The sequence below is a fragment of the Trachinotus anak genome, unplaced genomic scaffold (assembly GCF_046630095.1).
Source record: "Trachinotus anak isolate AG129_WGS33_773 ecotype Australia unplaced genomic scaffold, CSIRO_AGI_Tana_v1 ptg000021l, whole genome shotgun sequence".
In the NCBI taxonomy this organism is placed as follows: domain Eukaryota; kingdom Metazoa; phylum Chordata; class Actinopteri; order Carangiformes; family Carangidae; genus Trachinotus; species Trachinotus anak.
In genome coordinates this window covers 3,495,146-3,567,234 of record NW_027273872.1, presented here as the reverse complement: position 1 = coordinate 3,567,234, position 72,089 = coordinate 3,495,146, and the positions used below count along the sequence as shown (strand labels likewise).

General features: G+C 42.3%; 1 protein-coding gene across 2 annotated transcripts; it reads right to left on the bottom strand.

Moving 5' to 3' along the window:
• Nucleotides 1-13,992: 13,992 nt before the first annotated feature.
• pcdh19 (protocadherin 19) lies at nt 13,993-68,645 on the bottom strand. 2 transcript variants are annotated; one of them, XM_071457958.1, is made up of 5 exons: nt 64,538-68,645; nt 61,660-62,005; nt 38,674-38,732; nt 36,756-36,928; nt 13,993-16,678 (listed from the first exon to the last, which is right to left on the bottom strand). In XM_071457958.1, exons 1-5 carry the CDS (start codon nt 66,682-66,684, stop codon nt 16,119-16,121), a joined length of 3,285 nt encoding a protein of 1,094 aa, XP_071314059.1. In that variant the 5' UTR covers nt 66,685-68,645; the 3' UTR covers nt 13,993-16,118. The 2 variants fall into 2 exon arrangements, with proteins under 2 accessions (XP_071314059.1, XP_071314060.1); XM_071457959.1 differs by having other exon boundaries at nt 61,660-61,987.
• Nucleotides 68,646-72,089: the final 3,444 nt, after the last annotated feature.

The following is a 72,089-nucleotide window of genomic DNA, read 5'->3' as shown; positions in this document are numbered from 1 at the left end:
CAGCTTCCTCAATGATTTGTAGCTCTGTAAACACTGTCACAATGCAGACCTGATGTCACACTGGTTAATAGGATCTGACCCCTGATGGTTAAATTATTTTGGTACTTTGAAGAGAGAAACCCAACAAACTTCCCTAATTGATACACCCACACCACTGTGAAAGGCTGTGCAGATCCCCAGCATTGCAGAGACCTACTGGGCCCACTGCCATTCTTCTCCCAGCATATTGGTGATTTTTAATGAGCGACCACTGTCTCTCCAACATTGTCTGCAGTACAGCTATACACAGCTGGACCTCAGTGTCTGAAAGACCTTCTATTATGTTTCCTCAGTAAATGAGATGAACTGCAGTAGTAATAGATTTTCTCTCTGTGCCAGATCAGTTCTCAGTTATAAGTTTCCTTATAGTTCATTTTACTAATCACTGACAGCTCTGCATGAATGTTTTGTATGATCAGCCTAAATAAATTACATTTGTGAAAAGAGTATGTTACCAGCTCCTTTATGGCTGATTTAAATGGATTCATCAAGATTAATTTTAGATTCTTTGAATTCTAACACTTCATGAAAACCATGAAGACATTCTGTGTTCAATATGACCACCAATCAGCACCACCAATAAGCACATGCAAGATTCTGGGGAGCTAAACACCGGAGGTCCCGTTGTCCAAGTTGGCACCTGTCTATGAGCCTAAATGTACAGAATAAAATAATTATCTGAACAACAACATATCAATTTTGTTTGCCTTACAAATCACACTGTAATTCTACTCCATTTTTTTTTTCCTTCCGCAGAACTTATGAAGGACTTCAAAGAGCAATGACCAGAGAGAAAAAGTGAGCAGAATGCCATTTGTGAGCTCCATGGTGTGTAGGTAATAACATAACAGCATAATTGCTACAATTTCTTGAAAATGATCTTCAAGTCTTTAAAGGGACAATTGCTCACAAATCCATCACACCTCAGCCAAAATACAGTGTACACACTGTTGTTTGGCTGCTGTGACGGCCAAACAATAGCTTTCATCTGGTGTCTGGGGAACTGAGAGACAGGTGAACGATACTTTTGGTGAAGACAACACTTGTGCACAGTCAAAATTAAACAATAAAGCTAAATCTTAAGACATGTTGCTTAAGATATGTGGTCAGTGAGAAAACTACTTACTAATCACTTTACTTACTTATGGACACTGCACCTGTGTACACTCACACTTTACAACCACTTCAGAAATTTTCTAAAGTCTTATCTGTTGTTTGTTGAGTTTTATCTGATTTAGTCTTTCAGGTCTGAAACGTAAAGTATAACAGTTTTGACCTGGGCCCTTTTTCCTGCTTATCTACCGCCATAATCAGTTTTGACCCAAATCTTATCAGCTCCTCCACGGAAGAGCGACTTGTGTCTTGCTTGCCAGTTCATGCGGCTCCCCAGTACACTCCTGTGAGGGCGAGTTTCTGTCTTACATGTCTATGCTTACTCTTCAGCAGCCATCTGCTACTGTCTGTTTACGCATGTCACTGTGTAAATTAGAACTAAATAAATTGCAAATTGTCACCTCGTGGATAAAATGAAAACATCTCATTAGAGTTAGAATATCAGATTGTGTGAGTCTGATGGACATCACAGAACTTCAGCAAACCTCAGGGTATTACAATGTGCAAGAGCTCGCCTGCAAGCCATTCATCTGAGTGCAATGAGCAGCTGCAGTGCTGTTGATATGCTGTATGGATAAAGCTAAATCAGTTTATGATCATGAGAAAACAATAATAAAACATTTTTGAATGATACATGGTTTATATATTATTAAAAGCTGTGTATGTGCTAATACTTTATTTGATAATAACTACTAGTAATATACTTTACATTATATTACACAGTGCTAAAGGCTGCTGATTAAGGCAGCCTGAGATTATCCCTAAAAGATGCTGTTAATTCACTGTTATCATGGGTAATAGTCTCTGAACGGAGATGCCTCCTGTCAATACATGCACAGAGAAGTGAAGGGGGCATCGCAGCTCTCACTTTGTCAGGCAAGGTAAGGGTGATTTAACGCTAACCCAATATGCTTAATCATGTAAAACACGGACATGGCTGTGATTTGTTGGCTGCCAGTCTTCCCCACATCCAGGGTGAGCCAGTAGATTGATCAGGCCAGTTGATTGTTCCAGCTCCACTTTCACTTTAAAGCCATTAATCCAGGCCTGTCTTTGTGCTTTTGCTTTGTTGTTACTTGACAAAAAAAAAAAAACTCCCAATCTGTTTCATTTGCTGGCAGTTCCAAAACACTATATATTTCTGTCATTTTCACTGAATGCCGGATTTGAAATATTCTCCTTCTGGCAGCATCAAATTGAACCCACACATGCTTGGTCTGTCCCTGTAAACATTTTAATGAGGTGTATACATTATCATTATGAATCCTCTGTTCAGCAAGTATGGTCCTTCTTATATAAAAAAAAAAGGCAGAGAAAAATGCAAAAAACTAATAAAGTTAGCTAAATTCAAGTAATCAAGAACATAATATAAGCAACGCACATTCGACTGAGCTTGAATTGGGCCAACATGCAAACAGAACAAAAGGTATATGGGCTTTTATCTATTAGTCTGCAAGTACAGAACTCTATGTATTTTCCTACATTTTCTATCTCCTCAAATAGAAAAAAAATCCCATTAAACCAAAGAGGTCAAGATGTTGAATAATCCTACATGAATCTAGTTTTTCATTCTGGGTTCAAGTGTGAATATGTATGAGTTATGCACTCAAACTCTATTGTTGTAAAGTAGTGTGAAGAGCCAGGTTCAAGAGCCAGGTACATTATAAACATATTTAGAGTTATAGTATATTCCCGTGGTTGAATTTCTTTTCTCTCCTATATCCATCTACATGTATGCAGAGAATATAAAGTACTACAAAATTCCATTTAACTTAGATGCAGTTTTTAAGAGGGAAAAACACCCACTGTAGCCATGGATGTTTCAGAGGCTGCATGAATGTTTCTATACATGAGGAAAACATTTTCTATACTTATCAGCAAGGTGATCAGCTGCGGTGGTGGACTGAAAGAAATGTACTGGTTGCCGTTACTGATCTCTGATAAAGCTGGTCTGTATACTGATTTCTGACTTTGACTACAAAGAAAGTATTTATGGATGTTTAATCCAGGCTTTGAGAAGGTTAAGCTTTTCTGGTGTGTGAGTCGAACAAATATCAAACAAATGAAATGTCAAAGTTGGTATCCCTGAACAAATGAAATGTCAGGGACAATACCTTGGCCATGGCCCTCCCTCACCTGGCTCATCATCTGCAGGCAGTCATATTTGTAGTCATATATAAGAGGGGAAGCCAAACAGGTTTCTTTTACTGAGCTGACCTATTAGCACCTTATTATTTGAACTGCTGAATGGAAAGTGCCTGGGGTCCCTTCAACCCACTGCAGAAAGTTGAGGTCACAAAGTAAAATTCTCTGATACTTTTCTCCGTCCTCTGGCTCCTGATTCTGCTTTCTCTTGTTACCTCTGCCTGGCACAGAGCCCCGATTCCTCCCAGTGTGGACATTCTCCCATGCACCAACTCTGACTATCAAAACAACAGTCATTAGGCAAATTTGCTTTGGTGCAGGATTACGTTAATTATCGTGGAATTATCACTTCATTAAAGCAGGCAGAGATAAATTATCTCTGATGAAATGAATGTAAAATGAGGAAATAATGATCAGGCCAAAAAAAAAAAAAAAAAAAAATTAAGAGACTACTCGTCAAAACAAATCAAGTCATTGTGTTCCACACACTTGGTCCCAAAGAGGCACTGCAGCACACTGCAACTTGACAGAGGAAGTAGGTTTTCGCAGAGCAGAGTGAGGACCACCCACCCTTTTACTCAATACAGTCCAATTTTCCTCCTGAAGCCTCAACAGAGTCTCTACTCTGCCTTGTAAATTGCAAGTATCATTAATCATACCAAATACCACATTTAATGAATGCCAGCATCAGCCCAGTAATGCTCTTTGTTTCTAAGCAAAGGCTGTAGACTGCAGCAGGACCACAGCAAGGTTTTTATTACTGTAATGATGATTTTTTTTATTTCCACTCAATAGTATTTTGATGGTCACCAGCTCTGCCCTGTTGACCCCACTGCAGCCGTGGTAAAATGATGAGTATTCAGATGATGCTGCGCAAACAGGTTGATATTTTGTATTTGATTGAAATCCGAGAGGCCTTGGCTGTAATTGTTGCTTATTTGTCAGGGCAGAGGTAAAAAGAAATGTGGCAAATTTGCACTTACAGATATTTAAAAGCCTGTGTGCCCAGTGCTGACATTGAATTAATCATTGAGTCACCCTTGTTTTCTGCATTGCAAGAGAGGACTGTGAAACATACAGTTAAAGCTTTAGAACTGCGATTTTAATAGTCTATTTCTTGCTTGATTTGATGAAAGTATTGGCATCTTAGAAGTTGTTTTGTCACACCATTAGCTCCTTCCCTGCTCGTTTTAAGGTGCTCGAGGAGTGAAAGAAAGCCTGAAGATCTTCTTTTCATAGTCTTTGTTTTTTCATCCCAACAATGATGTAATTGACTGCAGCACAAGGACACTGGTCTCTGCTTGATTTATAATCATTAAAATAATCATATTTCTATGGCAACATTACACAGTGGCAGTTGTCCTATCTTTCCATTGCTTAGCAATATCCACTTATGTGCAGTATGTAAGAAATAATGTGTTCCTATTAAGGTTCATCCACCGGTTGGGAGAGAATGCTGTGGGAAAATATTGCCTCAAATTACACTTGACCTTTTATCTCCTGTATACTTTATTCATGTGCTCATTCATTGTAGTTAAAGCAACAGTGTTTTCCCCTTCGTGATGCAGCAGGTTTGATGATCTATTTGTTGCTTATTCTTGAGGCCTAAGACTGTAATCTGTGATGTCATGTTGACTGACAGATAGTTGCGCTACGCACTGAAAAGCTTTTGTCTGAATGGAGTGCAACATTTTGGTGATATGAGGGGCAAGAACAATTCTTGTCTCTTGTTGCCTCAATTACTGTCTCCAAAACCTTTAGTAGTATCTCCCTATCATGCAAAAGGCACCAGATCTGTCTCTGACAAGAGATATAGAACATTTTCTGAGTACACAGTACAATCAGTAACTATGTTAGCTGCCTAATTATTAATAAAAAAAACAACATGGAAGCCAAACAATTGACAGTAATTGTCATACTATTTGTTTAACCTAAGGGTCTGTGACCAATGAATAATCACTGACAGTAAACACTTTTGGTCTATCCTCATTGCTGTTACCAATAACCTTCCTTTTTCCATTGCAATAGCCTAATATATACTCTGCTGATCTAGGGACTTGATGAACTGCACCACTGAAGCTGTAATACAGACAATCCCTTACGGACCTTCTCGTAATGGTGGCACACTGTTCCATAAAAATGCTAGTTTGCTTTGGAAATTGAGGTGCAGGTTCATTAGAAGCTCTCCTGTTGAATTTGAGAATAAGCTCCCATGTGAGTCAGGGAGAGATGCCAGAAGACTCACCGGAGGGAGGGGGGTTCTAATATTCGTAGTTTGTCATTGTACCTCCACGGTAGGTTTTTTTTTACCCTCTCTCCTTCTCCTGCAGTGTTGGTGGTATCACCCAGGCCTTCCTTTGTTCAAATGTTTATGGGGAAAACCTCACACCAGGCTACTTATTCTTCACGAGGTCACATTAGACAAAGACACTTACTCTCCAGGGTTTTCTGTGACTTCTAAAAGCATTACACTGCCAAACTGAGCTGCATTGGATAGATGAGGCAGAAAACAACTTCCAAAGAGGAAAAAAAGACTTAAACACATCAATCTGAATTCAACCAGGAGCAGTGAAGCTAGCACATTTAAATTAAACCATTGGGAACATTAACAATGGCATTTGACAACCAAAATATAATCAGCACTGAATGCAGATGAAGATTTCTTGCAGGCATGATAAATCAAAAGTGTGACCAAGTGTTGGTAAATCTTCAGCTATTGTATGCTGAACTAGAGGATTTCACTGATACAATACTCACAGCTAGGAGACATATACACTGCTGTGCTGACTATCCTGGTGTCGAGTAACAAATTACATAAACCACCCACAAGAAATCTGTGAGGATGTATTTGTGATGATGCAGCTATTCGCCACCACGGCCAGAGCGAACTCTTTCTGTTCTAACGCTTCATTCCAGACACAATTTCATGTTCTCCTTTTGTGTTTTGCTAAATCTGTCTGGAACAATTTCTACAACTTAGGCTCAACAAAAACCATGTCCAATTTCTTCCACCAGCTGCACTAGAAACTACACACACCTGTGGTCAAAGCTCCAGGCAATCCATTCACTTTTGTTCAGAGATTTAAATAATATGGAGAACAATAAGTAGCGTGCACTCCACAAACCGCTCCAATTTCAGCACAAGTAATCTCGTATTCTTCTCTGCAGAATAGTGAAACCCTTTTTGTCACTGGCTCTTGTAAGGACCACAATAGCATCTATTTACAACAGTGTTGTGTAAACATTACGCTTATGTTAATATGGTAACATTTTATTTGCATATAATATTTCAAATAGTTTGAAAATTGTATTAATTTTTTTTATCTATGCATAATTTCAAATATATATATTGATATACCTTTTGTAAACTGACATTAGACAGAGGGAACAAACATTGATTCGTACTTGATCAGGCTTGAATCAATAAACAGTGAGATCAGACTTGGGAGCTGATGCACAACCAATGGACTTAACAATAAACAGGAATAGTTTGCAAAACGTTCACTGACAAAGAAAGTCATGTATTTCTCTTACAAGCCACTTGTGCAATAATAGCAAAAAAAAAAAAAAGAAAAAGAAAAAAAAAGGAGAATGATTAACATTTTCCATTATTGTGTTTAGGTACTCAAAGCACATAGCTAAGGTCAGGGTAAGAATGTAGTCTTTGTTAACAATAAAATAGTCCATAATGATTTGAAGTATGAGAGATGACATATTAACTTTATTAATGTTTAACCAAAACCATGATCTTGCCTAACCTAAATCAAATTGCTTTTTGCTGCCTTTATCTAACCAAGAACACTGCTGAATGAGAACCATCCCGGGGCATTTTCCAGGTGTTGTTGTCGACCCAAAAACTGTGTAACGTGTTAAGATCCCTTCACTACAAATGTCATTATGTGATCTATGAAATGCTGTGGGAAGGTAGTTTTGCATAAATTGCTGTTGGTCACAAATAGCTGATATCACTAACTCAAAGCAGCATTTTGTGTTAACAACAAAAAATATAATTAATAATTTATAATATTATATTATAATTTATAATTATAATATAACCAATATTTCAGAAATTACTCATTTTTTGTTTTCTACCGCTTTTTAGAAAGAAAAAACTTGTGTCACAATGCAGCAGCACAGGGAAATTAACTAGGTGACATGCAGAACAAAACATGTAGTTTTTATATTTCAGCTGTCAGCCTTTTATCTTTCTACAGTTTAAATCATTTTGTTTTCCAGCAGAAAAATGCTGTATATCCTTCTTTGCACATTATATGCCTTTTATACAAATGTCTTTTGTCCTACTTTGAGCCACGCAGTAGATGAGGATAGGTAACCAGGTATGTGCAGAGCTATAGTGCAATGGGAAATGAAACACTGTAATTGTCAATAGTATATCAGCAGTACTGAAGCAATAGTATTGAAGTTCAAAAGCAAAACTATCTTTTGAAACAGGTAAGCAAGGTCGCAGGCACAAAGCAATATCTTTGTTTTGCCATATGTTTTATGACTTTATCACTTAGAGACACATTTTTATTCTCCTTTACGTGGCTGAAGGGTCCTGTGTTGGGAAAGGAAAAAAAAGCTGAGAGATATGGCTGTGGATCGTAAATGTGTTTGTTAATTTACAGTCACTTTTGCAGTAGAGCTGACGGCCACCATAGATGGAATTTATGCTCAGATGGCTACTGTCCCAACCTCCCAATTCCAAGTTGCTTAAACATGACAGAGGTTATTTAAGACGAGGTCCAGAGACATCAAGCCGGCATCAAAGAGCTAGAGTCAACAAAGATGTTTCATTGCCTCAGTTCTTCTGTCAGAGTTGACTGATCAATCCTCAAAAAAAAAAAAAAATCCACTGACCAGCCGACAACTAACAAACGCACACGTTCTACTCTTGGATGAGGGAAAATAATGTCACTGGCCAGTAGATTCTGTTCACAATTCGAAACTCACAGTGGGACGACAAAGTAAAAACAAATTAAACTACCACCCCACTTTGAATATGTTTAATCGGCCCCAGCGTATGCTCAAGAAACCACTGTCAGCCAAGTTGTCTGCTGAAAGCCAGGTTTTTTGCTTGTAGAGGAAAGAAAGAAAAGTGAGCCCATAGGTTTTCTGTTCAAGTGGCTTATTACATCCTGTTATTGTTAAACAGCCTACAGTAGCTGTAGTAATTATGACGTTTTTATTATCGTAACCGTAGACGAAGGTCTGGTAAGCCTGCTGCTTTCAAGAGATGCTCCTGTGGATCATATCAGAGCGCAGGCACAAATGGTTGTTCAGGTTGGAGGACTGTTGGAAAAGGCAGAGGCAAGAAACAGCTCTGAATGGGTGAAATCGCTGGTTTACTAGGCTGAACAGCCAGTCAGACAGCTCTCTTTCACTGAATGCCTCCACTGACAATTCAATTCAACATGTTGAATCGGCCGAGTGACTGCTGATGAGAGCCAACTAGAGCCAACAGAGCCGGACTCACTGCAGAAACTGGTGTGCTCTAAAAGCTCTAAAGTGCTCATCTTCATTCACCATTAGCTCAGCGCTCGCAGAGTATTGAGTTTACAGGCCTGCCAACCAAGAAACGCATTTTCACTGTTGCATTCTTTGTTACCCTCACACAATGGGAGCATTATTTCCCTGCGTGCTCCATATGAAACTGCAGGCAAAGAAACAAGCACTGGAGCGTGTAAGTTGTGCAGCTTGCTTAAAAACATGATGCTACAGAGTCGCAGAAAAAGAAAAAGGTTAAAATCAATACGTCTTCAAATACATAGAAGATGATCAATAAAGCAGGTTAAAATGCCTCACGGTAAGAGCCACGCAGATGCAAAGACAAAGAATATGTTGCAGTGGTGGAAAACACATTCGGCTCAGTTTATAGACGGTGTAAAAATCTTCAAACTACATGTAAATCTATTGTCAAAAAAATCACAAGAAACTGAACAACAGCTGGAAACACTTCAGAAAACAAGTACCTCTTACTCCTGCAAAGGTTTTTTAAAGTCATTGCATATTTTAAAGAACTGCTCTCCTGTCTGCAGGCGTACACCACAGTAACCATGAGAACTGACATTTGAAGTGACATGCTCCTTTGGTTTTAGCTTTTCACAGCACATTTTGGTCTCACTTTGGACTGCAATCCATCTTTCTGAATTACTGTAGCAGAGAAACAATTGATCCAATCTTTTTAGTTCTCTGTATATTCCTGTAAGAGGCTTCATTCCACAGAGGCAGAAAAACAGATTGGAGATGGACTCAAAAATGGATCAAAATGGTTCCTAAAAACTGTGAAACATTTGTATCACATCCAAAACAATTCAGGTGTTTTCTGTCACTCTGTTTCCGCCCCAAAAGGGCAGAGAGGTCAGGGAACGTACCTGTGCCAGAGTAAAATAAATCATTGGCAGGCACAGACTTCAGGTCAAATAATCACCCCTCCGATAATGCATGTCCATGGAGAGGGCTGGCGAGATTCATTGCTGTGCTCCTGCTGACAATAATGGAAGCTTTCAAAGGCCACAGTCTTTAATTTCTAGTCCCTGCTATCAGCGTTTTTATCCTCCAGAGAGGAGGAGGTCAACTGCCCCTGTTCCACAGCCCCAGAGCCAGCATCCTGGGCATTAAGGGCTGAGAGAGGTGGCTGAGGTCATGCTATGATTGCTGCTGGAGATGGCAGGCTGAGGGGTCCTGGGGCTCATCGAACCCTTCTCAGACAAAGAGGCTTTACAGAGCAGCTCCCAGGTCAGTTTTATCAGGGCATCACTAATGGTTATGATATGATCTGTCTAGCATCACTTCCAATTAAAGCTGGCTGGGGGAATGTGGCAGCCGCTGCTCCTCATCTCACTGAGGACTCAGTAGTGTTCAGTGAATGTCGACTATTGTTTGAGCAACTAATTTCAGTGGCGATCAAAGTTCCATTGTGACTACCACAAAGAGAAGAGGCCACTGGCCAGGCCTATTAGATATGTAGTTGTGTGGGGGAGATAGAGAGGGTAATCAGTCTTCTTACTGATAGCAATGACCAGCCCACTTCTCACTGTGACAAAGACCAACCTCTTCAACATAATATAAAGCTATAACAAAAGGTTATTCTTCTTGTTTAGATGGCCTTGCCTTTCAGACAGGAAAAAATACATCCATGAAAATCTTCATAATTTCTACAAACTTTCTCTTGCCTTACATTGTAGTCTTGAGCTAATGTCATATTCTAAGACCTCTCCACTTTCAAATGACTGTGACTGCAGCAAAGCCTTAATGTCATCCACAACGCAGCAAGGACCTCAAATCTCCACCCAGACTGGGACCTGTGCAGATGTGGTGTGAGGACAGATGCAGCTCTGGGCTGACTTGTTTTCTCTCTGGCAGTGATGATAATTATCTTGCTTATAGGTGTGGATCTGTGGAACAAAGCATTATCTGTTTGGTAACTGGTCTAGAGAGGAAATAAAGGAACATGGTTGAGGAAACTGCCCAAAGGCTACAAAGTAATTGCACTTTTATTTGAATATACGTAATAGTTATAAATTTGCAAGTTTGAGTGAGAGTTAGAAAGAACAGCTGTCAAAGTAAAAACTTCTTTTTCATGTTTGACCAAACTTCTCTACTTTGTGGCTCTGAAGTCTTGACCAGTTCACCTGCTTCTCTGTGGAAGAAAATTAGAGTAGAGATGTGAGCCTGAAGTGCCCAAAGTCAGTGTCTCATTTGCATGTCTGAAATAAAATGAATCTGGCAACTTGCAGTGGACCAGGGGGAGAAGACCAGGGAGATACTGTATTTGTGGGTGAAGTCAGTGAAATAAACAACCTCATATGGTGCCATTGGACTTTCCAGCTACATCAGATAACAGATAAAACTAAATTGGCCAATTATTTTGTAACTACAGACAAAAACAAGGGCTCCAAATGCCCTTAAAATTTACCATTTGAGATCACATCAGTGGAGTGAATTGTTTTATGATCCTTTTTGGTAAATTCTAATTTTCAAAGGTTGCAACAGGGTTTGCAAGGTTTGGTACAGAACTTTACTTTATCAGACGCTTGGTTGTCACCTAATCCCATGGTGAACCTCCACCAGAGGTTAGTGAATAGAGAAGTTGGTCATAATGAGGCAGGAGCAGCTGCAAGCCCTTTTGATAGAATGAGGTCACTGGAACGACAAAGATCAGTGCGCCTGATTGGGGGATGGTTGAAGGGGTTTCACTCAAAAGAGTAGGCAATGAACTATTTTGTATTGAAGGAATGCTGCAAGCCCTCCTGCTCTTTTTCAATGCATGTCTGCATCAGAAATAAATCATTTTAATTGTTCTCTGATTCCCCCTCTCACCATTTTGCAAAATGATAATTGAAACATTAATAGGATGTTAATAGGATGTGTGTCCTGGTAACCTTTGATATAAATCTCACTGTAATGGAGAATAGTCTCCGTGACCACCGTGAATCAGGAGTAATTAAATATGCGTGGGCAAGCACCATTTCAGGGATTTACAAACACGGTTTGTGCATTGCAAGTGAGGTTTGACCCAGGGGGATGCTGCTGATTTGGAAGGCGAAGTTTTCCACAAATAAGCTTGAAAGAATAACTGCAACATTCTGCGACTCTCCTATTCCGTCAGTGTTTCAGGTTAATGATAATGAGTCTGGTTTCTTTAAAATGGATTTTAAAATGCTTACTTTGCCCTTCAGGTGGAGGCAGGACTGTACCATCGGTTCAGGCGAGTTTGTTATGGGGACCCAGGGGTCTAAACACTACTGAAAGGGCATGAGTAATTCATATGAGTAGAGCAGGGCTGGAATAGTGGTATTGCCCAAGAGAAGAGAACTTAGCTGGAAGAAACAAGATCCTCCTTATAGACTAATGGATGTGTTAGCAAGTGCGCTTTCAGACCAGCTTTCATGTTGGCTCCACCAGCGGGTAAAGAGGGAACGGCAAATTAATTATAGAAATGAAGCCAACCTCCTTTCCTTATCATAGAGGGCAGCTGTGTGGCAGCTGTGTTTCTTTTTTCTTCTTCTGTGACTACAGCGCAGGAATGTATCCTGTTCTACATCTATTCTCTGCTTCTCTTCATCAATCCATACAAACTTACTCAAGAGAAAGATCTGCCGTGTATGGAGGAGGTGCAAAGTGGTGCCGTGATTGAGTGAGAATCTCGGAGAAATTGTTATAATCTGCCAGAGAGTCAGGCTCTTTCTTACCTTTCAATGTATTTCACAGCTTTCAGACGCTTCCACTCAAAGTTGACTAATAAATCAATATTTCAAATGGAAGCTGGTGTTGAAATGACATCATACTGTTGGCTGTGAAAGCACATTAACCACTAGCCATATGAATCTCAATGACAGGCTACATGGTCCGCATCAGTGTCTGGATTGTAGTATAGTGTAGTAAACATTTGAGATGTTAAATGTCTTAAAAATGGCTTGTGTGACCCACTCTAGCAAATGAAAAGAGCACTGCCATCAGAAATAGACACTAACATACTCTCACCTCACATGTTCGAAGATTCCCTGAGGTCTGCTTTGGAAATAATGGGAAAGCGCAACAGTGAATGCATCGAATATTAATGCAGAGCTGAAGCCTGGCTTGTCTCAAACTGTTAATTTCCATTTTATCATGACAAATAGAATAGACATCACTCCACATGTTGTCATGCTGTTTTCAAGACCAGTTCTCAGGCATGCACATCATATTTCACATTATAAATAGAATATTAGATTGTAAATTATGGCGAGGCATAGTTTCTCCTCCTTTGCTGACTTATAAATTAGTTGATTAACGGTCGTTTCAATCCATTTTTTTTTTTTTTTTAGCACAGCCATGAAATCAGTTTGTGAAACAACTTAATTTCCAGTGGCCACACAGGCAGTTAACCAGCTCACAAGATTGTTGGCTCTCACATAATCCCATTTGTGATTGGTACATTACTCCATGACTGCATATGTTTATAGTTACTTCATGTTGTGATTCAAGGCTACAGGACTATCTGTCATTGTGAGTGTCTAGTGGGAACCAACGCTAACATTAGCAACCAAGGTGAACTAGCTCTATTTTCCCAGTTAGCCAAGCTTGCATTTTCCATTGTCCAAGTAAAATACAAACTCAACAAAATAATGGCTCCTTCCAAATGTTATTGTTGTAAAGGGACAGACTGTTATTGCTTATGGTGCATAACCACTGCATTGTAAGTAAAAAAGGGGAAAAATGACTGGATACTGGATCACACTACTGGTGCTTGTTCACTTGAATGAATATAGCCAAAATAGTTTTCTAGCATCCAGGTTTGTGTCCATGTCGTGCAGCACACTGCACATGTGCACACGCATTACATCGGGATGCATCACACAGATAAATATACCTTTTCTAGACTTAACTGGGGATTTTTTTCATTGCAGTACCATGGGTGGCTACTGGGCTATGTGTGTGCGTATATATATATATATATATATATATATATATATATATATATATCCATGGTGTCTCCTGGGGAGGCCGGCCCTCAGATGTCAGTCAAACGCTGGGAAGCTGTTCCCTGAGAAGCCTGAAGCTTCCACACAGTTTCCACTCGTCCCAAATTGGTTTTATCCTCCTGTGAAAAACTGAAAATCATTATACTAAATAACACAAAAAATGGAGAGAATTCTGATTTCACTTCAACTTTAAAACTGAGCTGAGTAAAGACAAGGAAACAAAGCAGAGAACATTTAATAGTTTAATTATAAGCTGCTGTATACATTCAGTGATTATTCCGATTTTCATGTTGCCAGAAGCCATGGGTGAGACCAGCAAAACATTCAGCTACAAGATCTAGTTTGTTGTATGCAATTTGTCCATTTTCATTCACATTTTTCCACATTGTACATAGTTTACTGCAAAGCAACATAAAACCACATTGCTGATGTGCAACACGGTTCTTCCAAGACCATAGTTCATTCAAACACAATTCCACCCAGTCTGTTGTGTGGTGCTCGTAGGAGGGGAGAGCCCTGTTTATACCACTCTGGTCTCAACCTTATCCTTCAGATCAAGTGAACACAGATGGCAAAGGGTGACAGGAGTGCTGAGCAAAGCTATACTGCACATCCGAGTGCCCTCAGCTGAAGCTGAAAAAGTCTAGTTTAAACTCGATTGGGCCCGATAGGAAAGCGACTCATTAGATATAATAGGTGGAACTTGTTACCAGCTTAAAGAACACTGGGAGCCGTTCTTTCTCCTCCTTAGATACTAAGATTAAGCAACATCCTGCGATCTTTAAGGTTTTGTTTATATCTTTTTTGGTTTCTTTTGCTATCTCACTCTAAGCTCATTGAACTGACACACTAATGTTGGTGCTGAAATCGCTTTTTTTTGTTGTTGTTTTTTTTTTTTTTGTCTTTTTACATTTTCTAGTAGCCCACACAGAAACTTGATGGCACAAGAACTGACCAATAAGAAACTCTTTACAACAAGGTAGACTGCAAGTCAACAGTTGCCAGGGGTCACACAGTAAACAAAAAAATAATCCAAGTTCATTTTGAAAATAAAAAAAACAAATCAGGTTCAATATAAAAGCAAAAGACAAATGAACTAAAGCAAGTTAATTTCAAGTATAACTTACTCATAAAATAACTACACAGCATTAAATATTCTCATTATACATTTTTAAATTATTTATAAAATATATTTTGGCATATATGTTTTTTTTATTTTTGTGTTTGTGTAACAAACGCTACTGTAGCTTCAGTTTAACACCAATGTTTATTTGTTTTTTCTCTTGAAACAAAACATTAAAGGGATTGTCACATAACAACAGGTTATTAAAAATGATAATAGTAAACCCTATACAGAGTTTCACATAGCAAGACATGAGTGACGATCCCTTCTATCCTAGCCCCATAGTCAAAAGTCAAAAAAAGTACAAGACCAGAGCACAAAGTTCTAATTCGTGCTCCACTGGCTACAATCAAGGTTGGGCACAGGAGATTTCAAAAGCAGAAGTCTTTTTTTTTTTCATACAACTCAATTTGAACACAAGGATCTGTCTGTCCCTCCTCCAGTGTTCAGAGCGGCTGGGCAGATAGTGAGAGTTCATTTAGCTCCATCCGTGATAAAATATAAATACTGTAAAGACCTCACAGTCTGATGACACTAGGATGTCCTCAGGGATTCGCAGAGAGCGTTTCTCTTATTAGGCAGGGAGAGGAGCAAATGAGACTGAAAGGCCTCCCTTCCCTTCTCCTGAATGCACTGAAAACTGTTGAAGTAAATTGAGGATATTTTTAGCTGAATCCTGTGTATGTCTGTGGTTGTTTATTACACTGATGGAGCTCACTATACAAAGGAACAAAGAGCGATTTTGGCAGCTAGAACAAACTGCAAAACCAAAGAAGGCAAATATCAGTTTGTGATACAAAAGTAGTTCAAAAGGCATTAACTGTACTTATGAATTGGCACCTCAGGTGTCCAAACATGTAGTGTCCTGCTTTGGCGCAAGGGCTGGAGAGCTCCACTGGCCATGTCCATGCAGTCAACAGTAACCTGCCTGTCCACAAATTGCAGACTGATAACAAGAAAACTGAACAAAAAGCAAACAAGGAAAAAGTACTGCGACTACAACAAAGCCACATCCACTACCTTGGCTTGAGCACACAACTAGCTGCAGCATACTACAGTTCATCATCGCCAGCCCGAGCTGGTTCTTCAATATTGTATACTGCAAATGGGTGTGTCTCTCTACTTCCACAGCCGGACTTTCTTCTGTGTACACACAGCTATTGCGGGGTATATATATGTGAGTTTACACTGTATGTGTGTATGCATGTTGGTGTGTGTCGTAGAGAAGCTCGCTAAAGCACAATGTCCTTCAGGCGCTTGCTGCTGGGGGATTCCTTGTCTCGGCCATCGTGGAGAAGCGTGTTGATCTCCCTGACAGCCGGCTCACTGTCCTTCCCCTCCGGCTGCCGCAGCAGGCTGTGGTTGGCGATTCGCTCCGCGTCGCGGCATTTCAGTGTGTTGTAGGCAGATGACGGCTTGGACATCGGGCTCTTCAGGTGCACAGGGGAAGTGATGGGGCTGGCTGCCTCGCGACCATTGCCAGCTTCACGAACAGCCCCTCCATTGGCCTTGGGGCTACACACCTGAGACTCCTGAGTCCGCTTTCCCTTTATCTCTCCCCGCTCCACGTCCTCAGGCCCATCCTTGCCGAAGGTGGCAAAAGTCCTCTTGGTGGTGCCATCCTCGTAGTGGGGCACATCCACTGTGGTGGCCTCGATAGACAAAGCGATGACATTACGGCTGTGCTCGGGTGACTTGGCACGCGCTGGGATTGGGACGCGAGGCATCCAGCAGCGGTCAGAGTGGCCTAGGATGCGACACTCATCCTGGCAGTGAAAGCCCTCACTGGGATCTGTTGGGGACAAAGAGAAAACATGATTGTTAGCTCTGTCTGTAAAAACAGCTTGACTGAACTTTTATTCTCATTTGCACACAGATCTCATAATGTTCATTCTCCCACATGGCTTTCAGTTGATTTTGATATGCCAAGTCTGTGGTTGAATAAAAAGAAAAACTATGCTGCGTTTTGTTTGAATTAAAACAGCCCACAAGTTAAACAGTAGTGAATGATTTGGTTTGACTTGTATTGCATTCCTGCATCTGCTCAAGACTGCAGTCCTGTTAACACTACTCACTGATAACTAGAGCTGGATGTTTGGGCCACTTCTAATACGCCAATTAAATTATGTATTGTTAAATCAAAAGTCCATTTGCAGCTCCTGTATAATTGTGTTTTCTGTAGCAACACTAGACGAAAGGCAGGTTTAAACAGTGCAATCAGATATCTCAGAGAGGCGCACCAGACGAGTTGCGGTGTTGTTGCCTGGTTCATCTCTCTCTCCCTTTCTGTCTCTGTCATCTGGCGCCGAGTTATAAATATGTAATGATGTTTAACGCTGGAGTAAAAAAAAGGTTTGTCTGAGTCTGTATGACTGCACTCTTTCGTACTTTGTTGTGTTCGAGGGAGAGGACGTTGAACACAATTTCTGCATCGTCAAAAAAAGTGTCAGGGTTTCTTCTGCTGTAATTTTTGTTTTCCTGTTTGGTATTAATTCATATATACACTTTCATTGCTAAAAATCTGCAGCCAATGCTAGAGAGCTTCTAAATCTGTGAATCATTTCATTTGTCTTTCACTGGTCTAAAAGAAAAAATGTTGGCCATGATAATAAAGATTAGTAGAACAACCTTTTAAAATGACTCAGCGCTTGAAAACATAACAATTCATTTCCCAAAATCTCTCTTTGCCACTGTGCTGTTGTGTTTTCCACCAGCTCCGATCTTGAGAGCGAACTTGCCACACAGATATGCAATGACACATTTCTGAGCTCCCTCACTGCTTGTTTCACTTCTAGCAAGAGCCATCCTCCGTTCCTCAGGCCCAAGGTGACAAGAGAGGATTGTGAGAGGGATTGCAATCGACCCAAATGCATACGTTTACATCTGGCAATCGCAGCTTGACAGATCACCTAATTAAAATCACTAATGATCTGTTTTTCTCCCCTCTTTCCTGCACTCGTGAGAGGCACCTCTGCTTAGGCCCTGGGGATCGATATTTAAAGATTGGAGACAGGCTTTTCAGGGCTAGATATGCCAGAGCTGTTTCTCATAAAGTATAATCTGATGAGGCTGACAGATAACATGGTGACTAAATGACTGAATGAATGAGTAAAGGGTATCATGAGCTGTTTGAACCCAAATACGGGAAGTGGAGTTCTGGAGGACTCATCTTGCCTGAAGGCAGAAAACATAAACACCAGCACCAAGACTGCAGATGATGAGTGACCAGTGTCCACATGAATGCTTTATAGTGAGACGGAGGCGACACAGAATTATCCTCTTTTCATCATGCCTGTCTGAATGCACACACAAAGACACACACTGACATACACAGACATGGCATTCTCTCCAGTAAACGCAGCGTCAGACACTCCCTTCCTTACAAGGGACAGCATTGTAATAAGCGTAGTCTACACTTACAACACTCCTGTCATCATGCAGGATTCCTTCAGGGTGAAAATATTAACATTATAAAATATCATTACATACTATTATCCACATTTTCCATACTGCAGCATTTTATAAAATCGCTGTAGTTAAAATCATTTGATGAGGCTGAAAGGCAAGAATGAGCAAACTGAATATATTTTCCACCAGTTGCACTCCTGCATGTATGTAAATTTGCATGAATGCTGATTGGTCCAAGGAACTACACTGGCAGCAATCAAGGAGACAAAAGGCATGAAGCTGGAGGTTTTGTTGAAACAGAAGGGATCCAATCAGACAGTAATAATGTAATCACAACACAAAGTCTTTACCAGGTACTGGGAACATGATGGGGCGTGATGAATTAAAAAAAAACAAAACAAAAAAACATGCCCACACACTAGATTAGATTGTCCACTGCAACGGCATTTTCAAAGCCCTTTCAAATCCCATGTTCTTTTCTAATCCTATGTAACAGCTTTTTCATGAACTGTGGTTTGAACTTCCTGATTCCTTTTCTTTGATAGATTGCTACAATAAAGATGCTTTAGCCAGTCAATACTTTCTCAATACAATACAATCTCTTTGAAAATATTATATTGTAGTACTTACTGGCAGAGAAAAAAATCATGTCATAAACTCATGTATATGTTCAAAAACATGTAGCATGCATTTGAATGCTGAACTTGAACTAAAATACACAAGGTTCTAGACTTCAGCTCTATATTTAGTAACCTGAAATTTCTCCCCAAATCTTGTTTGACATGTTCGACAAAGTAGCTCTTTTTCTCCACTGATTAAAGATTTACAAGCATCTCGGTAATGAATGCAATTTCCTCTAAATACTTAGGCTTTTTTTTCTATAGCCCGAGGCACTTTCTAAAGCATGAAAAGCCTCAAGGCACAAAGAAATATAGACAAGTTGTGTGCTCTCTGCTTAGCAGTGCATGCATATGCAGTGAATGGCATTTTCTCTCCTTTCCTTGAGGGGTCTATGGGAAAGCAACTGGGTTGTAAATGACATTGTTATGAAAGCCAAGTGCCATTAACACTCACACATCCTGCCTCTGCTCAGAGCTTCATAAAACGCAGATGTCGCTCTAAAAGACCCACAAAAAATGGAGGAGACAAAATTTAAATAAAAAAAGTAACAGGCCATCGACCTCTAACAAAACAAAATCTCCTCCTATTGCAAAAAACGAGCAAACTGTAATGGTGAGAGATGAATTAATGGCTTTTACAGCACGAGTTAGGTTTGGAAGTCAGCAACTACAGAATAAAAGAGAGTGAAGGCACCTCCTGCTGTGAATGTGCATTCAAAGTCATCAGGAAAATAAGCCTGGCAATCAGTTCCAGGAACAGCCTTGTAATGTACAGTACAGAGCAGGATGTCACTGGGAACATTTCCTATCCACGATTTAATACCTATTAATTACAGAGGGAGTTCCATCGGGAGGTGGAGACAGTCTGTGTGTTTTTTTTCAGCCTTCCACATTTAAAATACAAACAGTCTAATGGCAGTGGAGGCAAAAACAATCCATGTATCAGGTAGCACAGAGCTGCTATCAAATCAGACATACTGCACTTTAATACTGAATTACGGTCCAAAGACTGGCAAAGGCACCAGGGAGCACTTTGAATATGTATGTACTGATGTGCATGGTGCTGGAAAAAAATAAATATTGTCACTTCAAATACAAAAGCCAAATTCTCCTGATAGCGCTGGCCGTGTTTTTCTGTTTGTAGTTACCTGGAATAGCATCACTTTGCATCAGCGTGGGGAGAAAACCCACACGTTCGCTGCCATTTCATCTCGCGTCTGCAGCCTGCCAGCAGCCGATTCAATCCTGCCTGCTTCTCTCAATCAGATGAAGGCGTCTTAACTTCAAGTTACAGCACACAGATCTTCCGCTTCAACATGGGGATCCCACAGCCTGACAAGCTCATTGCTCAATTTACCCTTGTGCAAAGCATATAATGGTTCCTTCATGCCATACAGCTGGAGGTGCTATTTGTTTGTTGCTAATGTGGAAAAAAAGGTAGAATCAGCAAAAGATTAAAATCCCCTGACACAAAAGGGAAGGGATATGTTCACTGAGAGAGGCAACTCCCCGAAAAACTCCCTGAGCTTTCGCCAGCTATTTTGCGTCCTGTTTGGCTAACACATGGAGCCTGGCTTGGAGAACACAGACGCTTTTCCCTCCAAAAGTAGCGCACACAGCCTCAAGGATGAAAACAATTATGTAATCCTATAAAATGAGTGTAAGCAGCCACGAGAAACAGGAGGCCAGATTGGAGGGCCAGAGACGGGTTTGAGTCGATGTGAACTCATATTCAAGTGACAAAATCCTCACTCTGTGTTTCTTAGTTTAACTGGAGCCACGAGGCAATGGGGACTTGCAGTATGACACAATTCAGTCAGTTTGGTTTTACAGCATGATGAACCCGAAAAAGAATTTGGAGCAACAGTGTGGCATGATAAATCATTTTACAAGGACCGTCTGCCACTTTTGGCTTTAACTACTTTTTTGTATTTCCTCTGTATGCTGACATTTTCGTTGTAGCAGTAACAATAAATGTCCTGATTGTGCTTGTCATATGCAAACAGACACTCCTGAACAGACAACCAGGCAGTTTAAGGTAGACGTTACTGTGATGTTGCTGTTAAGAAAGAACATGATTTAAACCTAGATGAACTTTAGACTTAACCGATGCTCTTTGATTTCCTGCTTTCCCTCATATTAAACTCTATCAAATTGCTACGACAAGGCCATCAAATATAGCCTGTCTATAGTCTGAGAAGACAATTCTTCAGCTCTGGTGATTGAAAAACCCCAACAGCGACTCTGTCATTGTGTCTCGATTTATTTCTGTGTGAGAGGCATAAAATCTGAAACAATTTAATCTACAGAAAGTTAAATAAATGTGGCTACAACCCTGCTGACCCTTTTTGAGGACAGCTGGGGCACCAACACTTCTTCTGAGTGGTTTGCAGAAGGTTTTCATTCGCTGTTAAAATGTCGTCCCTTTTTTCTGCTCTCATCTCAGTATTCCAGTGTATCTTTGACAGTGAGATGGCTGTTTTCTAATTGCTCTCCATATTAATTTTCCATCCTGGCAGTCACATGGCAAAGATTGATTAAATCTAAATTGCTACTACAGAGTCTTGATGGAGCCTGTGATGCAGAAGCTGATGGAAGCCTCACAGGGGAGGAAAATTCAGAAAACATGGCGGCAACAGAATAGAGGGTGACAGTGTTTGGTTGGTGCTCGGAGTCCAAAGCAAGCTCGAGACCTAACAGGCTTGGCCCTGCCTGATCCTAATGCTGGGGATGAAGCTTAACATCTAGTCTGCCCTAACTACAGCAGAGGACAGTTCTATGGCCAGCTGAGGCTGAGGTCTGGCCAAGCAGCCTCCTACACTACTCACCAGGGAGAGTCCAAGCACTGCTGTCATCCCAGCCAGCCAATTCAGTCTGTGGGCCATAAATCAGCCTGGAGGCATGGCTCCTGCGGGAGCGGCAAGATGGAGTGTGATGGTCTTGTTTTTACAAACAGTAGAGGGGCACCCTTACTGCACCATGCAAGCCATCATTCTCTACACAGCGCCGAGTCCTCTCCTTCTCCCCACAGCATCTGGTTCAGTCACATCAAGCTTTCCCCGCCGACACCCCCAGATTCATCCCTCGCAGCTCCCCACGCACGCCCATCCTTTATGCTTCTCCTCCTTCTGTCCTCTTCTTTCATCTCATCAATACTGCTGTCTCACGTACATTGCTGTAATTAAATAAATCCTTCAACCCCAAATCTCTGGCTCTCATTTCTGCCTATCTGACCAGGATCCCCTTTACTCTCACAGTCAAATATTAATTGTCAAGGAAATTAGACTCTCTGGGCAGCCTTGTTAGTACTGTCATACGGCTGCTGAGGTTCATGTGGCCCTGGTTCTATTTCTGTGCGTCAGTACCAGTCAATTCATCAAGAACAAATTCACTATCTACTCCATCCAGCACTGCTGAGGGTGTCTGACAGCCTGTCACTCCCACCAGGCCTGCCCATGTCCTCCCAAAAGCTGATGCAAAATGGCAAGTTAACTTCACTCTGAGCCAGTCTAACATGCGCTGCTCTTTATGAGCATTTGTCAATAATTGTTTTAAAAGCTAACAACAGTTTGAACCAAATTCTGCAAATGTTTACTTCCACTGTCTCTGTTCCCTCCCACACTGCTGGCCCATCCAGCTCAGCCTGTGCATTTCATAGCAGGTCCTGGTATAAAGAATGAATTTCCAAACCGGTGTTGACAAACAATGCACTAGCTTCTAAATTGGTACAAACAGCATCTGTTTAACAGCTGTGTAACAGCAGCGGGAGGAAAAAAAGCAATCGCTATGCTGTTTTATAAATCACTATGTCATCGCAGAGCACTGTTTTGTTCAAAAGCAGGACCACTAGCCAATGGACTGCTTGATGTAGTGGAAACAATTCGAGCTGGTTGTCATGATGACATACGTGGGTGGGCTGGTTTCAATGCCCCGGAAACAAACAGTGTTTTGCTGAGAGGACTCTCACCTTATTGTGCCCTGCTTCCCCCATCACTAGCTCCTAGAGGTTGCAGTGTGTCAGGAACAGATTTTTTAAAGGCTGCAGGAGCATTACCCTTGGCTCCTATCATAACATGCACAACGCTTGGAGGGGCAGGAATTACAATGGGCAGATCTTGTGTGATCTGTAGGTTTTCAGAACAGCCAATACCATAATTCATGTCCTGATTTTCATACATTACACGAGCCAGTGACTGTTTAACTCTCTCAACAGGCCCTCTGAACTGGATTTAACCCAGACACAAAGGCACAGAGACCTAAGCCTGGCTGCATATGGCTGAACTTGGCTGAATGGAAACAAAAAGAGGTTGCAGAGAGGTTCCCAAGATAAGCAGCAGCACCAATACAATACATGGACAAATGTGTCCACAAAATAACAGACAGCCTACGGGTTGGGGAGGCTGGTATCATGTTGGCCTAAACAGTGCCCAACTGTTCAACCACACTGCCAATCCAGCAACATGCAGACACGTGGTAGAGAGAAAGACATTCTTCCTTTGTTCAGTTTATGTTGAACCTTGAAATATTGATAAATATGATGGAAAAGTAACCAAAGAACAGATTATGTTCAGCTTCTACTGTTTGTGTCAAATCACTAGACAGAATACTTATATTGTTGCCTGCAAAATGTCTGTGCCATTCTACCCAGAAGGAGTTAGATTTATCATTTTGAAGAAGTTATTTTATGGGTTTTCTGGACGTGGCTGTGCAGTTGGATGTGATGGGCAACTATGAAAAAATAAAACACATGAAAGATCATTGTTGTATTTGACAAAGACATCCAGTCATATGTACATAACTAATCAAAAAACCAATGAGTAACTTGCATTGGAAAATAAATCCATATTTTGCTTGTGAATGCATTACAAGGATAAGAGGTTAATTAAGTGCATTTTGGTTGAAGGTTTGAGTTTATGTTCATAAAGCAAATAACTGCAAATTGTAAAAGAACTTGTAATATGTCTGTGCCTTCCCCTGCTGCAAGATAATGATGCCAACATATCGCTGTCATTGGAACAAGAAATCAGCTTAATAACTTTGTGGTAGGAAATTAGATAATTTCATGGCCACATATAACATTTCCAAGAAAAACTAATCAGGGATGTAATTCAGTGATGAATTTCATCAGAGGAAATTCATCTTTGGGTTAGAAGTACTTTAAATGGATAATTATTTTAAAATATGAAAGGTACAGGATGAAAAAGAATGCAGTTAAAGTCAAAATTAAACTGCAACTTCAGCTCATCTTTCTCACATAATTTGATATATTTCGAGTTAAAATGGGAAAATTGTGGTGAAACATCATGCAGGGAGGAATCACTAAAAATGTGTCCTGAGGCTAATGGGAGAGAACAGCAATCTGATATGATTGGTGTGGCACTGTTTGTTAAAAACATCTGCTTTGGTGCTCTATTAGTGGTTGTTACCATTTACACACAAGCTGTAAATAATAAAGACAAACGAACTATGGAAAAATGAAGTTACATTTGATGCTATTTTGGTGCATTGTCAGACAACTGAGCTCTTGACCTTCACACAGCACTCTCCAGTAATCCTCAGGCCGCAGGTTAACAGGTAATAGATAATAGACATTTAATTTCATATATAATAAAGAGTGTCCAAAGGCACACAAAGGCACTAGTGCTGAGATACAAATACTGTACTTAATAATTAGGGTAAATAAACGTCAAATAGTTAAGCAATGAACTCAACAATACAAACAATTGGTGAAGAAGATTAAATAAATGAACATACACTAATTAAATTACATCAAATTTGGCCGAACACCAACAATTTACTTCCAAGGTAGTAGTTCAAGTGTTGTGTAATACTGTGATGAGATGTACTTCACTGTAATGACAGAGCAAATGCCACCCTTGTCAATTCTCAGTGCCCAAATTGCCCCTCTAATGATGGGCTTCAAATTAACCTGTGTTCTGGCGCTCCAGGCCCACAACAACCGCACAATGCTCTCCCAAAACTCAGCACAGCAGGCTGCTGGTGTCCCACTTGCAGACCTGCCCACTCTGCCATCCGAGCCAGCCAGACTGCCTGCCTGCCTCTGTCTGCTTGGCTCGTTTCCTCCACAACGCATCAGCAGAGGACATCTTTAAATACACTGGAACAAATGCAGCATTTCTGTGTTTAAGCTTGACCGAGCTAGCAAGCTAATTTGCTCCTAAACCCTTGAGTCTGGGAGAAGCAAGGGGGACAGAAACAGGCTCTTAAATTACATGTGTGAATGGGGTTGGGGGGTAGATGAAAGCTATGTGATGCAGAGGATGAGAGTTGGGGATGGCAGCATGATGGACACTGATGTCAAAAGTGTGAGGAAAAAACAGAAGCTGAGTCAGGTGAGTTGCTGAGGTCACTTTATCTCATTCTGAGTAAACACAGAGTTGACAAATAAATATTCCCACAATGAATCTATAGGTGTGTTATCAGCTGTTATTAATCCTTATTAAAGTGTAACAGAAGAAAATACAAACTGCACATGTCAGGGAAATATATCAGTGGATGATGGGAAAATGATGCTTTGTGTGGCTTTGAGCTTTTCCTAAATAAACAAGAAGTCCATGACAAATTAAAGATGTCTCACCAATGCCAGTATTTCTATTTGTGAATCCAGAGTTTATCCCTACAGTCAAAAAACACAACTAATCAAGTGTGGGGAAATAGATTTACGATTTAATGAATTCGAACAATGTATTATGTAAACACAATACTTCAGAGCCTGTAAATGTGTCGAGCTCCAAACAACCGGGGACAGCACACTGGGCAGCATACCAATATCTTAGGATTTCCTCTCTCACTGTGAGCTTCTGTTTTGCCTCAAAAGAGTAGCCTTACATAATTAATATAATGTGGCTTCTCATTCAGTCATGTTCACTTTGTGTCAGCCAGGACTATGTGTTTTATATTCCATTTCATCTTGTCGCAGAAACACCAGCATGGTTCTGACTCTCTCTCTTTCTCCTTTTCTTCTTTCTTTTTTTTCTGCTTTTTCTTCCTTGAAAAGAAAAAAAAATTCTACTTGTCCCTTTTCCCGACAGTTTTAACAACCTCTGGAAGTAGGACACTGTAACATGGTGAGTGTGGAAGTATGTAATGTGATGGGCAGGAGTAGCTCAGCATGCAGAAACATATACAGTATGAGTGGGTGGGTCAACCTGTGACACCGATCATGCTTTGAAAAGACAGTCTCCCTGCTCCCCACAGGACCAGATTGACAGCGTCACTCAGGGAAGAGCAGCAAATAAAAGAAATAAGGAAAACACAGCGAGGCCCTTGCTGTGTGGAGATGCATTAGATTTACACCTGCTGGGCAGAGGAAAAAGCAAGAGGGAGGCCTTTCTAACACTATTTCCCCGACACAAAAGGCCTTTCTGGTGGGCATCGGGGAGGCATGATGACTCTCTCCCAGGTTCTCCATTATTCACCACAGTGAAGTCTGCACCATGATACCACTTAATATCAGACATTCAGAGCCAGTGTCCGTAGCATTAGCCACCCACCACCCTGCGCTACACTATATAGAGGACTGTCAGCACGGAGGCAGTCCATGAGAGGAGCTGCAGCTCATATCTAAGACACACAGATTGAAATGGAGGTGGGAGCCTGGACTGAAGAAAAGAGAGGGAACTAATAGCCACATCTTTTCTGATTTCAGGAACATGACTATAGCATACATAAGGATGATGGCAGGGGTCTGACACAGTGGTAGTAATTGGATTTCTCAGGCCTTGTGCCCACTCATGATAACATGCTGAGCTGTGACATGAAAAGTCCTTATGTGTGGCAAGGGAGCAAGGTGCAGCAGAGTGGAAGTGACAGGTGTCAAAGATTCAATTCCTTCACTCCTGTCGCTCCTCGAGTTGTGTTTCTCTGGAGACGGCTGAGGAACAACCTGCCCTGTGGTAAAGCCAAACCTTGGGCCTGACATTCAGTTGCAAATCTAAGCTCGTTAAACTTGCGTAGAATGCAGCGGAGGAGCTGGAGGAGGGAGGCAGGAGGTTGGTGGGGGGGCTGGCATTACAATGGATATGAGAGGTCACAGCCTGATTCCTTGCTTTATTTATTTTCTGATGCTAATGTGGGCTGAATACAGACAGAGCACAGGATTTCTAAGATGTGCTGGGGAACACACAAAGGGGCCTGAGACCCCCCACAGAAGTTGGGGGGGGGGCGGTAGTGCAGTGTTTGGCCACAGTTCCCTCCCTGTCCTCGTGCCGCCACGCATTCTGGCCTCGTCTTTAACAAGGATCGCATGAGAACAGGCACATCATTAAAAAGAGCTATTCTGAGACTTTCCTGTCTGCCATTAAACTTAACAGCCGACCTCTCCCATTACCTTTTTCCTTAATTTTAAGGAGGTGGGGGACAGTGGGGTTTGATAAGTGACATTTGGGTAACAAGATACATCCACTGAGTGAATTCTGCAACACTGAAACCCTATATTAAAAGTATTTTCCTGACTATATCTGTAAATAAGCTATGGTATTATAGTATATTTACATGGGCTACACTGACCTGACTTTACATAATATACTAATGTGATATGATAATTTGGTTAATGACCAGAAAGATGTGTGGCAGCCTAAAGGAAACATCTTATTAGCAGTAGCACACAAAAACCGAGGGCCTTTGTGAATAATGTTTCTAATGTTGACGAATTTACTTCAATTTGATTATCCGCCACCGCCAGCTACGCCACAATGTAGAAACACCAGCCTGCATCCTGTTCAGCTCTTGACCTTTCTCACACATGAAGAGAGTCAAAACAGGCATAAATCTGACTTCAGAGCAAGGACGCCACAGTCATCCAGATAGACTGGTTAGAAAACTCTGTGGTGTTTTGATCTTCATTCAACTAAGATGACCCTGTTAAGTTCAGTAGTAATAAGTGTTTCCTTCATTAGAATTACTCGTGTGCATGTTAATTCGCTGAATAAGGAGCACACAGAACAGAGGAGTTTCAAAGACTCAGACGTTCTTGAATATGAAGACGTGTTGAAAGATGAAATGCGAGTGGAGCTGGTGGAGATCGGTGGCCAAGAGAAGGTCAGGGGAGGCTCCCTGGGTCCACACACACCTCAGCGGGTCCCTCCTCTCTGTTACTGCGCCTTCACTCTCTCATCAATAGTTTATAATCTGGGTCACTAGCAGCCATAACGTGCCTCCCCCTTCTCAAAATGTTGAATTACAACATAGTGAGCTCATCCCTGCAAGGTCATCTAGGGGACAGCGAGGAACACTGACACTAATTGGTGAATGAAAGATAGTAATGATAGAGGTGGTTTGGATGACTTCTCTTTAACCTCTGTTTAACTTCTGCCGAGATCCAAATCCAAAGAGCACATTCTGCCATGCAGTGCTTTGCGGTGTGTGCAGGGCTTCTGCTAGAGAAATCCTGCATTTCAGCGGCTATAAAATGTGACAGAATAAATCATTCTCACTGAATATACATGAGGAGAGCAGAATATGGAAATATTATAGCAGTATGCCTGAGGTAGTAACCTTTTGTTGGCACAACTGAGGAGGACGACATAACTTTACATATTTCTGCTACATATTCCATCTGAGTTATAATGTTGTCAGGAGAAACAAGGTGATGAGAACTAAGATAAAAACCAGGATGTATATGACAAAGGCACTGGACGACACAGTAAAATGAAAGAAAAATAGAACATAGGAAATCTCAAGTGGATCAAACAGGATGGAGGTACAGTGTTTTTCCCACAGTGAGGAAGTAATAGGGGTTAAAAAAAGAAATGCACATTGCTGCAGCACAGGAGACCACCCCCCACCCCCCTCCCTTCCTCCCTCACCCCAGCTGCAGTGATAAATGTCTCTTTGTATTCTGGACAGAAAACTGCAGGCTACAATATACTTGTCAGAAGACAGCTGATTTTCCCCTTAAACAGAGCAGAGTATATTCTTAATCTTTCCTTTCACAGGGCAGGAGATAAAACAAATGCTTCATGCCAAGACACATAATGCCCAGAAAATCTCTTCCCATTCACTACGCGTTTGTGTGGCAAGTATCTACCGACATCCTCCTGTGTGTACAACGTCTGTGTTTGCAGCAGGTGTAGCTATAACGTGTGCAACTGCATGCTATTTGTACTTTTCCTAAATTTCACAGCATCCTTAATCCCTGCAGTATAGCCATAGTTCCACTATGGGGGCTCCTAAATGGGACTCAGTGCTACAGGTAATGGAGCTGATTATAGCTATCTGGGCTATGGGCCAGCTGCCAGACTCTGCCCTGCCTGGAGGGAGCACAGGCCGCCTGGTGTCTGATATCCTGGGATCCCTGTAATACAAGCCTTGCTTTGGCAGTCACTCTGTGACTATCCTGCCCACTTCCAGCCACACACTGAGGCTCCTTTGAGTTAGTCTATGTGTATAGTATGTCCTCATCAGGTTGTTTACTCCACATGGCATCAGTCTATAGTCGTGCCATCTCAGCAACAAGACTGTAGGAAGTCATGCTTTTGTAGAGGAATATTAGTGACTCCCGAGAGGTACTCCACCTTTTATTTTCTATCCTAGGGGCAGAGTGGTTCTAGTGGCCATTTTTAATGTTACAGGCACAAATTGCATTCCTGACACTTCAGACAACAATGGCTAATCAGTTGGGGACACATTCTACTGGCACTGCCATATAAATCCTTCTCTCGACTGACCTGCAGCTATTAATGATATAGTAGTCACGCTCCTTCATTTCCATTGAAACTTTAAGAATTCAGATGCCAGGACCCAAACCTGTCTTATGTTTCCTTACAGCTAATCTGTAACAGCACATACTTTTTATAGGAAACATAATTCTACCCAGATTATATTTGCTATAAATGTAATGAAAATACACAACCTGGTTATGGTTAGCTTAAGAATCATTTGCCTTGGCTCAATGTCGTTTTAGCTGTCACGATACGTTTGCATGCAACAGCCTCTGCACTTGCACTGTTTGTGGGTGGGAAGGGTATAAATGAAGACAACCACGGCAGAAGAGGCTTTGTTAACCTCTCATTATGTTGAATTTACATTGTGTGTAGATAAGAATCAGTGTAAATGTAAATTTATTGGATTCCATGGCAGCAAGTCCACATTAAACTGGAGGTGCAAGAACCTCGTACTAAATTAAGATGCAGCGATGGCGTCTTCACAAGAGAGCATTAAGTAGCAGTGGGAGGTGATGTGGGTGATGCAGGGACAGGGACATCTGGAGAGAAACTAAAAAAGACACGTAATGAGAACAATAATCATGAACAAGTAATTATTGATGGATTACTTTTTCTTTTCCTGTTTTTTCTCAAACAGGCCAATTAGGTGTGCGAGTACAGTATAAAGGGTGCTGCAGGCCGTCCAGCCACACAGCCTTCTGTTTTAACCCACGGTCTTATTACTGCTTGCTTTGTGTTGCAGTGGAGATGGGGCCGTGCCCACGCAGTGACCTCAAAGAATTAAAAACACAATGGCGTGGTGAGAAAAAAATGGCTGCTGCCTCAGTTCCTCAGACAAGAACTAGAATCAATCGGAGCCACAAAAGGCGAGTAGAGTGGAGACAATGCTATAGCTCTACAACTTGAATTTCCCCCCACCTACACTATTTCTCTCTTGTGCCCTCTCTTTATCTTTCTCCCTCTCTCTCACTTTTCCTCTTCTTCTCTGATTAACCTTTAAAGACACACACTTGCCAGCCACACACACACACACACACACACTCAATATACTGTGTACACACTTTCAGACAGATTTAAAATTCAGGTACTCTCTCCTTTCTCCTCCCTGTTTAATACACACTCGGCCCCATCAACTCCGGCATATTACCTGTTCTTAATCTCCCTCCCTCTGTCTGGTATCAGCCTGATCCCCCTGTTTTCCCATCTGCTGTCGATTGGGGCCCAGCTTGGCGAGATGTTCAACAAACAACTGTGATTCACTTGGTTTCTGCGGAGATTATTAACACACCTAGCATGCCACAGCGTCATGAATAAGCAATGGAGATCCGGAGCCCTATTTTCTCTCTGTCTCTGTGTTTCCTCCCTTTTTCTCTGTCTCTCTCTTTCTCTCTCTCTCCCTCCCTCTCTCTCTCCCTTGCCCTGAACTGAATGCCAGGATTGTCTAGAAAATGAGCTGTCAGTGGAGGGCCTGCAATGAGATACATCAGGCTCATTGTGAGCCCTAGAAAATAATGAACTATTCCCATTTCTCTCTCTGATATGTTCAATACGCTATCCATGACAAGTGCAGAGAGATAAGCAGTCCCCTCTTGAGCTGATTAAATACACTGGGTATATTCAGGAGAGCTTTGGCGGAATGAGGGTTCGGGGGATGCCATTATAGTATTGTAACATTACTATATGTTTCCAGTCTGGGCTGGAGATGAAGACCTTTTGTGTGTGTTTTTGTTTGTGTCTGTGTTAGTGTGTGTGCAGTGGAGGAAGAGCAGCTTGAGGCAATGCTTGTAAAAACTTAACCGAGAATCAAAACATGTCAAGTTTGTTTAAGTCCTTCTTCGCATCTCTTAACTTGTTCCCTCTTGGAATTAACGGAAGAACTAAAGAGATGGGCCTACGCTTGATTTTTTAAAGGATTTGTTAGTTTACTTATGGAAGTACTGCAAACAAAAACCACCAAGAGGCCACAGACAAATTGAGAACAGACATGAAAGAAGTGTAGTTTGAGCAGAAGCAGACTTTGTGCTTTACACAGTGAAATATATGAAAATAACATCTTCCCTTCAAGTGATAGTGGTCTTTCCTGCTTTAACAGGGGCAAAATCAATAACGGGCAACTCTGTTTTATTATATTAGGTGTAATTTCAATAAGACAGAGCCAGAGACCTCACTGAGTCCCACGATTTCATTCAGCGATGTAAGAGCGATAAAGAAGATGAGTGCAGATGGACACAGCTTGAAATAGATATTTTATTCCCTCTCTTTTTTCCTCAGGTCTCCACATCTCTCATTGTTCATTACAGACTCCACTACACCTGCTAGCATGCATTCTCTGGTGTGTTTGAGCATGCAGTGTGTGTGTACACTCTATCTTCCTTAATGCTTGTATTGCACTGAGCTCTTTGTCACTGTCAGCCATTTTACCTCCACCACGGCTTCCACATTAGATTAGGCAAATCCAAATCAAAATGGATGGTCCCAGTATAGAGTTTATATGTTAATCTAATCATAAAATATCATAACACAACACATGTTGTTGCCAGTCCGAATCACAGGGAGAGTTTTGATGCTTAATTTCATCAAATGCTGTTTGAGAATCAGTCAAATCGTCTGGCACGTTCACAGTTATGGTGGAGTGAGAGGAGGCAGAATATCACTCCTACCTGTCAGAGAGATTGTTTCCTCTTTTCCTCTTTTTATTTTCCCTCGCTAAGACTGCTTACTAGACTCTCAGCTCATCTCTCCATCTCTGTCTCCCTCACTCACACACACACACACACACACACTCTCTCCCCCTCTCTCGTGTTGTCAGCATAGCGCTGTTCCTGTTGCCTTCCTGATTCTGACACCTGTCAGCATTTTCGTTAGTAGATCAGAGAACTGCAAACTCGAAATGTTCCCGTGTTGAATTTAGGGCAAGTTTGCAGGAGAAACATGTGAGGTGCCTTTACTCTTTCTTTAATTCAACAGGGGAAGGGAACTGCTTGACTGGCACAAAGTTGGGAGATGTGGGTTGGAGATGTTTGCAGTCAGAAGATGGAGAGAGAAGAGAAAGACAGAGAGACATATGGAGAGAGAGGGAAAGAGAGAGAGAAAAGGTGGGGGGAGCTGAAATCAATTAGGAACAGCGAAACCCTGCGGATCTGCTGATGGAAGAAGGGAATATGGAGAAATCTGCGGCCCACGGAGGGGGCTTCCATTCCTGGGCTCCAGCTTCAGGCACACACCCATAGGGAGCTAACAGATAGATGAGAGATATTCTCCAGAGGTGGAGGCCAAGGAATATGTCAGAAATAAAAGAGGCCTGTTCCCTGCTCTGGCTAATTGAGCAGTCTCGGAACCCTTTGAGTTTAATAAGCCAAGAGCGAGGGATTTTTTTTTTTTTTTTTTTTGAAGAACACACACACTGACCTGGAAGTAATTTCAAAACCAAGACCACAAACCTCTAAACCCATAAATCGGCCGCTGTAAAACAGCATCATGCTCTCTATTTCCCTCCCACAGAGATAACTCGAGCGATTTAACAATACATGAATCTTAATCCTTAAAAACCACGGCTCATCCATATCCAGGAGGAATTATAGTATGAGCTATGACAATCAAAGTCGAAAAAAAAATTAGATTTAGCTCTCTTTGTCACCAGCCCCCTCTGAGTCGGTTCCCTTGCTTCTCCCTTGACACTAATGGTTCCACAGAGCCAAAGCTAGCATGTCACACATTTCAACCAAATCCCCCCTAACTTCACAGACATGCCTATAAAGATAAAGAAGAATTCATTTTATATAGCTCTTCTTCTCAGTTTATAGTTACAGTGATATCATCCATTCTTATTCTAAAGGCAGATATGAAGGAGCCATTACATGTTAAAGATAGCCCTTCCTTTATAGATTTTAAGAGATTTAATGTAATTTGTTCTTCAGACACTTCCCAAACCTAATCCACTGGGTGAGAATATTTCAGGTCAGGCTTTCAAAAAGAGCGCACACGGCTCTTCAGATACTTGGCAGGGATTCAACAAAGAGGCATTCACTCAGATTTAAGTCTAAAATCTATTCACAAGCACTTCGCTGAAAGTTACCTTGGTCGTGGCTGGTGCAGGAATAATGGATAGCATTGTTGAAACCGCATCACTGAAGAAAAAAAAACATAACTGTGACGGACAAAAGCCAAATATCAAACTCCTAAAGTGACAACAAAAGAAAGAAAATGCCTGCTGTGACGTGTTGCTGGGTTAGTTAGCAGCTGAGAGTCGTCACACAAATAGATTCCCACATGAAAGCCCACAAGATGATGTGGATGCAGGGTCTTTGTGTAAAGGTAACGACTTGTCTCCTGGGCAAACAACACCTTTACATGGCACTGGGAATGGTAAACATTTGCACTGTAAAAAGCCTGAGAGTTTAACCCTTCCTCCTTCCTCCTTCCTCCCTTCCAGCTTCCTTTTGTTCTCAGCACTTATCAACACAAGAAAACAGAACAATAATAACACGCACACAAAAAAAAACAAGGCTTCTATCCTCGGCTTGTGTGTGCTATTGTCCTTTGGCAATTGCAGTCTCTCAACTTGTTTTCTGCCTTAGCTGGCAGGAGAGGCGCACTATACAACAGAGTTGCTCCCAGAAGACGTCTCAGCAGCGGGGTGTTTAGTGAACGTACCTGTTTGTTTTCTGACAATTCTCTCCTTTCACTCACAGTGTCCATTTTTGTCAATTAAGACAGATGAGCTCAAAGTAAAACCACATCACCACATGACTGTAACCGCTGCGGTTCTCGTATTATACTAAACTGGTCTATTTCTGCCACTGTACTCAAGTCAGTTCTCACAAAAGGAAAATGAAGCAGGGAGATGGGGAGGCTGGTGTTCTCCTGAGGAGTCACACACACACTAAAAAAAAATTTCTGAGTATGTAAAATCCTCACACAACAGGAGATTCAACTGCACCTCATGCTGAATCTGCCCGTCTCTGTCAGCCCACCACATCTTTTAACTATGTAATTACACCACTGAGATGGTATAGAGGGACGATTTCATTTGCTCTGTCATTAAATTTCTGCACGTGTAAGGATCTTTGGTCAATTCATTTAATAATTATGAACTCTCATCACTCTCTGGTGTGACCACTGCTGCTGACTGACTTTTAAAACAAAGGCAGGAAAGAGTCCAGTGAAGCCATTTTGTTAAGTTGTTACTGAGGAGAATAGCTGGTCAGAAGTGAGTGTGTAGCTGACCGCAATAAAAAAAAAAAAAAAAAAGAAAGAAAGAAAAGAAAAGAAAAGAAAAGAAAAGCCAATAACAAACCATCTATTTGTAATTCCAAACACATACTTTGTTATCATCTATTCGTTCTGGTCAAAACAATGGACAGCACTGTGAAATAGCCTCTTGCTCTGTTTACCAGCAATGTGGAGCTGCATTACACATTCAGGAGGCATGCATCCATTTTGCTGAAACAGATACAATCATTGGTGGTGTTAATGAAAAAAGAGCTGCCTGAGAGAGCTCTCCCCACTTGTAATATTCTTCATGTACATCATTTCTAATTGTCTCCAATAATGAGATCCCACCACTAGAAGACCTGTCAGCATGCATTTTTTACAGGCACGGGGATTTTTGCGGGATGTGAAGTAATTACAGCTGGCAACCAATAGTCAGCAAATTCACTTTTCATTGTTCATTACTGTCTGATGCCACTGAGGGAACACCCAGTCCGAGCGGATTCTAACGGTCACCGTACTCCCTGACCCTATATGTGTCTGTCTGGATTCCTCAGCTAAGTCTGAAGAAGGTGGAAGCTACTTTGGATGAATCCATTCCAAAATAAAGTGTAGGTTGTCCAATATTTCTATACTATAATAACAGTAAAACTGCTCCAAGTGAAGCATCTGTTTAGTTTGATATGGCAGAGACCAGAGAAGCGGGAACCTACACACACCTAGCACTGCGTCTTCAACCACACCCACATACTTCACAGTCCACTGACCACAATAGATAGATAAATTTAAAAAAATTAAAAAAAGAAATCACATAATCTTCATTCTTTTATGCGTTTTTATAAAGTAGGGCTCCTTTTCATTATCTCTTGCTCATTAAAATTTCTCCTCTGTGTGAGCTGAGGGCGAGGAAAGCAGTGAGAGACTAGACAGCCTCACTCGGGCAGTGTTGGTAAAAAGGAACCAAAATTATGTCGATGTTAACTGAGGGGAGAAAAAAACTAAATTTGGCACGAGTTCCCAAATTGGAGCACAGCACAAATGTAAAGTTCAGATACAGCGAGTAAGATCTGTAAAGTGCTGTCCTCAAGAGTGTGCTTTTAAAATATAATGTGCGGTCTTTCCTCCACGCTTAGAATAAAATTGCTAATGTGAGTCATCCTAAAATGTCTGCAATTTTCTCTCTCTCTCTCTCTCTCTCTCACACACACACACACACACACACACACACACACACACTGACTCTCGTGCTCTGCTGAGCCATTGCACCTGTGCATGTGGTGTTTCCTTTGAGCTCAGTAAATACCCTCAGGTGCATATAGTAACATCCTGGCCTGCTCCAGACAGCTTTATCCTGCTTTCTCTGCTCTCTCTCTCTCTCCCTCTCTTGCTGACCCACTCTCTTCCTCAGTCTGACTGGCAGTAGTTAAGAGTGAACATGACCCTTACACTGACTTCTGCCAACCAAGTGGATGTCTTTTTAAACGGTGAGTCAGAAATGAAACATCAACATTAATTCCCTGCTAAATGATCCCACTGAATAATGGATGAGGGCACGTGGAGATATGTAGATTTCCACCTTCTACCTTTGTGAGCCTAATTGCTGCCATTCAAGCACATCTGAAGTCAGCCTGGCTTCAAGAGCAGACATGGCTACTATCAGTCAATAATGTTGCCTAAGCCTGTATCAAAGGGTAGCCTTAGCTGTCAGAGATCCCTCACATTAGCTCCTCTAACAGGACATCAAAGACAAAAAAACTGTGTTGTTATTCATATTCACACTTCTGAGGCCTGCAATGGGCATAATGCTCCTTAAAAGATGCTCGGACTCACACAAATACACACTGGTCTTATCTTGGAAACTGGCAAAACATACGCCAAAGGATGTTGCAATCCTCTACGCACACATAACAAACACACACTCGCACACAAACGCAGATTTTCTTACCTTGGTCTGGCAGCTGGCAAACATTGGGGGGGACAGTCATGTTCAGCACGTCATTGACAGCTGTGTCAACATAGTGTCCTCTCTGGACATCATGTTCACTGTCGGTCTGGTCACTCTCCTCGTGGCCGCTGTCCTTCAGACTGTTCCCCTCCAGGTCCTTGAATGTCGATGTGCTACATGGGGGCCAGGAGGGAGGAGAGGGAAATGTTGATTAACTGTCACATCACCTTCGCTCACATGCTCTCCTTCGTCCTCTTGTCTCTGACGGTTTGTGACGAGCTGTCTGTCTTTCCCTCCGTCCCTTTACATGTCCTTTCTCTGCATTTTTTTGCCCTTTTACGTGCTCCATTTCCATGAATTCAAAACAGATGACTAGTAATTTGTTTTAGGATAAGTCTTTGTTAAACACTACACTTTTGCAGCCTCTACATTGGCAGCAACCATGAAATAAGAAGATGGTTTAAATCTGTTGAGAGCCTTTTTGGATTAAGAGAACATTTTTTTACCTTCGCATATAGCACGGCAGCTACGGGGAGTTTCAGACAGGGACATTTTTAGATGGATGCACTGACTTCAAGGACATCGCACTGAACAAACAGGAGGCACTCACTCACTACAATCAAACAAATACTGCAGTAATCAGGAATTCCTGGAAGGAAGATGGATGCAGGAAACGCTGGAAGCATACAAACTGAGCATCTGTCTTGTTTGGGGCTCACAGTCAATAAAGAGGGTGGGGTGGGGGGCACAATCAACAGCTGCACAGTAACAGTGTGATTTCCCTTCATTTGATTTCCATCCCACTGGAACAAATTCTGCTTTACAAACAACACTAAATAGGGGTGAATATATGAACATGTGTTCTTGCATGAGAAAAAAAAACATATGAATGAGTGTGTTAAGGGAAGAAAAGAGGTAAGAAAAGAGTAAAAAACTGAAAGAAACTGACAGAAAGTAGAGTGAGCAAAAGTGTGTAAACAAAGAGAAAGGTACAGGAAGTGAAGGACAGTGCAAGGTAGCTGCATTCCCCAGCCCCAGCCTCACACACTCCAGCACTGGGAAGAGAGGACTGCAGTGGAGGTAATGTTGGCTCTCTGATGTTATCACTGTAATTGCACCTGTCCCAGACCATAGGCTTGCTGGCTCCTGAGGGAATTTCTTTGTAGTGTGCTGCAGAGGCCCACACTTGAATACTCTTTGTTTACATTAATGCAGGGAATCTTTTGGGGGTGAAATTGCCATAATGGGTTTTCAAAAGGCCGCGATGGCCTCAAACAAAAGAAAAGCCGGACTGTTCCATAGCTGCATGTAAAAAGGGAGAATTGTAGCTTCTGAGAGAGCCTGTAACAAAAACCTCTGCGGCTGTGGGGAATTCTTATACGACCCCCCATCCCAACCTTCAACCCTGCATTCCTGAACCCTATCTAATATCTTGGTTCAGGTGGACTGAATAACAATGCACAATGAAAACTATTCTTCACTTCTTCACCCAAGGAAAAAAAGAACATAATTATTGACTGTTTATAACCCTGTTGTCTTTGGAAACGGTGGAGAAATCTCTTGAATATAATTTAATCATTAAGTACATGAGCCACATGTGTTACTAATATACCGAATTACAGGAGAGTAATAAGGTTATCTGTAAATATGAAAATCATTGCTTGCAGATTCCGCTGCTCGGTGTAATCTGATAATCTGAGAGTCGGAGTTTGTGGCTCTTTACAACAAGTGTCTCCTAAACACATTATGGTGTAATGCTGTTTACCCCAAAATCTTATCCTCCCATTGCACTTACGGGGAATGAAAAAAAACACAGGAACACATGCAGCTGCAACGGTAGCTGTGCACTCATTAGATAAAACAATTACAGATAACAATGGTAACGAGGTGCTGCTAACAATTCCTAATCAAGACATACCTTTTAATGAGGTGGGCTCTGCTGTTCACGTAACTGGAGTCAATGGAATAATTCTCCGTCTGTAAGAGAGCGATGCAGGGGGTGGAGGGGATGGGGTGTGGGGATTATGGTTGAGGAATAATAAAGGCGGGGGGGGGGGCAACAGAGAGAGAAAGGTACTTTTAATAATGGAAGCAACCAAAATAATGTTACCAGTAATTGGCTTTCAGTAGAAATGTTATTTTACACAAAGGTCCCGGTGAGCAGCCGCGGCTTTTATAGGGCTGTATCCTATTCTCTTTCAAGGCACACACACAGAGAGGCTGACTGCGAGCTGAGAGCTGAGGAGAGTGCTGCAGTGAGCGCAGCCTCCCTTCTCCTCTTCACCCTCCCTGCTCTCCATCCCTGGCTCCCTCCCTCCACTGCTGGTCAGCCCACCGTCTTTAAAGTGTAGTCATTAGGGAGAACAGGCTATCATGCAGACAGAGGGAGAAGAAAAGTTTCCCTTTTTTTCTTCTCTGAACTCTTCACTTTTACCATGTTTGAGAAGACATTAATGTAGAAATATTAAATAAATAACTGCAAGAGAAGTAGATGAAATTAAGAGTGTACCAGGGGAATCTTAACGCCGCAATTGCAGATGAAAAGGCTTTCAGAATATGCATACGATAGATCTCTGACCCACATTAGAGAACACAGTTCAAAGGCATCCTAAATTCATTTTTTTTTCAACATTTATTTAGCAGAGAGAATGTCTGAGTAAGAGCGCATGGACACAGGAGGCAGCAGGTAGCCCCTTCTGCATCTGCCAAGCATCTCCTCACACTAGGCAAGATGTCAGAGGGCCAAAGGGTATCAAAGCCTCTCAAAGGACTTTCCCAGTCCCATGAAAAGCCAGGATACGACCCTTTCCACAATGTTTGATAAGATGCAGGTGTTTTCTGCAGAAAGAAAGCAGAGCTTTCACTTAAAATTCCCTGGTGCAGATACTGTATCCCGATAAAAGCTGTGAGTCAATGGCTGACTTCCGAGCAAAGTCTACAGTACCCATATCAAAGCAATGTTGAAAAAAGTCTCCCCTATGATAAGAAAGGTTAATGTAGGCACAAGAACACCGTTGCTGATTATCAAGTGGGCTACACACTTGAGACAGGCCCGCTGTTGAGGTAGCAGTGGCCCTGCACAGCTGTCATACGTGGTGACCAAACAGATTTGGATTTAAACTCAGCGTGCGACCGCGCACACAGTCCTCACTAGATGTTAACGGGACTGAACATCTTGAACTTTTTCAGTGTCTGCGTGGAATTGAATCCACAATGCCGAGGAGTCTGTGCAACAGAGGAAATGTCAAACATTAGTCCCAGTCTTCTTGGATCACTTTTGAAATTAATACATAAATAAAAATGATGGTGGCAGATTACAGCTGCCAATGTGTGGCGTTTACCTTTGGCAAACAGCTCCCATGACCTGTTTGCAGTCTATGAAAAATGTAAAAGCTTGTTAATCCTATCAAATGCATGTTGTCATTTGTTTAAAATCTTTTTATCGATGCCATTTTTTTCACGGCTTCAAAGACAACATGCTGGGCAGCATCAATATGTGACTGATGCTGTTCTTCTCTCTTTGGCTGCTATAAACCTTCAGGAGCTTCTGTGTATGTCAGAGGTGCCACTATCTTTCAGTGTTCTCCAAAGTGCAGAGGTTTGCCTCTAACCGTCAGCAGATAAGCTGTTGTTTGCCATCTCACCTCATTTACTCCTGATTATTTTTGCAGGAAAATTGTATAATGATAAGCAACAATGCGAGGGCAGGCCTCTGATTGGGGTGCACTAAATTATGATGCAATGTGTTTGTGCTGAAGGTTAGCGTCATTCCATCTCCTTTTTACCATTTACCCCTAATTAAACTTTAACTCATTACTATAGAGAAGATAATTCATAAAAAGGAATTTAATTAACATTTTATTATTAGCCCTTAATTTGGAGCACACCATGTTTGTTCTCTTGTGTTACCCCTGACTCCTTTTGTTCCCGTTCAGCTTGACTCCATTAAATATCAAAGGTAACGGCAGTGGCAACACACTGCAACTCAGATTAATCATCAATTAAAAATTAACATATATTATTTCAGAATTTTATAAATTATGCCACATTTTAAAAAGGCATATCTGGGTTTTTTTTTAATCAAATAATAATATATTCCCTTAAAAGATGTATAGATCTATATAACTTCTATAACAATATTGCAAACTTCTGCTGTATACACCCGTGTTTGTGTTCCACCCGCACTCCACTGTAGTCCCAGTGAACATGAATTAAAGTACCTCATCTTCTACAGTGGCTGCGCATCCAGTGAGAGACTAATGAAAATGCAAGGCATGAGTAACAAGGGGAAAACTTCATTTAAAAGACAAGATAGAAAATTTCTTGTGAATGTCACTCTGGCTGCAGCCTGAAATTGGTTTGGATGGCAGGTTCTGTGTGAGCGCGGCCTGCAGAGGAAAGCAGTATGCCCCTGCTTTCAAGCTGTTTCAGTCCTGAAATGGAACTGTACTTTCCATAATGCAATTCTCTCTCAGGATTTTTACATGGAGCCCTGTGCAGAGTGCAGTAGGTACAACCAAAAGAGACACTTCATAATTTTCCACCATTCTGTGTTTTTGCATCACCATCTCTTCCACTCCAGCTCATCTCCAGCACAGCAGCATCTCATTAATCAAAAGATTCAGTGAAGATAACCACATTTCCTCTACTTATCAAATTGTCAGGGGAAATAAACAAAACACCCAACATGTGAGAGCACAACCTTGGGCACTGATGAGTCACTCATGAGTGCCTATTCTGAGGAAGAATCGGATGCATTAGCCCAAGCTTCCTGTAAAGAAATGTAATGTCTGCCCCCACATTTCTGATTGACCTCAAATTGGAGGACATGTCAATATATCTTGCTGGGAGGTCAAGTTTCAGGCAAGATGATGAGGACTGCTTAACTACAGCGAGGACGCCACAAATGGCTACTTAATCAGGTTGGACAATGTGTTGTTGTGATCTGAGCGGCCCCAGTTTGGCGGCCAGAGCCACTCTATCCCCATAATTATTGTTCCGTTTCATCTGGAGGACTGGAGGGAGGAATGTAGTCCCTGGTGCCGCCGGGTGACTGATAGGTAGTGTCAGGATGAGTAGGAAGGGTAGTGGAAAGAGAGTGGTGAGAGAGAGGGTGAAGATGGGAGGAAATGGTCGGGACTTGACCTGCGGGAGGCTTGCGGTCCAGCTGCTGCAGCCCAGTAGCTTTCCCCTTTTCACCCTTTGCTTCTTTCTCTCCAGTAAAACCTGAGGCACGGGGACGATGGGCTCGCTTCTCTGCCACTGAGAGGAAAAGCAATCTCCTCGCCTAGTTGCTGCCGTAAGATTTGATTTGCCTTCCTCCCAGCGTGACAATTGGTTCTGTAGTCTGGATGCAAGTGTATTCATTGTGTGGGGGCATGGGGAGCACCAGGGAGAAGAGGAGGGGTGGGGGAGTGAAGACACCAGTTGTTACACGAGTAAACACCCGACAAGTTCAGCAGATGTCACACAGATAGGAGAGAAAAAGAGAGAAAAAAAGTCACACAGCTGCCCTACTGTATGCATTATCCAGGCTGACGCAGAACAGTACATTTAAACAAGGAAGCGAGCTGGGGAAATATGGACAGATGCAGCGACATGCACTAATAACATGCTGTTTTGAAAAAAGGATGCTTAAGATGACACCATCTGCAATCTGTTTCTTACTCAAGAATTACATTTATAGACATTGTTTACTTTTCTTTTCAGTCACAGTTGAAAAAAAAAAGATTGACGTGAAACCAGGATGTGATTTTAAATCACACGATTTAACCCTGTTTAAAATATGACCAGCCTTTGAAGCATTTGAGATAAACTGTATCTACTAAATATGAGTTAAACTGCTTAAAAATAGACGGTTTTCCAGCAGGGTGGGGCCTGTTGCACAGGACTGCGTCTAAAAAAACGGAGCATCTAAGAGAAGAAAAATCAATTGCACGAGTGAGTGTTTCATATCTGTCATGGATGCAACTCTTTAATGTCATCAATTTAGCTGACAAAAAACATCCATCTATGCTTGTTGTGGACACAAAATGCTCTTACTGCCACACTAAAATGCACAGTTTAAACGTACAGAACAACAGACTAGACAGAATCAATTAAAACTGTCAGATCGAATTTTGCTGCTTCATTCTGTGTTTGAGCAGTCTGAGGTTGTGCCTCAGCCTTCGTTTATTGTTGCTGCAGCTTGCTCATGGACTCCCCTCGGTCCCAGAAGGAAATGTTACACATAATGTGCCTTGTTATTGATATCCCGTTGCTAAAGGAAGGGAAGAGAAGAAAGAGATCCAGAGGGTTTACAGGGCAAGCCAGCTGCAATAAAAAAAGGCTTCATTATCCACCTAAGTTTGGGAGTGATTAAGTTGAAAGACTAGTTATGGGTTAAAAAGTTACAGACTGAAGGATGGTTAGAATCTGAAACTGCCTCTTTATGAATTCGTGCACCCCCGCCCCATGTAATTTTGCAGTGAGGATGCAGAGGAGTGAGTGTATGTGGGTTTGTGTGTGTGTGTCTGCAAGTGGCTTTCTCATTCTATGCACTGTGTCTATGAAAAGAATTGCTCTACTTTGAGCCTCTTGCACATTCACATTCTTACACACACACACACACACACACACACACACACACACACACACACACACACACAGAGTCAAACACACACTCTGTTTCTGCTTCCTTACAAAGGCACTGCTCCAACAATCCCTGACTTGCAGGGCTGTGCTGGCGCCCGACCACCACGCCTCTGGGTCGACATCCTGCAGCAGCTCCAAGCTGCTCACATTCAGTCTGACACCCATGACGAAGACACAGACCACCAACACACCTGCTCAGAGCCGGTTTATATTTTGTTTACCGTGTGAGGAAGAAAAAAAAACATTCTTCGGCCCCCGAGCTGCCACAACACTCCACCTTCACCACCTCTCTGCCCTCAACCCTGACGGCCATCATCACCAGCTTCTTCCCAATTATAGAATTTCCCATAGATCCTCTGCCATCTGCTAGATTATAGATTTCCCTTTTCCTTTTGAGAGGGCAAGGCCCCTAAGGGAGGATCAGTGGTAAAAAGGGTGAAAGAGTGCCTGAGGCACAGCCATGGTTGTGGATGAGATTACATTTTCTATTTCTGTCTGCTAAAGGGTGCCTGCCGTGATGAATACAGAAGGTTGTTACCATTTAATATCAACTGGCTCCCCCGAAAACTCAAATTATACACAATCAATTGTGACAGAAGGGTACATGTGTGACAAATAACCTGCCACATTCTCTGCATCATTTCACTTCATCACCCATCAATTCAACCCAAACCCAGTGGCACATTTGAGAATCAATCATGTTATGAAAGTGAGTGATTCTGTGGAGAGGAGGTTTTAAAAAGCCTCCTTGCGTCGCTGTAGTTCCTGCATTTCTGCAGCCTTTGTGAGGGGACACAAAAATACTGTGTGAATTAAGTGCTATTATGCGGTCACTTGTGTCCTTGTGCTGAGTATTGTTTTAGCAAACTCACAGCTTCTCTGAAACACAATGACAGGGATACATCAACACAGCACCACTTCCTCCTTGCATGTCCTCCCCAAAACAATCACTCCCTGCTCTTTAAGTGAGGAAAATACCCAAGTACTAAGGCTATTGCTTGCTCCACCTGTGCATCGGCCTCACATAGGAAACTGCAGATCATGCGGTTGTCTTGTATTCTGGAGCAGAGACAATAGTCCAGACCCGTCTCCATGTCACTCAGGCCTACAGGCTCCACAGAAGTCCAGTTAGTAGATATGTGATTAATTATACATACATTGATAGAAACAACATTCATTATTCATGAGCTTCTCAATGTCAAAGCTATTTCCCTCCCTTTCAGCATGATGAAAAGATTTTAAATAATAGGCCCCCTCTGCAGACGCCTGCATTCCAGTGGAGTCTGCTGACGCTAAAGAGGCTTAAGTCAGAGCTGTTGTCTTACCAGGGAGTCGCTGCTCAGGCCCGACGTGTTCAGAACTGTTGGTGACTGTGTGGCTTCCTGGGTCGCTGTTTTTGTTTTGTCTTTGTCTTAAGGGGAACGGCTGCTGCTTTTAATCCTTTCAGATGGAGGTATAGTGTCCACTTTGAATGAATAGGGTGCAAAGCATCACCAGGCACATAAGGCTGGATAGGGTTTCATTTAACACCTGTTCAGCGCTCAGGTCTGCATGTGTTTTTTTTTTCTTCAGACTTATCCTATCTGCAAGACAGACAGAAAACCTGAGTATCTCTATGAGATTACGATTCATGGTTTTACATAGTAAAAAGGGGGGAGGGAGGAAAAAGACTTGATTATGTACGCTGTTTCCTAAAAGAAATCGGCTTACTTTTCTTTAAGCCTGTGGAGCCCAATCAAACTCAAATAGCAGGAACTTCCCCTTTAGGCAAGTCTTGAGGGATTTTCTTTAATTTGGATGTCAGACCGGAAAGTTTTCACACTCCTCTCATCCCCAAATCTGTTAATGTGTGTATGGTTCCACATGAGAGAGGTAGGTTTTTTCACACACTCTGGAAATGTTGAGTGTAACATCTAATCCAGGTAGATTTTGTGGTTTCTCGGGACCTCTGGGAGTAAGTTTTGCAAACATACTGTATGTTTATAGCAGTCATTTAATTTTTCTGCGTGAATTACTCGATAGCATTTTCCCTCTTGCATGTGCCCTATATTAGCCAGTGTTGAGGGGGAAGGGGTGCATGCTAAATTAGTGCACAAGGAATTCCCAAAGGTTTCTCCCATCTCCCCTGGGCTGGGCCTTAAAAATAAACATTCAGAAACACTGCAGATTATGTAAACACATAACTCTCTTAAATGCTGGCATGAGAGCAGTGACTGAATAAACAGCATTAGAGTCACTTTTGAAATCAGTAAACTTACAAATAATTTTTGATTAACCCAATGCACATGAGGACGACAGAAATGAGAGATCTGTGAATCTGTGAGGAGAGCTTATCAGCTTGCACTCTGCAACATGGTGGAGCACGGCTTGGTACATTTTCTCTTAGCAGCTTAAAGGTGGCTGCCAGTCACAGCGGCGCTGCTGTAGTCTCTCTGTCTCTCTCTCTCTCTCTCTCTCCCTCCCTCCCTCCCTCCCTCTTGCTTTTTTCTCTCGCTGACTGTGACAAGGCATCTTTCCAGACATTTTAGTTGGATGGAGATTTGCAGCAGCTCATTACAGACTGGGAGGCTCTGTGAGTGGATGCAGTCACTCGGAGATGGATTGAGTGGGTCTGTTTATTGACATGCCTTAATCTGACACTGGGTAAAGGGAATGAGTCACCGCCTCCAGACACACTACCACATCACAGCCACTCCAGCAAATAGGGAGGCAGCACCCAGGATACAAGTGGAACTTCATCAGTGCTCATTAATCCAACTACCCCAGGCCACTCGCTCAAACAAACCATGTTTACTCTGTGTGTTGGCTGGATGGAGGGGTGATGGAGCTTTTCAAAGGGCATGTGTGCAGGTGCTTAGATCCACAGCACACACACAAATGCTCATTCTGCCCCCCCCCCCCGCACAGACACACACATGCACAAAGACACACATACAGTATACAAACATGTAGTCCAGACTCCACCTCATCAAAAGTCCAACCAGCCTCCTTACCCACAACCCCCTAAACACAATATCTGTGCACACCAGCTGCTAAAACTCACTTTGTCTCGTGAATCAGAGCTGGTGCAAAAAACAGGGGTGGACGATGGGGCTTGATGCCAAAGTACGTATCATTGAAAGGGGCTTTTTATTAACCAGATGGGCACACAAAATCTTTTAGCTCCCATCACAACAAGGCTTCTCCTCTCAATGATGTGGCTATGGCGTTAGCTTTTTGGTCCAGTTTGCCAGTACTTCAATGGAAGCACATCTGGTGCTAATATTTGGGATGGTCTTTCAAGGCAGCTGTCAGTGGTGGGATTGACAGCAGAGTATTAGCTGTTTGCTCATGACCACTTCATCTGTAAATCCATCTTGTTAACAGGAGTGTGACAGGCTGCCATCAGGGCACAGGCGGAGCAAAACAACATGAAATGCTAAGTGTTCTGCTGTTTGTTTTCCATTATACTGCTCTTTAGTACATTGTCTGTGAGATGTGAAAATGTGAATCCTCTTTATTTAACATTTAACTGTAAATTTGGAAAAAAAAAAAAAATTCTACACTTCAGCGAAAACAAGAAATATGTGTGAAATGTGAAAGTCATTCACAAACAAAAATAAATCTCTCTTGAAGAACATGCATACACACAGGCAAAACAAGCAAAAGGGAATAAACACTATGTGAGTCAGAAAAGGAATAAAACAACACAAACACACACACACACATACAGTTGCAGTGGGACAGAGAGTCGGAGCGGGGCCTGCTGTCGCCTCCATCAGGGACAGCTTGGGAGCAGGGCCAGTGGAGAGGGGGCCAGATGCAGCGGGCTTGACCCATCCATTCATGAGGGAGGGGGGTGTTTCAGCTGCTGAAACACACAGGGATTAGCCACACTGACTTCATTTAATTTAATTTGTATTAGGGCCATCTTTGGGGGCAAACATCGTTTTTCACTGCGGGGGATATACGGGGTCATGGAAAACAGCAACAGACGGCGGAGCGCTGCGTCCTACCCCTGCAGTGGATCCACAGGGGAAGGCATGGCACTGTATTCTGAAACCTCAGACACACACACATACACACGCAAGCACACACTCAAGCACATATCTTGTTTCCCTCTAATTATGTCTATATTATGAAGCCAAATCTATCCAACTGAAATGCATCTCAGACTATGCATCCACCTTTCCACAGCTTAGTTTCTTGAAATAAAGACCTTGAATCCTTTTGTTCTGCCACCATAAACAACATGTAGTAATTTTCGGTGCTTATCAAAGCTCTGCTTGTGCGTCTGTGCTTGTGCGTCTGTGCTTGTGTGTGTGTGTGTGTGTGTGTGTGTGTGTTGCAGACATACACACTAAGCTGTTATCTACCAAGAACATATCTTAGGGGTGGATGTTTATCTGTGCTGATGCAGATTGGAGCAGTTCTCTTTGTCTCAGTGCAGTGGTACATAATATTATTTGTCTTTTGTTTTTTTCATCGTTTATTTCTCCTAGGCTGATATAGTTTGATATCCTATGGTGGAGAAATCTTTTTAGTTACCCCCGGGCATCTAATGTGCTTTTACTTGTAATCTGGGAATTTAATAAATGAAAAGGAGAGAAAAAAAATTTGCACACAATCGAATACAACCCTTTGTGTTACGTGGTGCATGACTTACACTGTTACGCAGAGGAGGAAAACAACTGCAGTGAGTGAGTGAGTACCCAACGTGCCTCCTCACAATTTACAATAGCTCTGTAGAAAAAAATATGGCAGCAATCAGCCATCAAGTCTGCTGTAGCCAAAGCCTGTGGTCATAGGAAAGCATCCTTTCTGTCTTGTGCAGGTGACAAACTCTGGGAGAAAGCTAATGTACCATTCACTGGGAAAAGTTGTTTTATTACAAACACATCCAAAAAATAAAGGGAAAAAAATGTGTGAGCTGCAACAGCATTGCTTTGTCTCTGCTAGACTGAGAGGACTGTACTGCTGGAGCCTGTTCAAGACTATCAGGCGCTCACTAGCAATCTTTTTTTTTTTTCCTCTCTCCCTCAGCCCATATCAAAAGATGTTACTGTGTAAAATGTCAAAGAAAAAAGAGGCAAGAGAAGTAATCTCCTTCTCCTTTTTGATCGCAAGTGGAATAATTGGAACCCTCTTAGGCTCATTACATGAGTTGCCCGCCAGCCAAAAGACGGCTCCAACTGCCCCTCTTCATTCATGTCCCAGCTTTGAAAAATATTGCTTCCTCTAGTAACAACTCTTTATGAGATGCAATGACTAGAGGTCCTGGTACCTACATTAACGGGTAATCCCACAATGCCTTTGAAAATATATCTTTCAACTGCCACTGTCAAACATCGATTCAGAGCAATGGGAAGGAAACAGCAACAATCTGGCCCTGTAATAATGTCATTATGCATAATGCACAGCACTTCTCACCCTCGCTCTTTTTTTGGCAATGCTGTTCCTCTCAATTACATAAGGTACTGCATACATGTTACAAGTTAATTTGGATTCCTATTACTAATGGCCTGCTCTTCATTGTTATTACGACTGTGCTTGTAATTATTGTGACTCTAATTACTATTACTGTATTACCCAAATTGCCCTTATTCTGGGTTTAGATCACCCGCACTGACGGTAGCTAAGACATGCCTATGAAGAATGGAACCAATGTCCCTTCAGATAAATCCAGTATAATTAGCTGTGTGCCTTACAGGGCCTGTGTGATGGTAATAATTAGAGCTACTGTAGCAAAGGTCATGCAAAACAATTTAGAGAGGATGCTGGCTGCATGGGTAATGGGGAGAGAGGGGGAGTGACAGGAGGAGAGGAGGGTTCAGATGAACGTGGAGACTCCTTTTCCATCTTACGGAGGTGGAAGGCGTATGGTTGTTACTTTGCGTCTGCTCTTGCTTCATTTTTTTTTTTTTTTTAACCAATGCTCTTGAAATAATAGAAATTGAAAACCAATTTTAATGGCAAGTAGACTCCCAGCTAACGTAGTTTAAATGGATCCATGATTAGATTTCAGGAAAGTGCTACAGGGTGCATCTGTGAACGGGTATCAGCTGAAATCGATTCCCTGCTTTTGAGGTGTGATAGCGGCCCAATCACCCTGTCGTTTCATCTGTTCGTTAGCTTGAATTTTAATGTATTTACACTTACCCTTAGTTATCATTATTAATCGTGTATGTATGAGAGAGAGAGAGAGAGAAAGACAGAGAGACAGAGAGCGAGAGATATGTTGCTCCACCCAAGTGCACAGGTTAATGAGCTGAGTCAAAAATGTTGACACCGAAGTAAACAAGTAGTCACACTGAGCTACTTCTATTTGTACACTCCTCCCATGTGGCTTTGGTCTCTCTGTAACTCCCAGAATGCTCCTAAGCTGGGAGCTCAGGGTTCACAGCCCGGATCCACCAGGAATTCGCCTGCTCCCTCACCTCGCCACCATCACACCCCGATGAGATAAGTAACAGCCTCACACTCAAATATAGCAACTCAAACAACACATATGCTTATGTGTGCTAGATTGGTCTCTATTCCCTCTTGCAACACTGATGCCCCCACCCCCAACCCCCCAACAACACTTCATTAGCAGCAAGTGATGCAAACAGTCAAGAAAGATACAGCTTTTCTATAACGCCTGTCTTTGTTTGTCAAAATCACCTGATCTGTTCTATGACTGCTCCACACAGAAAACCAATGTTCAGCATATTTTAGCTTATCAATTTATTTACAAATGAAGCACTTTACATTACTGTCCAAAAAAACTGTCCAAAAAAAGAGACTGAGCTTAGTTTATCTTAAAGACTTGAAACAGGTGGACACAAATAACCTGGCTCCATCAAAAGGTTAAAAAAAAAAATCTACCAGCGCCTCTAAAGGCCACTTCTCAACAAATTATATCTCATTCAGTTGTGGTCGTGTGGGACTGGGTGCTACGTCTTGGCAAAGAGCTGTGACTTCCTGGAGTCTTTGCAACTTCGCAGGGATTATTAGCAGAGCACCAAAAAAAAAAAAAAAAAAAAAAAATTAGCAGCGCACCACTGACACTAGAAAAGCTATTTTTATTTTGGGATAATAGTAAAAGTGGAATTAATGTTAAATATCAGAAAATAACACGTACTCAGATGATTTCTGATATTTCATTGGTCTTAAATCAACATTTTCTTGGGTGAAGGCGTCGTGGCAAACAGTTCATAAATGTCTGCGTAAAAGTGATTAAAGGCAACAAGTGCTGCATCATAAAGTGCTGCTGGACATCTGATTTAGCTGCTTTATTCAGTTAGATTCAACTTCCTGATGAAATTCACTGGGGTGGGAGCAGAGGCATATGCTAAGATCCATATGCCTTTGTGAGGGTTTAAAAACCGTAAATTGTGATTATCATTGATCCCAGTCGTCAGATGCCTAATCTCTATGACTCATATCCACACTGGCCACATTGGGTGACGATGAACGTCCTCCCCCACATCTGAAGTCCCAAACAAGTGTTGGGGGAAGCAGTGATAAGCAGGTCCTTATCCTTTTAAAGACACTCCCGTAATCCAACAGTGGTGGGAGGAGGGAGGGGGCTTCAGCTTTAAGGGACTTAGTCTGGATTATAGCTAGTCCTCCAAATTAAACCAAAAGTCAGCTTTCTGCAGTTGCTCATGCAAGCTGGCGACTGGCTTGTTACCAGCGCTGTTAACAAGGCGAACGATGGAGGTCTAAAATTAGAAAACGCTCTCGATCAGCCACTGGGCGAAAAAACGTAGGTAACACAGTAGCAAAACTCAACCTGTTCCCACCTAAAGTGGTTATTCAGCCCTTCTTGCTCTCCTCCTCTTTCATATCCCAGTTGACCTGCTATGACTACACTCAAAATGTCTTCTATGCTGTGTACCTGACTCTCGTTGCCAACCAGCTTAGCCACAGACAAGCTTCTCAGCCAGGGCAAGGCTGCTCTGTCCCCACTGATGCTGCTTCCCACAGCAAAACAAGGCCAAATCTGGGGCTTAGAGGCTAAAATGATCATTACTGGGTAGCAAACAAATGAAAAGTCAGGACACCACTCCCATGACTGTCCTCCCCAGTCGTTCCTGGTATTTTGTATGCTGTCCTATCACACACAAACAAAAAGGAGGCAGCCACAAATTAACATTTAGGATGGACAACATTTTGGCCTGATATGAAAACCAGAAACTAAGGGGAAAAAAGCTAAAACTGGATTCTCCTTTTATCTGGAATAAGTAATTTGTGCAAGGAAAATATACATTTGTGCAACAGTAAATTGAAGGAATGGGTCCAAATTCACTTAAATTTAATTAACGTCGTCGCTGACAGTTAGAAGTGCGTTAAAAGCGAAGCTGGAGCCAGGAGATGATTAACTTAGCTTGCCGTTAGGTCTTGAAACGAGGGGAAACATCTAGCCTGGATCTGTCCAAAGGTTGAAAAAAAATCAGCCTATCAGCACGCAACATGTAATATCCTGTGAGTTTCATTAAGTAAGTCATGAAGTAAGTCACTACTCCTGGCTAAGAAATCTTTATACTAAATGGACATATATCAGAGTGGTATCAATTTTTTCTCCCAGCAAGAAAGAAAATAACATTTTCAAATATGGTTTGAAATATTACCAACCAAAGTTACACTGTTTCAAGTAAGTTTGTTTCCCAAAAGTCATATTTTCTTCTTGTATTTTTATGATATTTATTAATATTCCTTTGATGGTGCACAGAAAAGCTTCTTAAGAAGTATTTTAACTAAACAGTGTGTTCATGTTCCCATGTGTGCCTGAATGTATGTGCATGTATTATATATGTCGACGTATGAAGAGTCCTTACAGCCTGCTTTGATGTTACAATTGCAGAACTAGATGAGAGCACTCAAATGCAGCTCCACAGTGACCCTCTTGCCACGCTCCCCAGCGGAGCAGTCAACCCCTGTTATTAAAGCACAGAGATTATAAGCAGTCTTCCCTTGAACAAGTACAGACACGCTGCCTTGCCTACTCACTAGCTCCCCACAAGACTGGACCGGGAACGGCTCTCAAATAGAGAACAGGTACAGGGGAGAAATCTTGAACTGAGGAGGTTACTGGGGAAAGTCGTGCACTCGGAGGAGTCTGACAGAGGCCAAGTGCTTTTCATTCATTAACTTGGCCGCCTGAGCTGTGGTATGTCAAACAGTGGACGTGAGGGGAAAGTCAAAACCGACGTCCCATTGTGCTCCACAGCCAGACACCGACTGAACCCTGAATATTGTTTTCTGATCCCATAAGAGAGCACAAAGAGGCGGGTGAAGTCGTTATCAATTCCCTTGCAAGGCAATCATAACTATTATCATTAGTAGTGTTTTCATCCTCCGTGCTCAGCCCAGAGTAGATATCTAATCTATTCCCTGGCACACATTCTTGTCTTTCCAACTTGACCTGGTATCACTCAAGCAAAGAAATGGTTTCCCGCCTCTCTGGAAACTAGATATGGGCGTAAATAATATGCCTGGGCCCTTTCTGAAAAGCCCTAATCCTGGGAAAACAAACCTGAGCGAAACAGGCCCACCTGAACTGCTTTCAGGAAAACTAGATAATCAAAATGCAAAACAGCCTTTGATAGAAAAATGAGCCGACTTCTAACAACAAATCCTCTACACCCAACATCAGCAAATTCTCCCCCCCGAACTTTTATTTGTATGTTGTGTTTGGGTTTTTAATGTAATCACACAGCATGCGGCGCTCCATCAGTGAGCTATTCTGATTTATGTCAGCCTGAATCAGACTGACTGCTTAGAGCTTTTCAGACATCATGAATGAGAAAAGGAGCCACACACTGAACACATTAGGGGTCCCACCATCTCCTAAGACAGGGGGACAATGGGTAGGGGAGCGAAGATAAAGGAGGGGGATAACAGGGGTGAAGGAGTGGTTGACGCTGATCGGGCAGAGAAAAAGGGGAGAACGGGAGAAAAGAAAGGAAGAGGCCCAAGACACTGGCCACACAGGGCAGAGGGAACGCGAGGGCTCTGAGAGCCCTATACTCGGTCATAGCCCATTAGGCTGGCTGGGTGAAAATGCTACAGCTCATTACATGCTCTGCCTCTGTTCTGTGGATGAACAATGCACAATTACGCTACCCTGCTGCTCCTGTAGCCCTACTGCTGCATGCCTCTGAGGCGGCCGATATTGCTACTATAGTGGCTTGCCTGCCAACAGCCTCTGTGCTCATCAAACATCCCATACATGCGCTCCCTAATGCAAATCCAGGTTTATCTTAGAAACAATAGCGCTGTATGAATTTGCTGAAATGAAAGGAGGGAAGGAACAGGAAAGGCTGCTCCACCACTGGCGCAAACAAAACAAAGGTATAATGCTGCATTTGTGTGTGTGATACAATGATGTTTGCTCCCTTTTGTCTGCTCTGCCTGCTTTAGATTCTTGTTCTCTGCACTTTAAAGAGGTAGACATGACAAAGGGGTAATTCCTTTGTTCCCAGCTGAATTAAGTTTCACTCCTTGTTACAATTACTGTAAAGCCAGGTACAGCGCCAACATACATATCCAAATATAATGACAATTAAAACAGTTAAGTGTAAGCAGATGCTACTGAAAGAAGCATGACGATATCTGCAATGCAGTGACTAACGAAGCTGAGGATTCATCTATCCACCAGCAAATTGGTTCACTTCAAATCTTCCTCCGTTCCACTCTACAATTATGCATGCAGAAGCTGACATTTAATCTGATGGGGGAAATGCTAACTAACATCCTCCTGCTCCCTCTTTGTTTTAGGCAAAAAACAGGACACTTGGAAAGGTCATTCTTCCCTGGTGTCAGAGCTGGCTGCTTGGAAAAGTTTCCATTCAGAGCGAGTATTGTTATGTTCGACAGAGTCCCTCCCCCATTTCCCTGTCACTCAAAAAGCACAGCATCAGCACTCAAGAGAAAACCCTGGGAACTCTCTTAACAATGTGGCAACAAGTCTGGTAACCCGCGGTTCAACTCAGACAGGACAAAAAAATTCAAGCCTGATATCCGTGAATTTTAAATAATACTTTTTCTCTCTGCACATTTGGATGAAATTCGTTATTGGCAGACTTAAATAAATGTCATTACTAGAAAGTTGTAATAACTTTTTTTGTCACTTTGTTTACTTGGTGAAAACATTTTGATTTTATTGTTCCACAACAGATCTCAAAAGAAAAAACTTAATTTCCCCAAAGACTGACTGCAAGTCCCTGGTTATTGTTATCTGCAAGGACGACAAACATATATTGAAGGTTTTCTTACACTGCATGTCAATACTCATTGTACAATAAGTGAGAAAGGCAGTGGTGGGAAGTTGCCTCTTAGCATACACTGGATACATTGCAAACAGTATTATGAGACTTCGCTCCTGGCCATAACAAATCTTAGGGTTTGTGTTTTAAATATGTACGCTGACCTTTTCTATCCTATCTAACTACAGGCATTTTCCACTATAGGCAGCAAAATCTGCATTAATGAGAGATGAGGTTATTTTTTTATTCTCCTGGAGCTTTCCCTTGTCATAAGTTTTAAGACTTGTTCAGTTTTGTTTGTTTCCCTTTAACACCACATTACTTTTGCTTTACACTAAAGACTGCGGGGGTGTGACACACAAACTTTGTTAGAAAATGTACGAAAGGCCGGCTATGATCGCTTCCTAACATCTTCATAAATCCATTTTCTTGATGGTAAATTTCCATGCGTTAACTTCCTCTTGGTTTGGACTCGACAGTCCAAGGATTTCCATGAAAGAAAACACAATGTGGCATATTTGTGTCAGAGAGTTTAATTTGAGAAATAAATTTAAAAAAAAAGACAACGCCACAGGAAACTCATTTAAATGGGTAATTACGTCCTTGCAGCATTGCTCGCAGGGCTTAACAAGGTGCGTAATGATGTCCTCTTCCCCGGCGATAAACATCATCACTATGTCCATTTCCTTCACTCCATTTAGCCTTCTCTCATTTACGCGTGGACCCATCAACCTATGAGCCAAACGCCATTATACCCCTTTTTTTGCATTTAGGTAAATGTCCAGTAAAAATCTTTTAACATAAATTGTGGGACTACTAATGCCATTATGTGACTATTCTTGGCTCCACATAAAAAAAACCTCTTCCTTGACATGTAATAGGTTTAGAAGAGAGTTCATTCTTTCCACATGATCAAGCTTTTAAAGTAATTTAAAATATATTTTCCCTTTTCAGTACTGTCATCTCGAACCAGGTAAAATTATCTCAAAAGATGAATGGTTAAGCAGATTAGTACAATATGATTTGGCTTTTTTTACTTTGATGTAATTGTGTGTTTGTGTGTGTCCACTGATGCACAGAACAGCTTAAAAATGTCTGTTCGCTGATGTTCTCAAGATATTCGGCCATTTGACAGTTTCCTCCTGCACTATAGGGATTTTAAGGAAATAAGAGTTGGTGTGAAACTCGGACTGCTCTTCTTGAACCAACAATAGAAAAGTGATATTATTGCTTTCCATAGAGGTTGATATGGTTTGTGCAATAAAGTCTTTTGCTCATCCTAACACCACATTTTACAGAGAAAAATAACATGTTCAGGCGGCGGCAATAGAGGTTGTGGAAAATCATTGGTATTCTATAAATAGATCTCTCTCCCCTCTGCTCTCACTCTGTCTCTCTCCGTCTTTCTCGGCCTTGCTGTTTCTCCACGGTATTACTTCCTCTGTACGCTGCGCCCCAGTCACATGTGGTTAAGGACATATACGGTGACATGTGTACATCAGACGGCGTCACTCATGTGTTTTGACTCTTAAGCTCTTTTGGCTGGGTGCTCTGATCCCAACGAGAGGGTGCTAACCCCGCGGGCCTGGGTGCTTGTGACTGGCTGCCTGCGGTTGTTATGTCATTTCATTGTACCTCTGCAACATCGAGAATGACGTGCTGGGGTGTTGCGGGTTGGGGTCAAGGCTATAAAAACCCAACCAAGTGTAAAACTAGCACTGGTTGTGTATGGAGTGAAAACCATCTTGTTGAGTAATGTCAGTAAATCATCCCACAGCTTCACCCGTTTCATGGTGTTAAACACGATGGGAGGAGCCAGTGGAGGAATGTAATAAGAAGGCAGTGGGTACATCACTGTCACACTGTTAATTTATTTCTGACATACAAGGCTTTATTTCACCTTATAAACACTGACACTTGAAAAGCTGAGCCTCTGCCTTACAAATAACCTCTCTTAATAATTAACAGGTTCATCTGCCACTCAATCAGTGCGCATCTGAAGCTTTGGGAGATGAAACAACTCTTTCTCAAATCCTTTGAAAGAAGGAGACTTTAAAGAATGCAACATAAACCTTCCACTCCAACATATCAAAAATATATATATAAAAAACACAGACTTTTAAGATCAAGCAGTTACATATCAGTTCCATAATATCTGTATATCTGTCATTGTTTCTTTCTCACTGTGATTAGTCACTGACAAACTGCTGAAGAGGTTCTCTAAGACACTGGCTGCAGGTGTAGCTGTTTGCAGTGTATGAATTCAGAATGATTGAATAGAATATTCAATCATTAATTTTTTCAAATTAATGATTGAATAGAATATTCAATCATTAATTTGAAAAAAACCCCAACATATTTATATCTTTTTTTTAATCCATATGGAAAAGATCTTATTTCCTGGATGTAAATAGGGACTGCTATATAATCTTAGATCATTGATGACTTTCACTATAATTCTAGCGTTCATCCTGTTTAACTGTAATGTCTCCAGTGATGGGGATATTTTTCAATTAGTTTTGCTGAAAATTTCAGCCTCTCTTCTATTCACTTCCAAACAGCACTGAAAACTGTGAATGGAAAGCTGACAGATACAGCAAACCGAAGATCAGGCAATGAACTTTTACATTTTGAAAGAGGTTCTAGTCAGAGTCATTCAGCAACAATGTGAGAGCTGAGACGAGACAAGAGACGAGAGCTTTACTTCCGCTTTCTGCTTCTCTGCTTCCCATCTTGTCCTCTCCCAAATACACTTTCAACCAGTGGTTGATGTCTTTGTTATCTGTCAGTCACAGCCTGTTCAGGTAAACAAACAGCTAAATGATTCTAACAGATGCAGTCTGTAAACATAAACTAAAAATAAAGCTTGAATTCTCACTGAGAATCTGCACCATTGTGTGGACTGAAATGTTAAAAAGCTGCAAAAATGATGGCAAAATATGAATTATTTCACATACTGTAAAACTGCCTGCACTGAGGAGAAACAGTTACAAACTGCGGTGAATATGTAAAAAAATCATCGACACTGAAGACTGTTAAGGAAATATTATTGGAAACATTTAGAGATAAATGTATCTTAAACACTAGGGAATGATGACAATATCATGACAACATTAAGAATAGTTTAAATGCAGAATCACAACAATGTTTGATTATCAAAAACGCTGGATGATGCCTCTCATTTCTCCTTCGCTGAGATTTCTGAGTTGGTCGTAATGATGTAAATGATAATGTCACAGCCCATATTTCAAATAAATGTGACGCTCTATAAGAAATATTGTGTGTGCGTGTGTATTCATGAGTACGTGTGTGGGGGGAGATTGGCAGTTTCAACAGATGTGTTGTGTGCGCTGACAGCATGACATCTACTTTGCATGCTCAATATGACACGTTTGAATGCTCCCATGCATATTGTCCTGATGTGAAGTGATAGCGAGGGATGGGGAGCCTCGCTGGAACCACTCCCTGTTGTCTCTCCTACATCAATATCAAGACGTCTTCCTTACTAACAGGGAAAAACAGCAAGACTGGAGCACTGAAACACCTTGTCAGTTGTTTTGTTTCAATTTTCCTTTTCTCATTTAAGGTGCTTTGATTGACTGTGAGAGCCGAGCAAACAAACACAAAATGTACATGTGAACCTGCCACTGTGGCGTACACCACAATACAGTATCACAGAGACCTGCTGTATGCAGCTCCAGCATCTTTAAGGAAACAGTGCAGAGAGAATCTGGAGGGCGGTTGCATCAATTATCAATTAACGTGATGAAGCGCACTCTCCACCGCATACTGAAGGTTTTACACCATGTTTTGCACCCGCCGTATCTCTAATTCATTTACCACCTTCTTCTGATTCATTTATCACCTTTTTCTGATTCATTTATCACCAGTGTAAGAGAAAAAGATTAATCAATAAAGTAAGATAACTTTTTTTTTTTTTTTGCTATGCTCATTATCTGGAATCACAGGTGTGAGAAGCCTTAGTACATTACAAATTCAAAAACACATTCTAGCCAAAGGCCATTCCTTTACTGTATAATTGTTTCCCCCACCAAGTGATTCACTATAATTAAGCCATGGAAGACAGCTCTATTCTCCTGTGAGCGTTCATATTAGTGCTACCACAGGCAGGTCTAACAAACATCTCACAGCTGATGCTTTTCAAAACAATGGACAGCCATGTTCAGGGAGGTATATGCTGCTACACATTCTCACATGGGAGAATACAATATACACAATACAATTGGAGGTATGAGGCCTTTGGGGAGGCCTGTCACTGTTATCTTGGCCATGTCTGCGGTGTGTTTGAGTGCGTACGTGTGTGTGTGCGCCGGCGTGCTTTGTCAGAAGCAGGAAAAGCTGGACTCCAGCTGCTCCGACACAAGCAGGATGCTCGCTGCCCCACATGAGCGAACAATGGAGAAGAACTTTGCATCGATCAAAAACATAAATTACAAAGAGACACAAACCCATATTCTCTTTCCCTCCATTAGCAAACCAAATCTGACCTCGTATCCACATTCTGATGGCTATGATAATTTGAAACTACATGTTTGGAAAATAAACAAGCGCACAGACATCATTGTGCCCTGGTGTAAAAACAAAAAGCTCTGCCGCTGAGGATAAATGAATCATGGATAATTATGAGGTTGCCCTCAGGATGAAAACAATTTTTTGGGACAAAGCAGCTTCAGTAATCACAACAGTGCAGCCACTCGTGTGTCCTAGCCAGTCAATAGGATATGGGTAGAGGACTTGTGGAGTCAAGTGGTTTCAAGCCCAAGCTTGCTCATTGTAACAAAGCAATTATCAGTCATTTCACTGCTGTTTGTTTGTGCTATAAATGGTATTGTAATTATACTGAAAACATTTTTCATTTAAGAGAAACATTTAAACATACTGTAGAGCTTCTGTCTCTTGCAAATGTCACAACAGGGAGGAAAGAAAACAATGACAACTGTCGTTGCACTGGGGTTACTATGTTGGCCGGTAACGTGTGCTCTCGCTACCGCTAGTCCTCACTTACTTTCTCAATCCATCTCACACACACACACACACACACACACACACACACACACACACACACACACACACACACACACACACACACTCTCTCTCTCTTTTCTTAGTCCAGGGAAAATATGCAGAGGCCGGGTCAAAGAGATGTTTGTCAACATCATGTGTAAGGCGGAGAGCGGTGGAAGCTGCATGCTAAACAGGCCCAGCCTCTATCAAACCAATCAACTGCCTCAAAGAAAATGAGAAAACGTAGTCGGGGCTCAGACACCTGGCACTAAGACTCACTCACCCTTGCTCGCTTCTTCCCTTCTTATCTCTCTATCTGCCCTCACACAGCTCTATCAAGATAACTCCGAGCTTTGCATATGGAATCATCAAAATCAATCTCCGGCCCTATTTGTCTCCCTCTCCACTTTTTCATTAGCTGAAACAAATAAAGGCTCTCCTAATCCTGCGGCAAATGTGCTTTTATTGGATGGTTAAGCCGCAGCGACAGGATACTGCTGGAGCTTTTTACAGAGGAGGTTGATTTCCCTTTGAAGCCAGAACCACATGTTTTTGGCTGAGGAAAGGGTGGTGGTGACCTGCATAGCACTACCTACCAGCAAATGCAATCAGAGCATACGGGTCACCGCATGAACCTGCTGAATCCCCCACCTCTGCCTCCACTGACCGGATAATGCCACAGGACAATCCCCTACAACATTCCTCATTCTTTCCACCTGTGTTTTTCGCACACACGCTCAGTCGGAACCGGCTCAGACAGGCCCAGTAAATCAGCATGCCTGTAAGTAGGTCTCATTGACCCCTCAGGATCCATCGGTGCCTGGATCTCTCTGGATCATCCAGTCAATACATCAATATCCATCTTGTGTTTCTTGTTTTAAGACCCCTACTCCCAACCCCGCGCCCCCACCTCCTCCTCACTGAATGTCAAACGGAGATTGGAGTCATCAATTACAAGTGCGTGTGTATGTGAGTGTACGTGGAGCTGGAGCTCATTTGCTGCTGTCTATAGGAGTGAGCGTGGTGCACGTTCTTGTACAAACACACATGCTGATGCACATTTTCTTTCTCTCACACACACACGCAAACATAAATGTCCCTTTCTCCCATGGGATCAAGGAGAAGTGGGTCATGAAGAGAGGGGGAGGGAGGCTGCCCAAAGAATCCAATAGACCAGTTCATACATACAAAAATCTATAAACTAAAGATCACTTGGTCGGCACACACTCTGTCAGCTTGAATGGTCTTTCAAGTCAGAACTTCGCCGCTGTGCTCGAGCCATGCATGGTATGTCAGGGTAATTCAATGGCTGGCTGTGCAGAGCGGCCATGCGGTAACAGAGCAGCCAAATGGACGACACACAGATAAAGCATTTAAGCAATGATTATTCTTTCTGCTAGCACCTGAAATGACGTGTGGTGGAGCTGATTAGTTGGGTCAATACACCAAGCAGGTGCTCAAACTCCTCTTCCTTTTTGCAATAGCTCAGCACATACAAATACAGAAAAAAAAGGGGAAAAAAAGTAAACAAGAGGCGTAGGAGAGGCCAAATAATCCACTTTGTCAGACCTCCAAATTCTGCTTGGCAAAGCTCTCAGTCACAGGTCAGCTTCAGTGTCTCGGCACCTTGAAATGCCTCAGTTTGACTGGCATAACGTCACAAGTGCCACTTCAGATAGTTCAGCCTTCCATCAGTAACAGACAGACATTTCACCATCTGACACTGTAATCTGTGGTATGATTGAATGCTAAATATCACTTTTATACATGTTGAAAGGTGGTGAATAACATCTCTGCAACTCATTCTTAGGATGCAGCACCACCAAGGAGACCTATTAGTAATAATTCATGATAAAAGAAATCTAACAACCCTGGCTTCTTCTTCTCTGCTGATGAAATCTTGTGTTTAGTCATATGAATCAATTTTAAAACCAACCACCCCCTTTCTTCTACCCCTAACACCCAAAGCTGCCCAGCCAAGGATTTAGAACAGAGCACAGCGGATTGTATCTCACCTCTGGCAGTGGCATGCCGTTGATGATGAGGTCTGGCTGTTGGTGGCCCTGCCCAGTGAATGGGTGCTGATAGCCATGGTTGGGAGCTGCATTGCGTGAGTTCTGGTTCTCCACGTTGAGGAAGGTGCTCTCGGAGCGCCTGCAACCCAGCGGCAGGCTCTGCTGATGGTAGTCGAAGTAGTTGAGCGAGGAGGTGAGAGACGAGCAACTCACCACATTCATCTTGTCTGTCTCCTCGACGTCTCGGGGCACCAGGCGGATGTCGTTCTTGCTCAGCTTCTTCTTCTTGCTGGACTTCTTCTGGTTGCCATATGAGTACTCCGCCACCCTGCGCAAGTAGAAGAAACTGAACAGACTCAATAAAGCAGTGTTCTGCCTTCCCCTCCCATGTCCACACGGTCAAAAAGCACGCCCGCCATGCCAGCTAGGGTGCTGTTTGACCATGGGTGCCAGACAAAGGCGCACTGCCCGTGTCCAGGGTGGAACAGCACATTTAGGTAATTCCTCACTCCCGGCTTGTAATGGAGCCGTCATCCCTTGTTTGTTTGCATTTGCATGCTCAAAAAACGACATGTCACAAACAGGCAGATAAGATGCAAACATGCCAACACCACAAAAGCAAAGCAAATGGACACACTGACACTCAGCAGCACCACCGGTATATGCAACCACATTCAAAGCACACAACCCACACTAATTCCATTTTTTCTGTCATTATCAAGCAAGCCCACTAGCAAAGCAGAGTGCAAGAGAACTGCAGATTCAAATTCATTTAGCTGCTCTCACTGGCTGCTGCAAACTTGAACTGAATATTTTGACTTTAATAAGAGAAAATGAGCAACACAGCCATGTTTTATCAAAGGATCCTCAGAGTGGGGAAAATATCCATTCTTCGCACAGCCTTGCAGTTTTCCACGGGAGAGCAGATGCTATGTGCTCTATAGTGATGACTACAAACTTCACTAGACATATTCCATATAATTTGTGATGTTTTTTACTGTCTGCATTACTTCAAACTCTGTAAGAGGCCATTTTTAACCTTAGGGCATACAGCATATGGTTTATTTCCCGGTAAAGCTCCCAACAAATCTATAGTTACCCATGAAATTGCAATATCTGGAATGTCTCTGTTCTTCTCTCTTGTCTTGTCTGAAACGTCTCTGCTATACCAGCCCCCACTGGCCTCTGTTCCCCACTAAAATGCAGCTCTAATCCTCTGTCGCTTCTAAAATCACACTGGCTAAGAAGCACCATTGTAGTTTGTCTTTTTCATTTTTCTTTTAGATTGCATCTTGAAAACAGCTCCCGCCCCCATTCTGCTCCCCCTTGATTCAGAGGGAAAGAAAATGGGCAGCTGCAAGGGTAGAAAATACTTCATTTCTTTTTCATTTATCATTTTAACATGTTGTCTCTCTACTCTGTGCCCAAATTGAAATCTGGGAGGGGATATCTTCAGAGTCAGACAGACTGACAGAGGACAAGCAATAAATTGGAGATAACTGCTCCTCATATTTGAGGTGGCGACTGAGAAGCTGAACACATCAGTGCTGATTAAAGCACCCAGCAGGGAGAGTGGCTCACATGAGGAGAGTAAAGCACTGAGAGCAGGTTTGAATTTTCAATTTGTTGTTGTCTGTGAGTCTTTTTCTCTGAACAAAATGTATCACTAACACTAAAAATATGATACTGCATAAAGTAGTTGTGCAAGCTTCTGAGCACAGTGCTTTCCCTCTGTTTCGAATCAGTCTTGAATAACAACACATTTAATGTAGTTTCAGTATGTATATGCTGAGAGGAGATGTGAGTTCCCACTGTTACCAATCTAAAGGTAGGATCACACATGAAACTGGAGGACTTGTGCATTGTGGCAGGATTTTCCTAAGAGCTGCTAAAAAGAGAAGCAGAATTCATTTCAATATTCAAGCTCTGTAATTAACAAATTGTTGAAAAGCATGTAAATAATTAACAAACCAACAGCAACGTTGTGGGATTTTTAGAATATTTTTTCACGACTACATGTTTGAAATTTAACTTCAAATCAACAAAATTATGTTTGTAGCAAAATATGATTATAGCTTCAGGTTAAATTCTCAAATCCAATCTATATGTAAATTTATAGTGGTAATGTGGCACAGGAAAATCAAAGCCAGAGCTGATGTTCAGACTGATGAACAAAACACAGTGTTCAGTATGCAAGGTCCGGAAAATAATAATCTGCTCCTTTCCAGGAAAATGGTTAAATAGGTTAATGTCTACATGTGACTTATGTGATTTTATGAAACAAAATAACCGCAATAAATTATTTCAAATTATTACTATTATTTCATTTGATTTTATTGTGGTTGCTGCTGATATTCTTCGGCAGAAAGAAAACAAGAGGTAAATCTGAATGATCCTGAAGGATAAACACACTAGATTAAAGCTGATAACAGCCAATCAGCCATGGTGGACGTTAAATAATAAATGTCTGGGACTGCTATTGAACCAGTGGGACGTTAATTGTCCGGCAACACACCCGCAAATTGAACATGACAGTTGAATCGTCATATTTATGAGTCAATTGGTTACAATGGAAGGATTAAAACAATCAATCACGTTTCCCTAACACGGAACAGTGGGCCTCAGCAGAATGTGTCTGATTTAAAGCAGTCGGGTTTATTTAGCTCTGCCTCTGAAAAAAAAAATCTGCAGTCCTCACAGTCGGGCCTCTACATGCTGCATGACAAAAGCAATGCACTGACAACTCGCAGTCTCAGGCTCGATGACGGTCACACGCACAGGCTACCCCCCACCCCCCACCCCACTGTCTTGCTCTCTCTCTCTCTCTCTCTCTCTCACAAACACATACACACAATCACACATGAGGCTTGTTCAGTACCTGCAGTTGTACGTCCGGATCTCCTTATTATCCCTCTTGCACTTCACCGCCACGAAAATCATGGTGACAAACAGGATAGCAGCGATAGAGCCCAGGGCGATGATGAAGATGAGGGACAGGTTGACAGGTCCAATAGGCTCCTGTGCGTTCAGGTCTGGTGAGAGGTACACCACGATGTAGGCCGAGGCGGAGAGGGAGGGCTTGCCGTGGTCCCTCGCCACCACTGTGATCTCGTAGGTGGACTTGGCGTTCTCTCCAAACATCTTGGTGGAGCGCACCTCTCCGTTCACCTGGTCGATTTCAAATATAGCCCTGTCCCCCTCTGAGATGGTGTAGGTCAGCCGCCCGTTCTCCCCCTCATCATAGTCGTCTGCTTTCACCTGGGTCACCAGGTAACCCACCCCAGCGTTTCTCGGGATGGACACCTCCGCCGTGCCATTAACCAGAGGAGGGTTTGTCATGACAGGTGTGTTGTCATTCACATCCAACACCACAATACGCACCGTGGCATTACTCGACAGAGAGGGATTACCATTGTCTCTGGCTAAAACTTTGAAATCAAAGGTCCTGGTGTATTCATGGTCGAATGATCTCATGGAGTAAATGCGGCCAGATGGGTTTATGCTGACATATGTGTTTACATCCATGTGCTTAATCTCACCAGGGACTATAGAGTATGAAACTGTGCCATTCATCCCCAGGTCCGGGTCTTCCGCTGACACTGCTAGCAGACACGAACCAGGGAGGTTGTTTTCCATCACCATCTCTTGATAGTGTGGCTTGAGGAAGTGGGGAGGGTTGTCATTTTCATCTGTGACTTTGACTACCAGAGATTTTGTGGCGCGTAAAGGAGGGATGCCGCTGTCCTCCGCCTGGATGGTCAGGTTGTATGTGTCCTTTTGCTCTCTGTCCAGCCTGCCATCCACCAGTATGGTGGAGAAGCTTTCATATTCTTGCAGTCTGAACGGAACATTGCCCTGCAGCCTGCACTGCACTTTTCCATTTGCCCCAGAATCCTTATCTGACACCCTCACTAGCGCAATGACATATCCACGCTGCGCGTTTTCACTAACTTCCACCATCTCCGTGTTGAGTGAGAGCAAACTGATGACAGGTGGGTTATCGTTCGTATCCATCACATTCACTGTGACTTTGCAGTGAGCTGGGATGGAGTTGGGACCTAGATCTTTGGCCTGGACGTCGATCTCGTAGATTTGCGATGTTTCATAATCCAAAACACCGTTGACAGTGATGATCCCGGTTCTGGGGTCAATTTTAAACGCATCCCTCGTTTTCTCGGTGACGTAACTGTTGAACGAGTACACAACCTCCCCATTAGTGCCCTCGTCAGGATCCGTTGCATTCAAGTCTATGACTAATGTATTGATGGGGGAATTCTCCATCACATTCACTGTATACACGGGCTCATCAAAAACAGGGTTGTTGTCATTAGAATCAATTACCTTGATATTTAACTGGACCGCGCCTATCTTTGGAGGGTCTCCTCCATCTTCAGCGCTGATTTCGTATGTATAGTGGGACTGTGTCTCCCTGTCTAACGATTTCTGTACAACAAGCTCAGCAATCTTGGACCCATCCCCTCTGGTCTTAATTTCTAGCCCGAACAGCTCATTTGGGGTGATGGAATATGATTGAACTCCAAAGATCCCCGAGTCCGGATCGCTTGCCCCCTCTAGGGGAAACCTGGTACCAGGGGAGGCGTTCTCAGAAATTTCAATGTCAATGTGGCTCGTTGGGAATCTGGGTGCGTTATCGTTCAAATCCTCAATTTCAACTTTGATGACACAGATCTCCATAGAGTTTGACATCACTTCTAGGGAGATAATACACTTTGGGTTCTGTCGACAAACTACATCCCGGTCTATTTTCATTTGGGTTGTAAGGATTCCGGCTGGACTGAGTTCCACCCATCGTGGTTCTGAATTGGAAATAACCCGTAAGTACGGGGGCTGCGGTGCAATCTGAAATCCTTGCTTTAGTGCGTCCTTTGTCACGTTTCCAATCACTGACCCGGGCTTCATTTCCTCGTTTATTCCATACTTTAGGTTGATAACAGCCTCAGCCCCGACCCAAAATAAGAGGAACACAGCAATTAATTGTATTAATTCCATCTCCTTAGTTTGCATTATACCTGTTGAGTTTTTCTCTGTCTAATAAAAAATCTTGATAATTACGCACAAGACTGCATGTCAGAGAAAAGAGCAAAAATGTTCCAAATGACTCATCTCACTGAAATGTCCAGAAAAGTGACGAATGGCTCTTGTGTATGCAAATTATATCATGATCTGAGAGCTATAGCCTAATTCTAACAAGTGCCTGAGCCTATTTCACTCTTCTCAGGCAGAGCACATCCTCCGGTCTACTGCAGCGGGAGAAACATTGGGGACGACAGACCTGTGAAAACATGCTGAATCTTCTCACAACAGTCATTTAGCCGTGTAAATCCGTGCAGCTCTCATCAAGCGGCAAACTGCTCTGACACATGACTCGTATGATGAACTGTGGGGCTGAAACGAGGAAAAAATGCTCGAACTGCATAGACACAAAATGACAATTCCTGCGAGCAAGTCCACACAAAAAAAATTCAATCTTCCCTGCAAGTAATGGGCTTCAAAAGTCCGTGTTAAATTCTCCGCCTTGATGCCTGCAAATATTTAAGTCGCATTTTGGATACACATCTTTGCTCTGTGTGATAGCCTATATTACAAGCAGTGAGAGAATGTCCTCTTCGGACGGCAGCTATTGGCTTTCAAACTGCACATCTGATGGAAAAAAAATCTAAAAGGATCTGCAGTCACAAAATTATTCAACAGCTTAAGTCCGGATATCTCTGCCTATAGAACAGGGGTGCAAATGCAGGAATGTCTCATCACATCACTGAAGTCCCGATTACCTTTTTATTTCCAGCAGATTTGGTCTTTCATCCCCTATGCAAGTCTTGAAGCTTTTACTTACTAATTAATTTCCTCGTATCTCACTTGGAAAAAGGCTGCACATATCCCGGCAATTAGTCCATGCAACACACACACACAAAAATCACAAAAAAAAAAAAATCCGTTGAAAATGTAGCCAAAAGCCGGTGGGAGGAAACGATGCAGGAGCCTACTGTATGTACAAAATGCATTTCATGTTGGGCTGCAGCAAAGTAGCAGCACAGTCGCCTAAATCCAGCCTGGTGGAGGCAGAAAAAAGAAATCACCACTCGTTGCCAGTAGGTTGTCTAGTTGAGTCCAACAAGCGCTCCTCTCGCCTCGCTGGTGCACACTGGCGGCCGCGCAGCTCCGAGCCCGGCGCTCAGTCTCAGGACCCGCAATCCCCTCAGCCAATCAGGGGTTACACAGGAGGGCCGGGAGCTGCTGGTGGGTGGGGCAAAGTACAGCAATGAAACACGGCCAACTACCTGTTCTCCTGCAGATGGACGACTCAACGGGCAATTACAGCCTACAAGTTGAAACACGAAGCTGTGTATTTGATGATCGTTAGAGCCGCGGTTCTAAACTCGGGGTCTGGGGACCCGGGGGGGTCTTTGAGACAGTTCCCATCGGTGCCACAGAAACAAGAGTGACAGACTAATTTCCCCCAGCAGAGGCAGAGGAGAGATGCTAAGGATAACTTTTCACCGATGTGTCCTTGTTTTCTCTTCTGCTGCAATGGCCAATTACATGTAACAAGTCATATTTTACAACACGCTTTCCCTCAGTGGGGAGGCTGAGAGCGGCCTGCGGGCCTGGATGGACCTGTTTGACCCTCGGAGACATGTCACAGTTTGGAGCAGACAGCATCACTGCACAAGCACATAGCATTTCCTGCATATTTTCAAGCCCAGTGTAGGTCTGTTGGTCTATACAGTTGTTGCAACTGTTCGCGTTGTGTTACATCATTTCTACCCTAACGTGGACGTTTGAACGTGGGCAACACACACTAGAGGTGATGGCTCCCATGTAGCAAAGCATGCTGGGAGGAAATCTTGCCATAGGTAAAATCAATACATCAAAACCCGCGGTTTTTCTTGGCTGTCACAAAAATAAAAATCCCATTTCCGGCTAAACATTGCCCTGGAGCACTGTAAACAATCACACCAAACACACTGGGACACGGAGGAAATGTCAGGACTGCATGTTGCTGAGTAGAATAATTGATTTCAGCTCATTTAAGGTCATTAACAATAGTCTGTCTCATATCTGAAGGACTGAATCTAAATTCTGTACTTTTGCATGAACACACCCGAGTGTGTTTAATAATAATTAGTTTCATCCAACGAGAATTAATAAGCTGCCTTCAATGTTAAGAGATCGTTATTGTTTGTCAGCTGCAGAGTCCATATCTATAAAGGCTAATAATGAGGTGGGTGGACTATGACCTCCAGTCTGTCGCTGATCATCATAAGAAAAGGAACAACAATTCAATTATTAGCTATTATTCAGTGCGTCCCTTCTCCCTTATCTCCATGTAATTCAGACCGACATCATATCTCGGCTCCTTGTGACGTGAACAATTCACGCCTGTCACATGTCAGCCAGCACAAGTAAGAAACCCACTCTGCCAGAGTGACAGAGGGTGAATATGAAGTTCCTCCAGTAGCCCTGCACATATTGCAGACTCTTCACCCTGCCTGTAATCTCGCTCTTCTCATTCAGATAGAAGCGACACTCGCTCACAGCCCCCCCCCCCCCCCCCCCCCCCCCACACACACACACCCTCCTCCCAAGCAGCCTGCCTGCCTCTCGCCAGTGCGCACAGACGCCACCGCATCCTGTCGAGGGCCGATTTCAAAGTCACAAGGGTGACACCTAGCGTCCGCAGCCGCAGCTCCAGTCTGTCTCTTCTACCCCCAGACTGAAAAACAACAGCGGGCCACAGGAATAACAATGAAACCGAATGAAACACGCTGGCAAATCAATTTCCTCTTTATATTGGAATAGAAGTCGGCAGTTTGACCACAGTTAATATGCTGTCTAACGGTTGAATTAGTTCAGAGCCATATCCAATCATTGTTAATCAATAGGGAGTGATTGAACTGTATATGGAAAGGGGGATAAGGTCATTATTGTGCAATATGGGCATACATTTACATTTACCCTATTTATTTACGTTTTTATTCAGTAGAACCTGACTAGTGTCTGTCTAATAAATGAAATAGGATCAATAGCAGCAGCTTTCCTGGGCTTATTTCAGGGCACTGGATGGACACTGCTGACATAAAACTGTTAATATAATTCAGGATATATGTGTATGGACTCTTGTGTGTCTATATCTTACCAAGTACAAGAGCAAATAAAATAATTTTCTTCAAAAGTGTAGAATTACTCATGACCATGTCTGATATGCTGTTGAAAAACTCAATGACGAAGCAACACTATCTCCTCCAAGAATCACTGTTAAATGCCTCGGATGTGATGCACTCGTACTGAAAATATTTTCTCTTCTCTTGCATAATGCAATCGCATCTTGACAAACAAGCAAGTATCAACAAAGCAACTTGTTTGCTCTTCCAAAACACTTTTCAAGACATGTTGCAGTCGCGCAAGGAGAGCGCCAGAAGAATCTTTAAGCTCATAAATACTTAATGTCAACGAGTTAAACAACCGTAGGCGGTGGCAGGGGACTTTCTTTTCCTCAGGGCTTTCTGATGGCCATATGTACACCATGGTGCAGGGTACATTTATGCATTTCTATCAGTCTGAGATGATGTTGTAGGGGCTTGCGTAGCGATAGGTAGACGCTCTCCTTGTTAACAGTGTCAATTACAGTACTGACATTAAAATATGCTTTTATTGTCACATGCATATTATTGTACCTTCTGGGCGTCATGTATTTCTGTGACTATTCTTGTCTTATCTTGTGTTTTAAGGTTTAAAGAGAGTGAGCTGACAAAAGATTTCAGATTTCTGCCATTAACCCAACAGTGCGAGGGTTAAAAATCTTTTGGCCTGAAAGTTTTGCTCCAATTTGGAGTGCTACAGTGGACGATGAGGGCTAAGAGGGTTAAAAATGCTGCTGATGTTCTTGCCCCTACAGTTAAGTGCAGTTTGAAAAAAATAGGCAACAGCATTGCCTGGAGCAGCAGGGTTGATCATAAACTATAGTGTGGTAATTTAGCCACGATGTATTTCTTTCTCTCTCAGAGCGGTGGCATATTTCATTTATGAGCTATGATCTACCTCAATATACTCCCTGCTGTTGATGTTCCTTTGTGTCCTTTATTGATTTTACCACTTTGTTAAAATCCTTAAATTTTCATGTTGTGATTGGTGGCACATTTAGCATCAGTGTTTGTTTTCATCACCATCATTTGGTCGGTCAAAGAAAGACGGAAACTCATTGTGAGAATCTAATGTGTTTACTCTGCTTTGCATTGAACTGTCAGTTACTCATGCTCAGGATCATCTGACTCACTAAACTTTGTGTTGTGGTCTTGTTTCTATTTTTCACTATCGTACAGCATATTCACCAGCAGAGCTCCCATCAGAGTAAATGGTGGCAGATCATTAAGTATTTACCTAAAGAAAATCAAGTAGAGTTTGAAAGTGATAATTAAAGTTTTTACAGACGTGTCAGCGCAGTCTTCAACATCTAAAACAACACTGTCAAAGTCACAGAAAAAAATATTATTTAAGCAACCTCCATTTGTTGTTGATGAAAAATAGGCAGAAAATTGTTGAATGGCAAATGATTAGATGGTGATGATGTGTTTGTTCATGGCTCATCAACATATGCTTATGTTTTGGAGAAAAATCCAATCAAACAGAAATATGGTATTTCTTCCTTGTCAGTGTTTCCTCTTTCTTCTACTGTCAAGATGATAATATCTAAATGTATTTCCACACATATATGTAACACTGTGCTGTGTGTGCTTTGAGGCTGTGCAGAGGTTTATTCTTAAACTTGGAAGACAGAAAGCGGAGCTAGGCTATTTAAGTCCATGGGAATTTCACAACCTCGCACTGGTTTTGAGCATATTTGAAGCGTTTGTGGTGGAAAGCTTGAACCAGTGCAGTTGAAAGTACACAGAGAATGACTGATTTTATTTCATATCAGTTTTTTCTCTGCTGCCAAGGAATGGCACATGTCTGTAGTCTGTCCCTGCTGCTTGCTTGGAAAGGAATATCTAAGCTCCTCTGACAGATGCTGGCATTATCACCCCTATGTCCTGCCCGGCACTGGAACTTGGCCCGTGCTCAGACATGGACTTACAGGAGCTAGCACAAGACAGCAGAGACAGACAGTGGTGCATTGATTGTGAATGGGTAAGATGGCTACGCTTATTTTGGCTGGAGCTGACGATGACGTTATTATTATGGTCCCCATCCATACAGCTTCTCAAAAAATTGATTCCTCCTCAGCGCCCCTTGCCAGAGGCATAAAAGGGAAGGGGAACTGACAGGCTTAATCTATGGGCCTCTCGTCAATGACGATACGCCCTCCACTCCATTCCACACCATGCCTGTCCATGATACATCAATTAGTATCAACTCTCACTATCTATCTGAGGGACAGAGTCCCCTGGGCTCACCAAAATGGCTGCAAGTAC

Bases quoted from the DNA above. Each gene is read 5' to 3' on its own strand.
- pcdh19 (XM_071457958.1), bottom strand. From the start codon at position 66,684: ATGCAAACTAAGGAGATGGAATTAATACAATTAATTGCTGTGTTCCTC. The intron at 62,006-64,537 runs GTACTGAACAAG...GAGTCTGTTCAG, and splicing joins ATCCGGACGTACAACTGCAG to TTTCTTCTACTTGCGCAGGG. The intron at 16,679-36,755 runs GTAAGAAAATCT...TGTCCCCAACAG, and splicing joins TTGCCAGCTGCCAGACCAAG to ATCCCAGTGAGGGCTTTCAC.